The sequence below is a fragment of the Dendropsophus ebraccatus genome, chromosome 8 (assembly GCF_027789765.1).
Source record: "Dendropsophus ebraccatus isolate aDenEbr1 chromosome 8, aDenEbr1.pat, whole genome shotgun sequence".
In the NCBI taxonomy this organism is placed as follows: domain Eukaryota; kingdom Metazoa; phylum Chordata; class Amphibia; order Anura; family Hylidae; genus Dendropsophus; species Dendropsophus ebraccatus.
In genome coordinates, this window is record NC_091461.1 from 84965690 (window position 1) to 85020196 (window position 54507).

At 45.8% G+C, this 54507-nt stretch overlaps 1 protein-coding gene across 3 annotated transcripts; it reads right to left on the bottom strand.

Moving 5' to 3' along the window:
- Positions 1 to 20036: 20036 nt before the first annotated feature.
- MTG1 (mitochondrial ribosome associated GTPase 1) lies at positions 20037 to 41351 on the bottom strand. 3 transcript variants are annotated; one of them, XM_069980811.1, is made up of 11 exons: positions 41075 to 41345; positions 40166 to 40232; positions 37436 to 37538; positions 35559 to 35639; positions 32923 to 32979; positions 31177 to 31267; positions 31046 to 31107; positions 30404 to 30500; positions 22621 to 22702; positions 21863 to 21975; positions 20037 to 20247 (listed from the first exon to the last, which is right to left on the bottom strand). In XM_069980811.1, exons 1-11 carry the CDS (start codon positions 41157 to 41159, stop codon positions 20150 to 20152), a joined length of 936 nt encoding a protein of 311 aa, XP_069836912.1. In that variant the 5' UTR covers positions 41160 to 41345; the 3' UTR covers positions 20037 to 20149. The 3 variants fall into 3 exon arrangements, with proteins under 3 accessions (XP_069836912.1, XP_069836913.1, XP_069836914.1); XM_069980812.1 differs by lacking the exon at positions 41075 to 41345 and adding an exon at positions 40965 to 41045; XM_069980813.1 differs by lacking the exon at positions 21863 to 21975 and having other exon boundaries at positions 20140 to 20247; positions 41075 to 41351.
- Between the last annotated feature and the right edge of the window lie 13156 nt (positions 41352 to 54507).

The following is a 54507-nucleotide window of genomic DNA, read 5'->3' on the forward strand; positions in this document are numbered from 1 at the left end:
TGTTGATTTCTGTTGAAGTCCACAGAGCACTGTCCCCTTTAACTCCTCCCCAGTGATAACACATATGAGATTTTAAATGAATTAGTGGATGGTGTCTATGTTAGCATCATTCTCTCCACTGAGCAAATAAGCAGACATTGTGCTTCATCCTTACCATGGTACATTCAAGAACACAGACTGCAGAGGAGGGAACCCATCTGTGCATGTAACATTATTTCCATGGAAACTACCAGCAATGAGGAATAAAACAAGCTGGATGCAATGTTCCAATAGAAGCCTTTTCTGTCCTTCGACTATCAGTGCTTGCATTTGTCTCTGTGAAAAAAAATGATATTTTTAGATAATAAAATAAAGGATTATTATTATTTGAACAAGCTTTTTTTTTAAGTGGATTATTGTATTTGTAGTACACAGCAAACAGGCAGTAAAGGTTGCTACTGTACATTGTGAAATGTATGTAAATACTATAGTGTAGATGTACCTTCCCATGATAGGGAATCCAGTTTGGCACTCTATCTTCTATCTAAATGTCACCTTATCAAAATTTCCAAAACCCCTTGAAAAAAGATTCTATAGAATAATCTGCAGCGTTGACATGGCTAAGGGGTGTACATAAGCCCAGATTAGATGTGTTTTCTGTATTACTAATACTCTTAGTTTACCTCGGCCATTTACTGTTATGTATGTCATGAAAAGCAAAAGAACTGTGCTTTCTGTGTACCCTACCATATAAAACTACTTAGAGAGGTTATCCCAGGAATTACTTAAACACCAAAAGTCCTGAAATATAGTTAATAGCGTTTAACATATACCATTATTATCATCTTTTGCTTCTATTGTGTCCCTTTTGGCACTGCTGTAAGTCGCTCTCCTCTCGTGGCAGGTGACAATAGTGTCCTTTGTTAGAACCCAATGACACACATGACCCAACGCTCACTGTAAACAAGTGCGGATCTTATAGATGGATACTTATTTAAAGAGGCTATTTAAATGGATGAAAGAAATGTTTTCTCTGCTGCTGCTTCTACAATGACTAATACCATCTCTTACAAGAACATTTTGGTTAAAATAAAACACAGATTCTCCAAGATAATAGGCCTTATGCCCAGAATCTACAAAACACTGCTTCTTCTCCCATGTATTTTCAGCACACTGTCTTAGAACAAGGAAATATCCTCTGTCTGCCCTGAGGAGTTCCTACTGCCATACTGCTCTTCCCTTCCCCTATTCTACCTAGCAACAAATGCAGTAAAAGGCAATGGCATATCTGCTCAGCTCCTACACACTTTTCCTTCATATCTTGTATCTTAATATGTAATAACCATTTAAGTCTCTGTCCCAGTGCAGGCCCAGAGGAGGTGCATCCCTGCCGGCCTCTCTCATTCCACCCTCCTTCAGCCCTGCACAATAAGGCTTCCTTCTTACCAGCAGCTATAGAAACAGCAAGCCTAAATATAACATTTATTTCTGTCAACCAACGTTCCTAATACTGTTAGGCCACCTAAGTCTATTACCGTTAAGCAAAAATGTTTGAAATCTTTTGAATGTTTGAGATGAAAAATGCTCCCCCCCATCCTGCTTAAAAAAATCCTGTATATGCCCCTGGGTTTGGTCTGACCTCAACCCCAATGAACACCTTTGGGATAAACTGGAATGGAAATTGTGAGCAAGGTCCTCTCTTCCAAAATCAGTGTGTGACCTCACAAATTTGTGGATAGATGAATTGGCAAACATTCCTACAGACACCCACTAGAATCTGAAAGAAAGCATTTCTGTTATTACTGCAAAGTGGAGACCAACTGCATGTTAATGCCTAAAGCTTCTGTAGTTGTAATGTATAGGTGTCCATATAGTCTATGGGGGACATGTATGAAAAGGCGAATATAGCTTTTTTTGGCGCCGATGGGGCAGATTGGCTTCAAAATATTCGCAAAAAGTATTTTTGCGAATATTTTGTTAACATCTGCCCCATCTTCGCCAGTGTGGCGGAGAGGGGATGCGGCAGAACATAGAGGGGGCCTCTGTGTGCGCCGCATTTATCATTTTTCTGGTGAAAAAATGACACTGAAACCTACGCCAGCTCTGAGCTGGCGTAGGTTTCAAAATCTTTGCACAGAAGGGCTACGTGCGACCAGGATTTATGTAAAGGCAGTGCGCCTCTACATAAATCCCCTGAACTCTGGAGCTGCGCGGACATTTGTAAGCGGTCACGTGGGGTAAGCCCGTGCTTACACGGGCTTACCACAGAATTTTTCTTGGAAGGCATGGTTACCTCACCTAATCACTCTAGAACACTTTTTTTTTTCTAAACAACACGACCATGAATGCTTCATGAATTTATTCAACAGTATAACTTGTTATAGAAAAAGAAATTATATTTTAACTCTTTATTACGAGTTTCTTTTTTTTTTTGTCTAATCAGTTTTAACCATTGACATTATTTATCTTCCGACGTGAAGCTTCCATTCTTTCTTGGAAACCAATGCTAAGTCTTCCCAACTAAAGTTCGCTCATTTCTTGGTCTCGGTCTGACCCTGTTGTACATTCTATTTCTGGTTCTTGGTGAATCCTAAAATGAGGAAACCTGTAAAAATGTGATAAAAGAAGCAAAAATTCACAATAAAAGGCAGGTAGCCATAGATGGCAAAAGAAACCCACAAAAATTCTTCAAATATATTAATGCAAAAAAACCAAGGTCAGAGCATGTAGGACCCCTAAATAATGGCGATGGGGAATCAATAACTGGGGATTAGGAGAAAGCTGAGTTACTTAATGGCTTCTTCAGTTCTGTATATACAAAAGAAGAGGATGGGGCTGTTGTGGGTGGGGCCAGTACTGTGGTGGGTGGGGCCAGTGCTGCTAACACATGTAATGTACTGAACTGGTTTACTATAGATATGGTCCAAGATAAATTAAATAAACTCAATGTAACCAAAGCTCCAGGGCCTGATGGATTGCACCCCAGAGTTCTTAGGGAACTCAGTTCTGTAATTTCTCTACCCTTGTATGAAATATTCAGTGATTCTTTGCTTACTGGTATTGTGCCGAGGGACTGGCGCAAGGCAAATGTAGTGCCGATCTTCAAAAAGGGCTCTCGAACTTCCCCAGGTAACTACAGACCTGTAAGCTTAACGTCCATTGTAGGGGAAACTATTTGAGGGGCTTATAAGGGACTACATCCAGGAATATGTAGTGGCTAATAGTATTATAACTGATAACCAGCATGGTTTTACTAAGGACAGAAGCTGTCAAACCAACCTGATATGTTTCTATGAAGAGGTAAGTAGAAGCCTGGATGGCGTCACAGCTGTGGATATCGTGTACCTGGATTTTGCAAAAGCGTTTGACACAGTTCCTCATGGACGTCTGATGGGTAAGTTAAAGTCTATCGGTTTGGAAAGTTTAATGTGTAACTGGATTGAAAACTGGCTTTATAATCGTACCCAGAGAGTGGTGGTCAATGATTCCTACTCCGAATGGTCCCCGGTAATAAGTGGTGTACCCCAAGGGTCAGTACTGGGCCCTCTTCTGTTTAACTTGTTTATTAATGATATTGAGAATGGAATTAACAGCAATGTTTCAATCTTTGCAGATGACACCAAGCTTTGTAGTACAGTACAGTCTATGGAAGATGTGCAGATGTTGCAGGATGACTTAGACACTCTGAGTGTTTGGGCGTCCACTTGGCAAATGAGGTTCAATGTGGATAAATGTAAAGTTATGCACCTGGGTACTAATAACCCGCATGTATCATATGTCCTGGGGGGAGTTACTCTGGGAGAGTCGCTGATGGAGAAGGATCTGGGTGTACTTGTAGATAATAGACTACAGAACAGCACACAATGTCAGTCAGCTGCTTCTAAGGCCAGTAGGATATTGTCATGCATTAAAACAGGCATGGACTCTCGGGACAGGGATATAATATTACCGCTTTATAAAGCCTTGGTGCGGCCTCATCTGGAGTATGCTGTCCATTTTTGGAACCCAATTCATAAAAAGGATGTTCTAGAGCTGGAGAGGGTACAAAGACGGGCAACTAAACTAATAAGGGGAATGGAGCATCTTAGTTATGAGGAGAGATTAAAAGAATTACATTTGTTTAGTCTGGAGAAGAGACGTTTAAGGGGAGATATGATTAACTTATTTAAATATATAAATGGCCCCTACAAGAAATATGGGGAAAAGATGTTCCAGGTAAACCCCCTCAAAGGACAAGAGGGCATTGTCTCCGCCTGGAGAAAAAAAAGGTTCAATCTCCGGAGGCGACAAGCCTTCTTTACCATGAGAACTGTGAATCTGTGGAACAGTCTACCACAGGATCTGGTCACAGCAAAAACAGTAGAGGGCTTCAAAACCGGCCTAGACAAGTTCTTAGACCAAAATAATATAAATGCAGGGCCGGCCTTAAGGTAATTAGCGCCCTGTGCGAAACTTTTTTCGGCGCCCCCCCCACACACACACACACACAAGGGGTCTGCTGAGACCCGCTCAAGGTGTTATAAAGCTCCTACTCCTCCAGACAATATCCAGCACCCATCACCCGACCCTCACAAATATTACCGCCACACCACAACCACTACCATCACTATCATATTGTTACTGACCAAATCAGTATACTAAATCCAATAAAACACAGTACCAGATTACAAGTAACAAATATTACCACCGCATACTGACTAATACCACTGCATACTGACTAATACCACCACATACTAACTAACACCACCACATACTGACTAACACCGCAGCTGCTACTAACACCACCACATACTGACTAATACCACTGCTGCTACTGAATAACACCACCACATACTGACTAACACCACCACTGATACTGAACAACACCACCACATACTGACTAAAACCACTGCCACTACTGAATAGAATCCTCTGTACACAGATCACTATAGAGGTAGAGCCAGCCCTACACAGGTTCTATACACCATATACATTACAGTGAAGTTATATCCAGTGACTCACAGGAGACGTCTTCTCTGATCGGAGTTCTTCCCTTTTTATCTTCTTCTCCATCCGTCCTGGGTCATCATGAGAACTTCTTCGAGCCACGAATCCACAGAATTTGCCAGACAGACATATTAGTCTCCTCACTCTGGCACCATCATCATCTCTATACTAACTGCACATCTGTATTGGCCCCTTTACACCCTTATTTAGGGGGTAGGCTGACTCTATGTGACCTCCTTATAGTATATGCCCCCCCCTGTGTAGCCTCCTTGAAGATGGCCCCTTGTTTGGACTTTCCTATATATGGCCCTATGTGGATCTCCTTAAGAACCAACCTCTGTGTAGTCCCCCTATGGTATATGGCCCCCCTCTCTGTAGCCCTCCCTTATAAATGGTCCCCTCTTTGTAGTCTCCCTTACAGATGCCCCCCCCATGTTGTCCCCTCTGCCCCTCTTACAGATGGCCCCCCTGTGTTGTCCCCTCTGCCCCTCTTACAGATTCCCCCCATGTTGTCCCCTCTACCCCTCTTACAGATGGCCCCTCTGTGTTGTACCCCTTATGAATGGCCCCCATGTTGTTCATCCCCTTATAGATGGCCCCCGTATTGTCACCCTTATAGATGGCCCCCCTGTGTTGTCCATCCCCCTTACAGATGGCCCCCTTATGTTGTATCTTCTTATAGATTGCCCCCTTATAGATCGCCCCCCTTGTTGTCCCCCTTATAGATAGCCCCCTTACGTTGTCCCCCCTTATAGCTTGCCCCCTTATGTTGTCCCCCTCTTATAGATTGCCCCCTTATGTTGTCTACCCCCTTATGTTGTCCCCCTCTTATAGATTGCCCCCTTATGTTGTTGCCCCCCTTATGTTGTCTACCCCCTTATAGATGCCTCCCCTATTGATTGCCCCCTTATGTTGTCTCCCCCCTTACAGATGCCTCCCCGATAGATTGCACCCTTGTCTCCCCCCCTATGATTGCCCCATTGTTGTCTCCCCCTAATAGATGTCCCCCTATAGATTGCCCCTTTGTTGTCTCCCCCCTTATAGATGCCCCCCTATAGATTGCCCCCTTGTTGTCTCACACCTTATAGATGCTTCCCCTATTGATTGCCCCCTTATGTTGTATACCCCTTTACAGATGCCTCCCCTATAGATTTCCCCCTTGTTGTCTCCCCACTTATAGATCCCCCCTATAGATTGCACCCTTGTTGTCTCCCCCCTATAGATTGCCCCCTTGTTGTCTACCCCCTTATAAATTCCCCCCTATATATTGCCCCCTTGTTGTCTCCCCCCTTATAGATTGCCCCCTATAGATTGCCCCCTTATAGATGCCCCCCTATAGATTGCCCCCTTGTTGTCTCCCCCCTTATAGATTGCCCCCTATAGATTGCCCCCTTATAGATGCCCCCCTATAGATTGCCCCCTTGTTAATTTCCCCTTTATAGATGTCCCCCTATTGATTGTCCCCTTATGTTGTCTCCCCCCTTTTAAAAAAAAACCCCACACACACAACTCCCCTATTCCTCGTTCCCCCGCCGCGGCTCTCGTCTCTCCATCGTCGCCCCGGCCAATGCACCCTCTCTTGGAAAGTCACCGGCACCGCACACACCAGTGACTTCAGCGCGCGCTGGGGCCGGTACTTCCTCCCTGTGCCGGAAGTACAAGGCCGACGGCTGACGCAGAGGTCACTGATGCGTGCTCTGCTGGGGAATTCCCAGGGAGCGCGCATCAGCCGGGGGAGCACTGTCCTATCAATCTTGTGACCGCAAGCGGTCACAAGATTAGTAGGACATAGCTCCCAGCTGTATAAATGCATATGTATAGAACCTATCACCCCTCCCCCTTCCCTGTACCCATCCCCTCCTTGGTTGAACTTGATGGACATGTGTCTTTTTTCAACCGTATTAACTAAAATGAGTACATTCTAGAGAGAACTAACAGGATAAAATCTGGGATTGGGAAGGTGGGTGCTGTTCCCAGGTGGCTGACCTATTCCCTAGAACAAATGCAGTCTGCAGATCATAGATTCCTGCAAACTGTGTTTTGTTCTTCGGGAGGCAGCCACCTAGCACCAGCTGATGAGTAGATCAGCACACACCTGGTTGTTGCTCTCATAAATTTGATTCGTCTCTAAATCTGATGGACGCCAGTAATGTTTTACGAAGGTCTCCTCGGATTTCCATCTGGCTCATCTTAGATCAGAAATTAGGGGTACCCCTCTTGCTGCTGCTCTTGAAGCAGCTGTGCCTCATAGGGAGTGTGCTTTGAATTTATCTGTATTGACTCCAGCGCTTTTCATGGCTTGGGGAATCCAGCCTCTGATTGACGGTTTGACTGAGTGTTGACGGTTGCTGGTCCTCTGAGTCGCTGGTTAGGTCTATCTCTATAGGGCTACTGTCTATTCTCGCAGTTTTAGTTTGCCCTTTAAGAGTTATATGAAACCCTTTAGGAGTGGGTGAGAACCATGGTTCATTAATGTGAATTAATGTAAGCTCCATGGATCTGGCAATGCTAAGGCCAATAAACAAGCCAATTTGATGCCTGTCATACGTACAGACAATTCTGTTTCTGTTAGGTTGGCTAAATATTTTAGTAGGTGGTCAACATCCCAAGTTTAATCGTATTTAGGTAGTGTGGGTCTAGCCACCACCGCGCCTTTTAGAAGCCTGAGATACAGTTTATTACTAGTGAGGTCTGGTAACAGCTGGTGCTTCACCTATTGTTTTGAGTGTATTTAATGCAATACCTGATTGAAATTTTAACGCCAGGAACTCCAAGGCCGACCACAAGTTTGGTGGAGACTGTGTATTGTCATCCCATTCCGATGTCCATTTGTGGAACTCCTGAATAATGGATCTATATCTAGATTGTGTTTTTGGTCTAAGGGACCAATTTATTAGATTGTTTGCTTGTTCTGTGAGCTGCGGGTATGTGAACAGCTGATTGATGCTGCTATCCACATTAGCTGAGGAGGTTGGGCCAGCAGGTCCTTTGGACCATGTAAGCATTCTGATGTCATTCCTAAGGGCAGTTTCCTCTCTATCACCATGTTGTAAAGTTTGGCATACCAAGGTCTGGAGGTCCAAACTGGGTATACTAGTAATAATTGAGAGATCTGTTCCTCTTTCAGTAGTGTCTGTGAAAGTAATGTAAGAGATTCTGTAGGTCTGACCATGGAAAGGATAGTGCATCTATCCTCCACGCTCTTGGAGACCATACTCTGGCCACAAATTTTGGGGACTTTGCGGATGTCTCAAATGCAAAGAGACCTATCTCCCTCCTGCCAAATCTCTGGTTGATCATAAAGAACTTGTCCTCTGTAAGTGAGGCAGTTGTCAGTGTTAGCTTCTGCCTGGACAAGGCATCCACTACTTCTTTCGTTTGGCCTGGAACATATTGTGCTCTCAGGTCTATCCTGTTGTCTAAAGCCCAGGCCCAGAATTCCAATACAGTGGCACCTCGGTTCTCGAACATAATTGGTTCTGGATGGCTGTTCCAGAACCGAGCAGTTCGAGAACCGAGCTGTAAGTTCCCATAGGGAACAATGTAAATGTGATTAACTGGTTCTTACACTCCGTGGGTCAGGTGCAGCTGAGAGGAGCAGGAGTGCGGCGGCAAGTTTAAATACCCGCCCGCTCCTGCCTCTGAATGCGGGCACAGCGTGTAAAAAAGCCGGCTCCCTGCACTGTCCTGTCTCTCCCCACATCCCCCCGCCGGCCCGGAGCGCTTCCTATGCTTACCCAGCCGGTACTCTTCTATAGCCTGTGGCGCGCCTGTAGCCTCGCTCACCAGCTTCTTAGCTTCTTCCTCCTGCTGCTCCCCACCGCCTCGGCAGGGTGAAGGAGAGTCTGCAGAGGCGGCGGGGAGCAGCAGGAGGAAGAAGTTAAGAAGCTGGTGAGCGAGGCTGCGGGCGCGCCGCAGGCTATAGAAGAGTACCGGCTGGGTAAGCATAGGAAGCGCTCCGGGCTGGCGCGGGGGGGGGGGGGGGGGGGCATGTGGGGAGAGACAGGACAGTGCAGGGAGCCGGCTTCTTTACACGCATCCCCGCATTCAGAGGCAGGAGCGGGCGGCTATTTAAACTTGCCGCTGTGCTCCTGCTCCTCTCAGCTGCGGGGGACACCTTGTAAAGAAGCAGAGATTCCCCTCATTATGATGGGATTCCCCACTTCTTTACAGGGTGTCCCCTGCAGCTGAGAGGAGCAGGAGCGCGGCGGCAAGTTTAAATTGCCGCCCACTCCTGCCTCTTACTGTTCCAGAACACCTCTGTCAGCTCTCAGTTATCCCCCTGATTTTGTTGAGACCGAGCAATGTTCGAGTACCAAGCAAAACATCAGGGGGAAATTTAGTTCGAATACCGAATTGTTCGAATACCGAGGTGTTCGGGAACCGAGGTTTTACTGTACTTCTAAGCATAGTTTCTTTGATTTTGTGCCCCCATCTTGTTCACATATGCAATTGCAGTCCTGCAGTCCATCTAAATTAGAACAGACTGTTGGTGGGGGTGTTTCTTTAGTAACGTCTGGCATGCTAACCGTGCTGCTCAAAGCTCTAATACGTTTATGTGAAGGGATTTTTCATTTTCTGACCAGGTACCTAGGAAGCTCCCCTTCCTAGTAAGGATGTGTCTGTTTTGACTGTGATATCTGGTGGTGGAGTTTTTATTGGGGATGGTAGTGGGCTGTTTAGCTAGATTATGGAACTCTACTCTTCTCACATTTCTAACAGGAATTTGACTATCCTGCTCCACGGATAACTTTGTGTTAACAGACTCCCTAACCAGATCTGTGTTCATCTGCAGAGTGTAGGTGCTATTGAACCCTGGTTGCATTGCTACAATTTTCCCTATTAGACTTGCTGTCTCTCTGAGCTCTCTTATTCTTCCCTTTCTGAGACTGGCGCTTACTGTTTCTTTTATTTTGTCCCACTTGGCGGTGGGAACACTGATTTGGAATGGTGTAGTCTCTATTTGTAAACCTAAGAACACCACCATTCTGGTCGGTGATAGCACCGACTTCTTTGTGTTTATGGTAAAGCCTGTTTTGTTTGGAAGGGAAGGTATAACTTCTCACTGAAGTAATAAGTGTTCCTCTCTTTGGTGAAATACTAGTATGCATACTATGCCCTTTGCTCTTGTATGGGTAACGACACCTTTTAGCATTCTTGTCAAAGCATTTGAAAGCGCTATTGAAAGGCAAAACACCATAACATTCCAATGGTACAAAAGTTGCACAAGTTTCATTTTTTTTTAACCTCAACCTAGAGTTCCCATAAACCCAGGATGGAATTACAGTTTCTATGCTCACCTGAAGATGTTCTTTTTGTGGAGGATGTTCTTTGAAAACCTCCCCTGTGGTTGTAGTTTGTTCCTCTTGCATAGAACTTTCTGGCTTGTCCCTGGTTGTATCGACGAGTCTGTCCATGGGACATATAGGACCGACCCTCCGAACAAAAGGGTCTCTTGAGGTGTCGGTTTTTTAAGGTCTGAGAATGATTCAATGTCCTTTGAAGATGTGGAGGAGGAGTCGGACACCACTCTCTTGCTGTGTGGAGAGATTTCTCCTCCTACAGACGCTGCTATGGAGAACCCGTCCTCCTCCATTGCCGACGGAAAAATTCAGAGGTAAGCCCGCGGGAGCAACCGCTGACGGCACCACTGATCAGCTGATCAGCTGGTGCTAGGTGGCTGCCTCCCGAAGAACAAATCTCAATCAGAGGAATATTTGGTGTGACCGTGACTTCAAAACATCATCAGTGTTTCTTGGTACACTTACTAACAGCTTTATGAGTTCACACACAGTATATTTCAGGCAGTATTTGGTCCTCATGTCAGGTCCTCATAGCAACCAAAACCAGGAGTGGATTAAAAACACAGAAAGGATCTGTGTCACACAATGTTGAAATTGAGTGGATGGCCGTCATATAACAGTAAATAACTTCCATTATTTCAATACGACGGCCATTGTTTTAAGATAACAGCAAATATTTGCCATTAAATGACGGCCATCCACTCAATTACAACATTATGTGAACAGAGCCTTTCTGTGCTTTCAATCCACCCCTGGTTTTGGTTGCTATGAGGACCTGACATGAGCACCAAATACTGCCTGAAATATACTGTGTGTGAACCCAGCCTATTACAATGAACTCAACAGGGAGATTGTTCTAACCATCTTGGGGAACTAACCACAGAATTGTGTATGTACAGTAGGTGTGCGCCTTCTGTGTCTTCATTTAATCCAAGACAAACTCGATGCTGACATCAGAGATCTGTGGGGGCCATATCATCCCTTCCAGGACTCCTTGTTCTTCTTTTTGCTGAATATAGTTCTTAATAACATTGGCTGGATGTTCGGTGTCTTGTTCCAGAACAAATATAGAGCCAGACACCTCTGTTGGTATTGCAAGATGGATACCTATAAGGGTATATTTTCACAGAAGGATTATCTAAAAGATTATCTGCCAAAGATTTGAAGCCAACGCTAGAAACAGACTATAAACAGAGATAAGGTCATAAAGAAAAATCTGATATTTGTCCTCTTTTCAAATACATTCCTGGCTTTGGCTTCAAATCTTTGGCAGATAATCTTTCTGTGTAAATGGACCCTTAGAGTTAAGCGAAACTGGGCATGTGGCATTTGATTATTGGTGGCTGCAAAAGTTGGATGCAGCCCTAAGGCTTACTGGAAAACAAGGATACAGCCATATATCCATGTTTAATACAACATGGAGAGAGAAAAGAGCTGCTGCACCTATGGCTTACACTAATGCCTCTCGGCTACATCTAAAAACCACAGCCAGAATGTTGGTATATAATTTGAGCAAACCATATTGCCTCAGTATATTAATATAAGGTGCTGTGCATTATGTTTCTGTGTTCCTTAAGGTCTCTATATACTGTACCAATATAGTGCTTAGTATAAAAATCACTAACGCATCTGGATACACCAAAGCTCACTCTCTTGTATCTCTATAAGAAGCTTCTCACATAGATATTCAACAGTTATGGTCTATTTAAACATGCTGTACCTAGAATGTTAGAAGCAAAGTAATATTAATGCTTAGCAAGACCAGGGTGGTCTCTGAGCGGGGAAATAATGCTGCGCTAGAAAGCAAATGAAAATTAGCAATGGATTATGTCAAATTTAACTATTGAACAGAACATGGATGCAGCACCCTTTGTTTTGTTAGGGTATAAACCCACACACCGTATACACAGCGTATTTACTGCTGCGATACGCAGCAAATACGCAGCAGATTAGATCTAAATAACTGAACACAGCATCAAATCTAAACCATCAAATCTGCTGCGTATTTGCTGCGTATACGGTGTGTGGGTTTGTACCCTTAGGCTGGGTTCACACTATGTATATTTCAGGCTGTATTTGGTCCTCATGTCCGGTCCTCATAGCAACCAAAACCAGGAGTAGATTGAAAACACAGAAAGGATCTGTCCACACAATGTTGAAATTGAGTGGATGGCCGCCATATAACGGTAAATAACTTCCATTATTTCAATACAACAGCCGTTGTTTTAAAATAACAGCACATATTTGCCATTAAATGACGGCCATCCACTCAATTACAACATTATGTGAACAGAGCCTTTCTGTGTTTTCAATCCACTCCTTGTTTTGGTTGCTATACAGCCTCAAACATGCAGCCTCAAATATACGTAGTGTGAACATAGCCTTAAAGTGTACCCGTCAGCCTGTCCTCTTACCCGATCAGTTGGAAGGCATAGCTGTAAACATGCTGAGACCATAATGCGTGTGACCGCCACCGGATCAGAATGGGGGTCGCAAACATTACAGTCTTAGGGTACTAGTAGCTATGAATACCCAAACTTCCAGCCACAGAGAGGAATTCACTGCTGATGGGTAAGAGGATGTGCTGACAGGTATACTTTAACCACGAGCAGGTCCCCTGGTTCACATGAGTACCTTCACTAACTCAACACTCTGCGACTGCCAACCCCGCAAAGCAAGCGCAAGCAGGGAAGGGAGGCCACAGAATGGCCCTGCAACCCCAATGTCACAGGACCAAACCCCAAGGCCCCCCCCCAAATCCAGCAGGCGCCACTGGAGGAGAAAGCTGCCACCAAGCAACACAGGTGTGAACAAGGTCTAACTACTCACCATTGCTCCTGCAGGTAGAATGGGAAGAATAGGAGGTACTTGCCATGTGTGCACAGGAGCCTCCTGCTGATTGGGGTCACATGGGTCTTACAAGGAGGAGTGCTAACCACTTAGAAAAGGGAGAAAAGTAAAATACGACATTGAGAGAGAAAAGAGCTGCTGCACCTCACGTTTATGGCTGACACTAATGCCTCTCGGCTACATCTAAAAACAAACGCCAAGTATATAATTGGTATATAATTTGATCAAACCATTTCTCTCTCCATGTTCGTATTTTGCTTTTCTCCCTTTTCTGAGTGGTTAGCACTGCTCCTTGTAAGACCCATGTGACCCCAATTAGCAGCAAGCACCTGTGCACACATGGCAAGTACCTCCTATTTATCCCATTCTACCTGCAGGAGCAATGGTGAGCAATGGCAACAAACAATCTGCCTTGTTACAGCTAAATATTTTAATATTTTGAATCATCAGTCAAGTACCAGCATCCATTTTTCAGCAACCCAGTTCCTATGCATTTGTGCATACTTGTGTTGCATGGCTTTGTGTCCACATTGAAGGCATGGATTTTGGTCACAATTCTTTATTGAAGACCATAAACTTCTGGCCAGACTTCTCCAAATAGTACATGGGTGTACCTGGGTCCCATTGGTTACTGCCAGTTTGGAGCTCATGCAGGCCTGGATTGGTAATCTGTTCTACCGGGCAAATGCCTGCTGGGCCGACCAGATTACTAATCAGTGGGCCGTCTTTCCCATATGCGCCGGCCCTCTGCAGTGGCTGAAAGAACAGCGCGGCCAGCCGCCGCGCTATTCATTCAGCCTCTGCCACACTTGAGCTGGGCCGGCATATGGTTCGGTCCCCCTCACCACCAACCCTAATCCCCCCTCACCCTTTCCAAGAACACCTATAGGGCCGCGGCCACCAGCTTGCCGCTTTATTGCTGCTCTGCCCCCTTAAAATATACTTTTGTGAAGCAGACGTGCTCCGCGCAGGCACGTCTGCTGGACCCTCCCCCTGACGGCTGACGTCACCTGCCAACGCGCCGCAGAGGATCCTGGAGAACGTTTAGGACGCCGACGCCGCGCACCAGCTGCTGGGGACAGAAGCTGACAGGAAGAAGATGCAGCTGGCGTCCGGAGCCAGGAGTAACAAGACGCCGCTGAGGACCGCAGCCAGGAGAAAGAGGACACAGCTTGGTACCAGAACCGGGAGGAATAAGATGCCGCTGGGGACCTGAGCAAGGAGGAAGAGGTGAGTATACTTTTTTTTTTTTTTCTTATATGGGGGCTGCACAGCAGGTGGTGACTATTTTTTCATGGGGATAGTACAAAGGGACAGGGAGGCCTTTTTTGTTTGTGCCACAGGAGGCTATATTATACTGCAGCATGGGGGGGAGGTTATATCATGCAGGGACTGCAGCACAGGGACCCCTATATTATATAGGGACTGCAGCACAGAAGGGACATTATATAGGGAGTGCAGCACAGGGGCCCTTTACTATGTAGGTCTGTTGCACTGGAGGTCTATACTATACAGGGGCGCTGAATGGGCTATATTATACAAGGGCACTGAAGGCGCCTATACTATACAAGGGCACTGAAGGGGCCTATACTATACAAGGGCACTGAAGGGGCCTATACTTTACAAGGGACCAATACTATATGAAGACTTAGAGAGAACCTATACTATATGGGGGTATAGTGGGGCCCTATGCTTTACGCAGGCACAAAGTGACATGATATCTAATACTATGTGTGGATAGGGAAGAGGCCCTCAATATATGGGAGCACAGAGGGGGCATATAGGGCACAGAGTGGTCCTAAACTACTATAGGGAAGACCTATTACTGTATGGGAACACATGGGTGTGTGCAGAGGGGCCAGACTACTATTTGGAGCCACAGACTTAGCCTAACTGCTTATATGAGGACACAGAGAGAGCACAGTTACTATGTGAAGCAATACGCTTGGGGAATTTTTATATAGATGTGGAGGATTCTGGAGTGAGGAGCCTAAAATGTTTCTCTGGCAGATCCTGTGGAGACGAGTCATGGCCAGAGAAAACTTCATGGTACCCGGGCCAGATGGAGAAGAAAAGGAAAAGTGAACAACTTTAGAAAAAAACCTCACTTGCAATCCATGCAGAGAAGACGCCTCATGTGAGTAACAGGATGTAACTGCACTATAATCACTTACTGTTTATGGTTTTCAGAACCTTTATACAGTTAGGATCTACTACTATATGGTCAGTGCTTAGGGAGAATATTGGTCTTTATATAGTGCTTTTATTCAGTAACAGTACAACTGTATTATGCACTCCCTGTCTGGTGGTGAGAGTGATCATGCTATGACGGTATTACTTAATGTGTTTGTTTTTTGAATATATTACAATTTGCTCTGGATCCCTACACCTCTGATCACTGCTGTTGCCATGTGGATAGATACGAGAGAGAGAAATTATTGATAGTTATGCGACAGGTGGATAGATAGATGAGATAGATAGATCCAATATAAAACAGATATCTAGCAGTTCTTTGATATCTTGGATTGCACATACATAACATCTCTTCCAAAAACAGCACCTGCCCTTAGGTTGTGTGTGGTGTATCAACTCCATTTACTTCAATGGAATTCAGCCGCAATAGCGCACACATTGAGGAGGGGAGTGGCACTGTTTCTGGAAGAAAGCAGCCTTGTTTTTCCCTATTTAAAGGGAATCTATGAGGTCCATACCAAGAATGGAGTTGTAGATCCCCCTAAACAGGTATGCGGAGGGGGAGATATAAGTGATAGGACCCTTAGTCCAGTGTAAACTTTTTGTAATCATCCTTTTAATTACCAGCTGAGGTGTCACGATGACAGCTGCAGCGCTGCCCTGTATCTCAATCAGTCAGAACAGGAGGTGCTGCTGTGGCTCGGCTCCGCCTCTGTGACACTTCAGCTGCTAATAAAAAGAAGGCTTTTAAAAGTTTGCACTGAACAAAAGGGTCAGTCACTCCCCCACATTTGTCTGCTGGGATCTACAGCTTTGTATCTGGTATAGACCTCACAGATTCCCTAATCTATTGCAGTTTATATGCTGCTGAAATACATAATTAAAACATAAAATCCCCAGCAGATTATGTTGTATCTTTATTTTTATGTGTTCATAATGGTGGGGGAGTGGGGTGTCACTTATTTAAAGAGGATGTACCACCAGGTACATCCTGTTTAATCTGATACAGAGATAGAACGGCGCCATCACAGGCAAGCTGGTGCCACGGTCCGTTTTTCAAATCGCGGCCCGATTCCCGTGTACGGCGCAATTCTATCCATGGTTACTCGGCCGTGCTGAAGCACTGGAGGTTGGCCGGCCCTTCCCCAGTGGGAGGGAATTCCCTCCCCTCTATGAAGCGGTTCCATTAGAATTAATCAGGCGCCGTTTTGTCCCTGTCAGGTTAAAGAGGATGTACCTGGTGGTACATCCTACCCGGGCGTAAGCGAGGAACCAATTCGCAGAATAAGGCAGAAATCGCTAAAGCATGTATAGTTCACTGCTATCCATATTGGGCAAGATATGGTATGTAGGCTGCTGAGGTTTGAGTGCCAGGGCTGATTTTAAGTCCCAGTCCGGCCCTGAGCTCAGGTTACTGCTGGACATCTAATTTTGAACAGAAGTAGGCAAGATGGGTTTTTGATCCCCGCAGAGCTTCCTTGGCCAGTCACTACATCTATGGTTCTCAATACTGCCCAATTCCTTATGCTTCTTCAAAAGAGCTTGAACCACACATCTTGAAACCCCATTATATTTTGCAATCTGGTAGAGACCTTGATGATGGAGTATAATTACCTTGTGTCTTCTTGCTGTGCTAAGTCTTGTCATTGTGTATGACCTATGACATGAAACCATGGTCTTCCATAACCTCACCTTTGTAGCAGTTTGAGGCAATGTCCACACAATCTTTGAACATCGCACATTGTTGGACGCAGACGGTCAAACAACGGCAAATGTCTGACATGTTCACCCAGGAGTGCCCGCGCTCCAATTTGCCATAGCCCACAATGTAAATTGCGGCCAGGAGGCACAGTTGGGGTAGCAGGTAGTAAATCATCTGTTTACTGAGGGCATGTTAAAGGAGTTGTCCAGGATTAGAAAAACATAGCCGTTTTCTTCTTGAAATTATGCCATTCTTGTCCTCTAGTTTGTGTTTAGTACTGCAGATCAGTAATACTAGGTGAAGGGAGCCAAGTTGTAATACAACACACAACCTGAGGAAAAGGGTGGCACTATTTTTTAAAAGAAATCAGCAAGGTTTTTCTATGTTTATCTAGTACTCAAACTAACAGGATTTGTTTTGTTTTTGTGCCTGTGTGAATATGGCTGTATTTTGGGTTTTTGCAAATAGCAAGAGAAGCCCTTTTGTTTAATGCCACTTGCTTGTCTCTACTGGATTAAACTCCCCCAATACATTAAATTAAAGCAAAGTTGGTAAACTGAGATGTGAACCACATACATATATTAAAGGAGAACAAACGTGGCCCCTTGTTTGCTGGCTAAGTGGAGACCAATTGCAAATATTATCTGAAGATTGCAGTTGAGCTGAGCAGAACCATCTATAACTGGAACTATACAGTGCAGAAACTATTTACCACACCTCCAGGTATGGTTCTTAAGGCTAGGTTGACACTGCGTTTTCAGCATCCGTTTAACAGATCAGTTTTTTGCAAAAAACGGATGCATTTGTGTGCATTCGTTTTTGATCCGTTTTTCCATTGACTTCCATTATAAAAAAAAAAAAAAAAAAACAGATGCGTTTTTTTGACGCACAATAAAGTACTGTTGACACTACTTTTTTTGACCATTAAAAAAAAGGATCTGTTAAACGGATGCTGAAAACGCAGTGTGAACCTAGCCTAAGCAAGTTTTTGGTGTAATTACTAATTAAAATTTCCAAACCCACTGAAACAAATGTAAAAGTGTACCTGTCATTATAACTTTCAAAATCCAAATCAACAGAAGTTTGCAATTTACATCCTTTTTTTTTTTTTTAGTTATCATGAAAAACATGACCCTTCCTGTTTTCTGACAGTTTTTTTTCTCTCAAAACAGTCAGAACACAGGAAGCCCAGTGTATCCCAGGCCATCTGAGCACTCATAGAGAAGGCAGTCATGTGACTGACGGACACATTCAGCCGTGACACTCTGTACTAGCCAGAACTCCTATATTTAGTCCCTTTTTTAACCAGCACAAGTCAGAAAATCTGCCTTCATGAGACTGGACCTGGATTTTTGGTAAGTTCAGCTTTGTTTTACAGCATAATAACAAAAAAAAATAAATGTATATTGCTTTATATCTCATCTACTGTTGATTTAGATTCTGAAAGTTATAACGACAGGGACACTAACAATTTTCAGACAAAAACAGTTTTCCCATACCAACCAACCAATCACAGTTCAGCTTTCATTTCTCAGATTCCTTTGGTAAAATGAAACATTAAATTAAGTGAACTTGCCAAACATCCGGATTCATGTGAACCTAAATGCTTGGCATGTCAAATCACACAGTTCCTGGTTAAATGGCCATAGCCCTTATAACTTTTCACCTACAGGCCCACATGAGCCCTTATTTTTTGAGACACCAATTGTACATTTTAATAACAGATTTTATTTTTCCATAAAATATGCTGCAAAACCGGAAAAAAAATAAATTGTGCAGTGAAATTGAAAGAGCCCTCTCTACTTCCCCCTAGTGGCAACATGATGAGTATACTGTTAAGGGGTTAAAGGGGTAGTGCGGCGGTAAACAATTATTCACAGAATAACACACATTACAAAGTTATACAACTTTGTAATGTATGTTATGTCTGTGAATGGTCCCCTTCCCCGTGTCCCACCACCCCCACCCGTGTACCCAGAAGTGTGGTGCGCTATACATACCTGTCACGTGCCGACTCGTCTCTGATCTTCAGTCAGCGATGTAGTCTTCGGCCGAATCCCTCCGAGCGTCCTGAGTGCCGGCCGCCCTCTGCCGCGTCATCGGCTGCTCAGCCGCGATTGGCTGAGCTTAACTGTGCCATTCACAGACATAACATACATTACAAAGTTGTATAACTTTGTAATGTGTGTTATTCTGTGAATAATTGTTTACCGCCGCACTACCCCTTTAAAGAGACTCAGTCAGCAGGTTTACGCTGCCCTATATATAACTAGTGACAGAGAAGCTGAACAGAATGAGCAGTATAGTTCTGCGATATCCTCCTGAATAACAAGGAGAATAACTAGTCCTCTCCATTATGTGCGTGTGCATTGTAGTCGTTGATATTCATAAGCACCAGTTCCCTCTTCTGTCCAGCCACTGACTGGCAGTTGTCCATCTATGCTATCTATAGTAAAACAGCTGTCATTTAGAAGCTGGAGGGCAAAGAGTGATGCGGTAAAAAGCAAATTCCCCTGCATATCAGGAGAACGGCAGAACGGCTGTAATATAATACAATATTCCGTTTACTATTCCTGTTATTCCTGATTATGCTGCCCTCATTTAAGGAAGTATAAACCTATTAACAGATTCCCTTTAAGAAATCTGGACAATTTACCCTTTATGAATCTACGAGGGACAATGCCAAATGCTTTCACAAAATCACAAAATACTTATCTCCTAGCACACAATGTCATAACAGGGCCTATAGTGTTAAAGGAGAGTCAATAACACTTCAAACCTCAGATGCCCAACAGAATAAACAAAGATTCAGTACACAATCATTTTTACTACAAATATACAGTTTCAATCCTTTATATATTTATACTTTTGATCGCCCATTGGGCTAATTAAAAAATACATTTTATCATCAATAGCTTAAGAGAAAATCGAACCAAAAACTAACAAGATACAAAGCTGCACTTTAACATGGTGCAACAAAAAAAAAAAAAAAAAAAAAAATGTTATTTATTCTTTACAGTCCAGGTTATTCACATGGGAAATTTGTTGAAGACTATCGCATCTTTGCTAAGTTATGAAAAAGTGCATGGTTTTTCTCTTTATTTTGCTGTATGAAGTCCGTTTTTTAAATCTCTCTTTAGTCCAAAGTCACTCTTCCTAAATCTCCTTTGCGGAAAGATCTTATAAAGTCATAAGCAGCAGCTGAGTAGTTAGGTACAGTGATATTCACATTTCCTGAAAAGGAATAACACCATCATTTGTTTTATTTAAAAATAAAAATAAAATTATAAATAAATATATATATATATATATATATATATATATATATATATATATATATATATACACACACACACACACACACATACATATACACACATATATACAGTACACTATATAGACAAATGTACAGGCACACCTACAGAAACTTTAGAAAATTGCATTCTAAATGCATAGGCAAGAGGTACTCTGGGCCAATTTGTTTTATATATTGCTGGTGAAAATACATCTTATCTCACCTAACCATGCTCCTGATGTGGTCCTGTCATACCTTCGGGTCCCCCGATGAATACTCCAGCTGCTACTTCAAAGATGGACTCGTCTTGGCAATGACAGCCAGCTCAGCCGATCACAGTGTGAAGCGGGACATCGATTGGCTCAGCGAGTTGTCACTGCTGAGACAAGCCCATGACGGTAGTAGTAGCTGGAACATTCAGCTAGTGACCCGAAGGTGTAAGGAGGAACCCAGTGAAATTTGGTTAGGTGAGAGTAGGGTGTTGTGAGTCACCCATTTATCCAAAATAGATTCTATCAATTCAAAGGGTTCATCTGAGAGGCCTGCCAGGACTTTATTTAATGTAGTTTCAAAGGTGGACAGAGATTTCTAATTTTAGGTCTGATCCTTTCTGTTGCCCTGTTGAATCTGAAAACCCAGAAGTCTTCTGTAACTCTTTTCTTTATGGGGGATGATTAAGAGCAGATATCTGTACTTTTGGGCTGGATTCCTGCAGACAGCAATACAAATGTGCACCCATAAGCAGTCCGCAACACACAAACCCATTCACCTATGGGTGTGTAAACAGGGCCATAGTCTGTCAGCAGTTGAATGAATGGGTCCACAGTCTGTCATCAATTGTAGACAGATATTACGGATGTGTGAATGAGGCCCTAGAGTCTTGGAATATAACTAAATCAATCCTGTAGTAGTCTAGAAATTTGAAAATGATAGGTGAGGGGGAGTAAAGAAAAACACCAGGAAACAAATTCTTTAAAATAGACAGAGGAAGTAGAAGATTTCTTAGCCATTTATCACTAATTTGATACTCAGCATGCTCTGCTTGTCTTGGCAAACACATACCTAGTATGGCAAGTTTACAGTGCATGCCCACCTAAAATCCCCGGTTCATGACTGACAAGTACAAAATTTCGGCCAAAATTCTCAACATCTGCATGATAGCTGCAACAGGTCTTCCGGCCCCTGCTAATGTTACAAACGTCCCAGCTAGTAGCATGCTGGACGAGCAGTTTTAGTTTTAGCTAATGTATTGCCCACTAAGATTTTTTAAAGCGCCTGCAACACTGTTTATCTTCAGCAAAGGAAAGATAAAGTGGTTGGCACTACAGGTCTGCACTTGTGTCAGAGGAATATATAGAAGACCTTGTGGAAGGTTCTTATGAACAGGGGTGCTCAATCTTGTGAAATGGCAGGTTACAAAATCTTCCATCTCCAAATTGCTGCTGGCCTAGACAACCACTCATACTGGAGGAGTCCACCGACCAACCAAACCAGTGTGAGCAGGCCAGACACAGCATGGCAGATAAAAAGACAGGTGGCATTCTGAATACTTACCTACACCAGTTATGGCCTTCACGGTCTGTGTCTTTCCTAGCTTAAGGGCAATCTTTTTTAACAGGGTCCCTATATCTGTACATGGTTCTTTAAGCTCATATTGTTCCACATATCTTAAAAAGAAATGCACATTTACAAAAATTATTAGTAATTACCAGAATTCCATTGCTAAATCTAAGTACTAAATAAAACTTGGTATTCTTAATGTGTAGGAAGCATAGTCTACCGTGCAGTTAGAAAAATAAGCAATTTTGATAGCCTCCATTATGTGCGTGTGTGATGGAAGAGATAACTATTGGGCAAGCCGTTGTTCGGCCGACAGTTATTGATAATGTATAGGCCTTAAAAGGTGTCTAAGCATCCTATACTAAAGGTGGGCGAACCTGGTACCTTCATCTGGATTGGCCAACTGGCTAAATTGTATGGCGTTCTTGTGACTCTCCATAGAAAGAGAGAAGGGTGTATGTAGGAAACCTGACCACCACATCAAAGACAGTAATTACAGAAGCTGTCACAAAAATATGGTGAGAGGTTTACTGTATACAAAGAAAAAGATTGACTGTAAATTAAATAAACCCCACATCTGGGTATATTTCAGAAGGCTTATATAAATAAGATGAGACACATTTACAAATACTGGTGCACCACCAAGTACATAGACTGCAGTGTGTACCATTCCTTGACAAATGGCTGTGTCTATCAGTCATATGTGATTGTGCAGGCAATAAGGACAGGGGAACTCACACTATTACATTTACCTGTGCTGTTGATGTTGGTTAAGGGTATAGAGGAGATAGTCAGCTATTATATCTTCACCCACTAAATGATCAAGAATGGTCCCTGCAATGATATTAAATGTTGAGAATATTAGAAAATTATTACTGCTATATACCTGCCTAAGCAGATACACAGAGCATCTGGAAAGTATGCCGAAACAAAGCATTTATACAGTTATCATCAAGATCAGTGGATTGTTGGTGTACAATGATTAGCTTACTGATTCTTGAACATAAAAGGGATACCGATATAACCAGCATTCAAAATGTCACATTCTCAAGACATCTTAGTTCAGCAGCATACCAGCACAATATCCTCAGTGCTGGCTACAGTACACAGATCTACACAATTTATAAAAAGCTGTGCACTGTACATGACCGGCAATGCAGGGCTGTATTTACCACTAGGCACCCATGGTCTGGTGCCTAGGGCAGCACCAGGGAGCAGGAAACAACTTTTTTTTTTAGCCTCCCATTAAGATTAGCCTGTAAATCTGGTGTCTTTTCAAGGGAGAGGGAGGGCACTGAGGGCAGTCCCGGACCTCCCACCATTGGGAAAATGGAGGTGTTCCCAACTTACACACTACTTGCGCTCTCTTCCCCCAGTTTCAAATTTCACTACTTTCTAAGAGTATTTCGAAGCTCTCTGCGACGGCACTGACGCACTGCGACATTCACTCTCACTAATCTATGTCGACTTAATGTTCCCGTCTGATCAGGACCCCCCACCTTTTCTTCTTAAATGGGAGGAGGACCTACAGTTAGATCTGACTGCGAAACAACGCACTAATATTCTTTCCCTTGCCTCCAGGAGGCAGGATACAATATCCTGTCACGCTGGTACCAGGTCCCTGTGAAACCATATGGCCTGAGACTGGCGCTGTGGTGGTGCTAAGAGTACCTTCTTGCACATTTTTTGGCCCCTCCTAACGTCTTTCTGGGACACAGTGCGGGAGACCTCCTGCCATGTGACTGGACTCTCCATTGAGTTTACCCCTGCACTGTTCCTCCTTCATCACAGCAAGATGGAGGCAGCCCGGGTTATCGCTGGATCGTCCAGGCAGCCCATAGGGGATAGTGGCGGTCTGCTGCCGCCGCTCCTTTTCCACGGGGCAACAGAAGCAGATCGCTGCTATCCTGGTCGTTTGTCTTTCAACATGTTTGAAAGACAAACGATCGGCCGACATGAATGATGCTGGCTGATCGTTGCCTTTTATTCCACGGGACGATTATCGTTCCGTGGAATAGGGCCTTCACTTTGGTGTAAGTGGAGCAGCGCCTGCTGCTGTCCCTGCTCCTCTATTCCACGGCACCCTACATTAACAGCATAAGGTACCACAGAAATTACACAAAGAAGCACATACAATAGTTGCACATAGCATAGTGCAGTGAACAATAGCCATAGCATGCAAACTATGAAGTCAGCATTGTCTACACCTGTAAGTCTCTTAAGATGACTGAACTGACACAAAAAATTCAAAAGTACTAACCTGGTAATTTCTTTTCTTTGAGCCCATGACGGCACCCCTGGAGAGGTCCACCCCCTACTCCCATAGGACAGGAAACAGGATACAGGAAATCCCTGGATCATATAAAGAAGTAAACTCCCCTCCCTCGTCAGTATTTACCAAGGACCTAGGAGCGAAGCTTAGAAGACACACACAAAAAAAAACACAAATATATATATATATTATATATATATATATATATATATATATATATATATATATATATATATACAAAAAACTTTTTTTTTGTGTTTAAAAAGTTTACTTTTTCTATATATAAGAAATTATTATTATTATTATTATTATCATCTCTTTTTTTTTTTTATATATATATATATATATATATATATATATATATATATATATATATATATATATATATATATATCTGGGCGGGATTTAGGCGGGGTGCAGTCATGGGCTCAAAGAAAAGAAATTACCAGGTTAGTAATTTTGAATTTTCTCTCTTCGCCCTATGACGGCACCCCTGGAGATTAGAATAGGAATATAACCGCCTAGGGAGGGACCACTGCCTGCAATACTCTACGTCCAAATGTTAAGTCTTCAGTGGAAGACAGTTGTAACCTGTAGTGTTTAAAAAATGTATGTGGAGTGCTCCATGTAGCAGCCCTGCAGATTTGATCAATGGAAACAGCTGCCCTCTCAGCCCAAGAAGTCGCTACAGCTCTAGTTGAATGAGCCCCGAACCCATCTGGCGGTATCATGTTTTTGGCTCTATAGCATTCTCCAACTGCCTGTTTAACCCATCTGGCTATCGTCTGTGTGGAAGCTGACTTGCCCTTGGTCTTACCCTGAAAGGATATTAGCAAGTTGCTACATAACCGCCAACTTTCTGTGACCTTTAAATAATGTAGAATAACTCTTCTAACATCCAGACTATGGAAACGTAATTCTCGATCGTTAGCTGGTGTGTTGCAAAATGATGGTAGTATCACTTCCTGAGATCTGTGGAAGTCCGTAACCACTTTTGGAAGAAAGGCTGGGTCGGGAGATAATACAACTCTGTCCTCTCTAATGGTCATGTAAGGAGCTTGTATAGAGAAGGCTCTAATCTCACTGACTCTACGGGCTGACGTTATTGACAAGAAAAAAGCCAGTTTGTAAGACAGGAATTTAATACTGCAGTCTGCTAAAGGTTCAGAGGGATTAGCGGTGAGGCCGTTCAAGACCAGATTCAGATCCCAAGGCGGAACCCTAGACCTGATCGTGGGACACAATCTGGAGGTTGCCTTTACAAATCTTTTAATCCATTGATGTTCAGCCAGTTTATAGTCATAGAGTGCACTGAGGGCGGAGATCTGTACCTTGATGGTGCTAGGCCTGAGGTGCTTGTTAAGACCTTCTTGTAGGAATTGCAAGATCAAAGGAATGTCAGGAGGAGCTAGGACATTAACAGGTTTATTTACAAATTTACAAAATGCTATCCATGTACGTAGGTACATAGCAGAGGTAACTCTCTTTCTACTGGCTAGCAACGTGGTGATTACTTCGGATGAAAGGCCTCTGTATATCAACAATTGCCTTTCAACAGCCATGCAGTCAGGTGAAGATTTTGAACTTGCGGGTGAAATACTGGGCCCTGGGTGAGGAGATCTGCCCTGTCCGGAAGAATCCATGGGTCCATCAGAGACATCTTCCTGAGCCAAGTAAACCACACCCTTCTTGGCCAAAAGGGCGCTATTAGAATTATGTGGGCCCTGTCCTGCCTGATCTTTCTGACTACTCTCGGTATTAGCCTGATGGGTGGGAATGCATACAGTAGGCCTCTGTCCCAAGGCTGGGCTAGTGCATCCAGAGCCCTGGGCTTGTCTGCAGGACATAGGGAAAAGAATTTTTGGGTCTTCCTGTTTGTCCGAGATGCGAAGAGGTCTATCTCTGGTGATCCCCACAGTCTGCATATTTGTAGAAACACCTCCTGGCAAAGCTCCCACTCCCCCTGGTTTAGAGAGTGTCTGCTTAGGAAATCTGCCTTCACATTGTCTACCCCCCTCAGGTGTAGTGCCGAGAGGGACAGACAATGTGACTGTACTACAAAAAGCAAAGTCCTCAGTAGCACTCCAATCACCATAGGGGCCCAAACTGGCTTCCCTTCGGACGCAGATTTCACCCGGGTCGTGGATCCCAATCGGCCCAGTAGATGCAGTATATGGAAAATGGATGACAGCGTCCAATCATGCAAAAATATCTTTTATTCCTCCATTAACAGACAATGAAATGACGTTTCGACTCGTCTGAGTCGAATTTGAAAAAGACTCAGACGAGTCGAAACGTCATTTCATTGTCTGTTAATGGAGGAATAAAAGATATTTTTGCATGATTGGACGCTGTCATCCATTTTCCATATAATGTGACTGTACTAGTCTGAACATGAAGTGGGCTACTCTCATAAGTTGTACTGATCTTGTGCCTCCCTGGTGGTTGATATACGCCACTGCCGATCTGTTGTCTGTTAATATTCTTACGTTTCTGTCTTTTATTAACGGAAGAGCCTGGGACAAGGAGAAGAATATTGCTCTCATTTCTCTCACGTTTTGTGGGTCCCTGGCCTCTTCTGAGGTCCACAGGCCCTGGAATACTTGAGTGTCTGAATGGGCTCCCCACCCCCTGGGACTGGCATCTGTGGTGATGGTCAAAATGTTGTCCAGAATCCAAGGAAGTCCCTTGGATAGATGTTCCGATGTTCCCTTTCCTTCCACCAAGAGAGAGATCTGAGTGTCTGTGGAGATAGAGTGAAAAAAGAATCAAGAGACTCAAAGGCACCGTCCCATTCACCAAGAATCTGTGATTGTAACACCCTAGAGTGGTACTGTGCCCAGGGAACTGCTGGAATGCAGGAAGTAAATAGACCCAACGCCGACTTAGCCTTCCTAAATGTAGTAATGGGATTCTCCAAAAGCTCCTGTGTTCTGGAAAGAATATTTGAAATCTTGTTAGCTGGTAAAAAGGATTTCTTAGCTCTCGAATCCAGACATATTCCCAGGAACTGACAACATTGAGAGGGGATCTTATTGGATTTTTCATCGTTAATTTCCCAACCTAATTTAGACAGGATGTCTTCTACTATCTTGATCTGGTTCTGAAGTGAGATTACTGAGTCACCGACCAGTAAAAAATCATCCAGATAAGGAATGATAATTATATCCTTTTCCCTAATATGTGCCATAACCTCTGACATCACCTTAGTAAAAACTCTAGGTGCCTGTGAAATGCCAAAAGGCAAGGCCTGGTATTGGAAATGACAAACTGAACCATTAAGTCTGACTGCTACCCTCAGGAATCTTTGATGGTCTGGGTGGATGGGGACATGATAGTATGCATCCCTTAAATCTAAGGTGGCCATAAAACAATCCTGTGAAAGATTCAAAATGGCTGAAGAAACGGACTCCATCTTAAACCTTTCGTAAGACAAAATCCTGTTAAGAGGTTTAAGATTGATAATGGTTCTGAAAGAACCATTGGGTTTCCTTACCAAAAACAGAGTGGAGTAAAAACCCGTACCACACTCCGCCTCCGGAACGGGAACCAAAACAAACCAAAACCTTCTTCACGAGTAAAGACTGCACCTCCGTAGAAAGTGCTGCCTGTTTTACGGGATCGGATGATAAATCCGTAATGACGAATCTTTCCCCTGGGGAGGACACAAAAGAAATCTTCAAACCGTGCTTTATTGTATCCAATACAAAGGAACTATTGGAAATACCACACCACTGTGACCAAAAAAGAGAAAGACGACCTCCCACAGGGACCTGGCGTCATTGCGCAGGTTTTTTGGTATTGTCTGAACCCTTAAAGAGGAACCCTTTGGATTTTTTGGTGGGCCTCCATTCCTTTCTATTTGTACTAGGATTAGAATTCGTGTTAGGGGCTCTCTGTGTGTTCCTACCTTTTCCCCTAAAAGGACGGCTAGATTGCTGCGGGATCAGAGGGAACCCCTTTTTTCTGTCCGAAGCCTTTTCGAGAATGTTATCTAAGGCTGGACCGAAAAGCAGGTTGCCTTCACAAGGGACTCCACATAATTTAGATTTTGAGGTGACGTCCCCCTTCCATTCTTTAAGCCACATGGATCTGCGGGCAGAGTTAGAAAGTGCTGCTGAACGAGCGGAGAGTTTAAGAGCATCCGCTGAAGCATCAGATATAAATGAGACAGCATTTTCTAGGGTCTCAAAGGGTTTGAGGAGCTCCTCAGCGGGTGTCCCTTTACTAATCATATCTTTAAGCTCAGACATCCATACCCCTAATGATCTAGAGACTGAAGTTGCTGCCACTAGAGGTTTAAACATGGCAGTGGACGCTTCCCAGTCTTTCTTTAAATAAATCTCTGCACGTCTGTCCATAGGGTCTTTAAGAGTTGCACAGTCCTCAAAAGGTAGCGCATTAAGTTTAGTAATCTTGGCTACTGGAGGATCTATCTACCCAGGAGTTTGATTCCTCATGGTCAAAGGGGTACTTCCTTTTGAACTGAAAAATAATTGAAAATAGGTGTTTAGTCATATATACCAGTTTACGCCTATACTTGTTTATCTAGGAACAGAAAAACACTCACAGCAGCCGGAACAAAAAATTTCCTATCCGGGTTGGACCATTCGTGTTTAATCAAGGCCTTAATGTTCTGATGAATAGGAAAGACCAAGCGTTTCTTAGGCGCCAGCCCTCCAAACATACGGTCTTGTATAGTATTGGCTTCCGGAACCTCTTCTATGCCCATAGTCTCCCTTACTGCTCTAATCAATGATTCTATATAGTCAGCGGAAGGTGATGGTGTAGCCACTTCTTCCTCCAGACTTTCTACATTAGATGGGCCTGCTTCTGGTTCGTCTATACCCAGCGATAGGTCCTCATCGTCCCCCAAGGAAGATGGAGGCTGACTGTGAACAGACTGCTCCACCTCAATAATAGGGGGTACCGGGGTAGCCAAAGGTAACTGAGAGACAGGTGCTGGTGCAAGTTCTGGAGGAGAAGCTGTGGCAGTGGCTGGAGTCTGAGAGGGCATGGAGGCCTGAAACCAAAAATAAATGTACAAAAGAATTTCCCCCCCTTTTTTTTTTTTGGAAAAGACAAAGAAAAATTCTACCTACCCTAATTTCCTTCTTTATCATGTTCTTCATGTTACGCATAAAAGAGGGTCCCTGCTCCTCAAGGACTCTATTCATACAGCTACCGCAAAGCACCTTAGTGTAAGAACTACTTAATCTTTTCCTACAAACGGGGCAATCTCTGCTCTTAGCATGACTCTTTTTAGTAGGACCCTCCTAAAATGAGAAACATGGCGATGTATTAGACAAAAAAGAAAGAAAATTCTGTTGGGGAAAATCCCCTCTTACCCACTCCATACCACTGGGGCTTGAATCATAGCTGGAGTAGACTCTGATAGTTCAGCGCTTTCAGCCTCCATAGCGATCAATCGAGGTCTTAGAGGTGTAAAACTCTCTGCAGCCGTTGTTCGGAAGCAGTAGAAAAAAACGCCAGGCAGCAGTAAAAAGATACTGCTAGAGTACACAGACACTGAGCACTCACCTGGCGTCCTTCTCGGCACCCCTTTTGAATCTGGCGCCGAAAGTCACGTGACCGGCTGGTTCCGCCCGCTCCGCCGCGCGCTGAAACGACGTCACCCTCCCGGCGCTCCACCTGAGCAGGCCGTAGGCCCCGGAAGTTGCCGAACACGGCCAGCAGAGCAACCCCCTCTCCAGCACAATCCAGTACCCATGCCGCAGGGCGCGCGTACGCAGCGCCGCGGATCGGGGCACCGGACCACGCCGAGGAGGGCCAGGGGAGCTCCGGGGACCCATCTTCTGGAGGTGTCGGGGGAGGAAGCCAGACTTGGAGGCTGCTCCCCACTCGGAGCCTGACGCCGCCGGGAAGCCGGTAAGTTATTACCCGGTAACCCCCAGTCATCTTCTTCATCCAGGGAAGGGAAGGGGAAGAGGCCCTTCCAGCTCCTGCTCCCATGGGGACAGGAAACAGAAACTGATGAGGGAGGGGAGTTTACTTCTTTATATGATCCAGGGATTTCCTGTATCCTGTTTCCTGTCCTATGGGAGTAGGAGGTGGACCTCTCCAGGGGTGCCGTCATAGGGCGAAGAGAGAAAACACTAATGCTTTTCTGGCAAAAACAGTGTTTCCAAAAGGAATAAACTACTTCAAAAGAGTGCAAAATATATCATCTGCCCTGATGGGACCAAAAAAGCCAAAAACAGATCCATTAATAAGGCTGTAATTGTATGATTGTATTGGCTTACCGCATAGTGCTAACTTCATTCCTGTCTCAACTGACTCAATACGGGGTGAAAGCACGCCTGGTGTGTCTAAGAGATAGATGAGGGGATTTTCTGAAACCTGTAAGATGAAAGTTCTATATAAGGGGGTAATAATGCTAATCATTTCACAAACTATACCAAACATATATTCAATAATTTTATTGCAATGTATAATTTACCATATTTTCAGCTAAAATATAAAGCCTTTAAAAGGGTAGCTGTCAGCACAGAAGTTCTGTATTCTTGGTATGCACCTAGTGTGATGGAAATGCGTCTGACCTCCATTCTAATCCAAAGGAGGTTGCGTGCATTTCTGTCACGCATATTGCATTTTCAACCATACCTGAACTTCTGGATTAAGAGTCTATGCTGCCACTAGTCTGAGCACCTGTGCCTTTTTAATTAATTGACCACCATAAGACTATAATCAACTCAAGTATCCATAATCCTTGCATTTTAAAATGCTAATATTGTAGCAGCCCTTGAAACAAAGTTCCCGAACATAAAATTAGAGATAATAGTAATACATCCTCTTCTACATGCACTAATAGAGCCACATAACAGTAAAAATAGCCAGATATTTACCAGCTCATTTACTGTACATCCTGTACAAAGAAGACTGACCTGTATTCTACAAAGCACTGAGCGGGTGATTCCAGGTTCTCCCCCAACTCTTGAGGCTTTCCCTAGGATCAGAAATTTTTTTTATGCATACAGTACTACTAAGTTTAGGGAAACGTTAAAGGCAGATCTACCTTTCTTTAGATGTACTCTGCGCAGAGCGTTTATCAGGGAGGATTTTCCCACATTAGGGATGCCAGTCACCATAATGGAATTTTCGGGATTCTGTACAGGGTAAACATACAAAAAACCCTCACTTGTGTATATAGAACAATCAGAGAGCCAAAAAGTACAGTAATAGAATGAAGGAACTCCACACTAGCAACAATACAATATTGGAATAATTATCATTATAGAGAATAATAAAGTAAGTAAGGGCTGTTCACATTACATTTTCTCTTAACCTTTGGGGAAAACACTGACATATTGTCAAAAGGTGTTGCTAAAGTGCACCACAGTGTTCAGGCAGCGGACAAGGACAAATGTCACTTTTCAGAAGAAAGGACACAACTCTCCAACCACACATGCTCCAATTTTATAGATTTTGCATGGGTGTAAGCTGCCCTGGCATTAAAGTTCCTGTCATATAGAAAGTACATTGTGCCAAAACTAAAATAAACACCTGCAGAAGCTAATTTCACTTTTTTCTTCTCTGGCACTATGCACTTTTGCTAAAAGTTTTCTGTAAGCTAAGGGTGGGCAATACATATAGGCTGGGTTCACACTATGTATATTTGAGGCTGTATTTGGTCCTCTTGTCAGGTCTTCATAGCTACCAAAACCAGAAGTGGATTGAAAACACAGAAAGGATCTGTTCACACAATGTTGAAACTGAGTGGATGGCCGTCATATAATGGTAAATAACTGCCATTATTTCAATATAACAGCCGTTGTTTTAAAATAACAGCAAATATTTGCCATTAAATGGCGGCCATCCACTCAATTTCAACATTGTGTGAACAGATCCTTTCTGTGTTTTCAATCCACTCCTGGTTTTGGTTGCTATACAGCCTCAAATATACAGCCTTAAATATACGTAGTGTGAACCCAGCTTTAAAGTGTACCTGTTGTTACAAAATCTAAAATCAACAATAGATGTGAAATAAAGCAAGTTTGGAATTTAAATTAAAAAAAAAAAAAATTCATGGAAAACACAGCACTTCCTGTGTTTAGAAGTCCTGTGTTTCCCAGTTATTTGATTGATGGACTTGAAAGCTGTGACATTATGAGTTTAGTCTCTCTTTTTGTAACCAGCACAAGACGAAGTTCATTCAGGAGACTGGACCTGCATTTCTGGTAAGTAAAGCTTTTTTTTTTTACAGCATATCAATTCTTTGGGCGGACAGCAGATTGAGTTTGAGAAATTCACTGACTCAATGGGACAGTCAGAATTTCAAGCAGAGTCCACCAAGTGACCTACGCTTGAAATTTCCTTGCATATTCTGTAATGTGAACATAGTCTAAAGCTAAAATACAGCTTTTGTTATTGTTGCTTTTGTGATTCAATACATTATACAGTCACATATTTGGTATCACGATGCACGGGAGAACTAGAGGATTCATTTAAAAAAAAAAAAAAATCACAGCATTAAACCATTACATGAAAAAATCTGGAAGTTATTTATCTGATTTTTGACCATTTTCCCCAGTCATAAAAGACTTAAGGTATTGATTCAGTAGTGCTGAAATTACAAATTGCTCTGCTCACTGCCACCACAAAATGCTTTGCTTTGGAGTTGGGGAAACATTAAGATTACCTCACTACAGGTAATCTGAGATACCTCACCACAAAGAAAGGCAAAAGTTTACAGCCCTAGATAAATGGGATACAGTTTTCCTTGCCATTAAACTCACTTCTACTTGTCAAGGTTGAAACTGACCTCTGCCCTGTTGAACCGTGGGCTACTTCCAATCCGTTCCATAATGGATGGAACAATCTAAAAGTTCAAAACAGGAAAACACAACACAACACAACACAGGTTATAATAGTATAAGCCCAAAGTATAACAGCAGCTTCATAAGTGGAAACATTTGTGCTGCTAAGTAAAACATAATGGGAACCTGTCTCCATTACAAAATGTTCCCTAATCTGTGGCCATCATGTGATAGGAGCAGGAAGAGCTGAGCTGACTGAACTTGTATCTTATGACTGAAACCTCAGCTCTCTGTATTCTTAGGAGTCTAAGCCACTCAATGATCACACACTGAACTCCCAAGCATGAAATAATCAGAGGTTATTAGTTATGGAAGGTGTATAGCCACCTTAATTGATTATCAGCCGAATGATTGTTTGGCTGACCGTACTCTTTTGTCCCCCCCATACATATAAATGTTTGGCATGGCCAAACATTCCTTTGTTCTTTATGGAGAGGGGTAAGGCACAGCTAGAATGCTCTGGCGGCAGCTTATCTCTCCAAGAACAAATGAGCAGTAACTTCCATCACGGACAACCCCTATCATCACCAATATTATCTGTCGGTTGAGTCTGTGGAAGCTGCCAAAGACTTTATACTAACCGCATTACCCACCACCAGCCGCAAGTTCGACTGAGATCAGTATAAGGTCTATGGGAAGCTCAAGTTCCACAAAAAGCAATATATCTCAACTTCTCCTGCTCTATAACATGATGGTGGCAGATAAGAATACAGATGCTTATAGTAAGCATCTTGTTATAAATGAACAAAACATTTACTGTAGTCCTTACTATAAGCTTAACCTTTGCAATGGTGCATTACTTTAGAACAGTGATTTTCAACTAGTGTGCCGCGACACATGGTCGGGTGTGCCACGGGGAAAGTTCCCCAAACTATGGTGCCCCTGTGAAACAGGAGAAAACAATGGTGGAGAGAAACCTGGGGATGGGGGAGAGAAACAGCGGAGAGAAACAGGGGGGAGAGAAGTATGGTGGAGAAAAGCACAGGAGAGAAGCATGGGGGAGAGAAGCACAGGAGAGAAGCATGGGGGAGAGAAGCACAGGAGAGAAGCATGGGGGAGAAGTATGGTGGAGAGAAGCACAGGAGAGAAGCACAGGGGGGGGGGAGAAGAAAACAGGCCCAGGTTTCCCACTGAGTGAGCATAAATACATTTAGAATCTATATTATTAACTATATGTATAATATGTACTGTTTTAGTGTCATTTTGTGCCATTTTGGTTGGTGGCGTGCCCCGGGATTTTTTAAGTATAAAAAGTGTGCCGCGGCTCAAAAAAGGTTGAAAATCACTGCCTTAGAAGACTGGTTACAGTGGACACATGGATATTTGCAACCCCTTCACTACAGAAAAGTAATAAAAACTGGTGGGGACAACAAGATCAACACCGGAGCAGCAGGTAATTTATCAAGCGAGTAATGTGGGAGTTGTCAGGGTCCATTCACACATACATCTTGAGGCTGGGTTCACACTACATATATTTCAGTCAGTATTGTGGTCCTCATATTGCAACCAAAACCAGGAGTGGATTAAAAACACAGAAAGGATCTGTTCACACAATGTTGAAATTGAGTGGATGGCCGCCATTTAATGGCAAATATTTGCTGTTATTTTAAAACAACGGCTGTTATATTGAAATAATGGCCGTTATTTACTGTTATATGGCGGCCATCTACTCAATTTCAACATTGTGTGAACAGATCCTTTCTGTGTTTTTAATCCACTCCTGGTTTTAGTTGCAATATGAGGACTGGACTGACTGGAATATACGTAGTGTGAACCCACACTACGCCAATATGCGCCAGACCTTGTACATGTGAATAGACCCTTAAAAAGAAAACCGATTGATAACCAACTCAAAGTGCTAGTGGAGAGTCTACACCTTTTAACAGAAAAAAGAGCGATGTAAGGCAAATCAGAAAGTTCCATTGACTTCCAGCTAACATCTGACCACTGGCATTTTTGCAAAAAAAAGAAAAAAAAAAAAAAAAAGTTTTACAAAAACAAAAAAAAGGAGGGAGTTTAAAGCCAGCCTAAGGACCCTATTCCACGGGACGATTATCGTTCGCATAATCGTTAACGCTAAACGATCCAAACGACCGCTATTACGAAAGACCTGAAATCGTTTACCAATTTACATGGATAGATAATCGTTACTTATGATCGTTTTTGTGGTCGTCTTGTCGTCGCTATTGCGTTCGTCACTACTGCGAACGACGTCTTATTCAATGCGAACGATTTGCGAACGAGCAACGATAAAAATAGGTCCAGGTCTTATTAAACGATCAACGATTTCTCGTTCGGTCGTTAACTGCTATTCAAACGGAAGATTATTGTTTAGATTCCAGCGATTAAATGATAATCATCCGGTGAAATAGGGCCCTAAAGCTGCCAGTGAGGAAATTACCTGTGTAGCGGTTTACTTTTTTCAGATTACTGTCAAGGGTGAAAAAAATGCTGAAGTGCTGCTTTAAAGTATAATTTTTCCTTTGAGGGTATGAGAATACACAATCACTGAGACAAAAAATAAACGCAACAAACACCTTCCTCCCCCTCCCAAAACAAGAGACAGAAATGCACTACTCACCTCTTTGATGTTCTCTTCTCTGAAACAGTCAGTGTAAATAACCTTCTGAACGCCCTGTTTCTCTAGCTGGGTAACAATCCTCTAGAAAAGGACAAGGACAAAGCAAGAATAAAATAATACAGTCATGGAATAAACAAAGTCCATACAACGAAAGATCTCATGTAGCTTCAGAATATTATAATGGTTGACAGACCTTTAAAGCTTCATAACCTTCTCTGGCCCTTATGTCTTTCCTTTTATGTAAGACTCAGGCATGTCCAAAGTCCGGCCCGCGGGCCATTTGCGGCCCGCGTTCCGAACTTTTACGGCCCCCCAGGTATCCAGCAGCAGATACCGCTGCCGCTCTCGTCGCCACGCCACTCTAGTGCACGGAAAAGGAAAGCCGAAATCTCGCGATGTCCGAGATTTCGGCTTTCCTTTTTCGTGCACTAGAGTACAGAGTACTGACATCTCGGACATCGCGAGATTTCGGCTTTCCGAGATTTCAGTACTGAGTACTGACGGTGATCCGGCCAGCTGGAGATCTCGCACGTCGTGAGTTCTAGGGCTGGAGATTCTTACAACTCCTCAGAGGTCAAGGAGGCTGATGACCTCAGCTTAGTTATATATAACCAATATATATTAAGAGTTCCAACGCCACCCTACTCTTCCAGAAGGGTTAGACCAGCAGGGTCCTCGAACAAAAAATTTCTGCAGCTATACATAGGTAGTGGTAGTCTCTGAAGAGGAGTTGGCTACTGTAGGCAAGGAAAAGCAGGGCTATACACTCACGATACATAAAGGGAGCATATAGGAACCTGTGGTAGCAAGCTGTCATACCCTTCATTAACCCCTGACTGCCTTTCACTGTGCTATAATTCCATTATCTGATGTGCGACTATTTCACAGCTTGCTATTATCTGCCTGTGTTATAAAGCATATAGCATGTAAAATAGTCGTCCCTCGCACATGTTCACTTCATCAAATTTGGCACTCTTCGAAAAAAGTTTGGACATGCCTGATGTAAGTAAAACATAAATCTGAAGCTCATAAACATTACTGACACCCAGGGACAGAAAACCATTTAGATGTACAGAAGTTCAACAAACCCGAGTCTGGTTTGCAAAGAAAAAAAAACCTTTAAGGAAAAACAAAAAAACTAAGCAATAAAAGGCTTGCAAAGATATAGAAAAAATATAGTAATTTGCAATGATTTAACATAATTTATTGGTAATGACAGTGCGGGATACGTTCGGGAAATGGACCAAACATATTTACACTGAAACTACACTTGGCACCAGGGCTGTGGAGTCAGAGTCCAACTTAAAAAAAAAATAAATAAAAAAATAAAAAAATCTTAGAACAATTTAAAATTGAGTTTTGATATGAATTTTATAGGTACAGGTATCTGGCATTGTTTGCCGTGTTTCTGTGTGTATGGTGAATATTTAGTTAGAAAACATAGAAGATTGTCAGCAGGAAAAGACCACCTGCTCCATCTAGTCTAGTTGTGAGTAGTTCAGGACATGGAGGCTGGAGACTGGCTGCATCCACTGCACACACAGGAGAATCTGCTTTATATCTTTTCTTATTCCCTCAGAAGTCGCCCCAGGATCATGTAGGACATTAGGGAGAAGCTGCTGAGCCAGTGTGATAAATAACTCCCCTGGTATCTGACCGGCCATTTATGAAGGAGCAGGAGTCGGAGTCGGTCCTGATAAAATTCAGGAGTCGGAGCTGCAGCTTACCAACTCCACAGCCCTGCTTGGCACAGTAAAGTTAAAAAAAAATTTTTTTTTAATATATATCTGGATCTACTCAGACATCCTATGTAACATCCTATAACTATAACATAAATGAGGCCTTACTATGCCCTTACTTTGCTTTTTTTTTTATACCTTTTGATGAGTGAGGTCTGCCAAGTCCAGCTTGTTAAGCACAAGCAAGTGAGGTTTAAGTCCAAGGTACTCTTTAAAGAGGGGGTTTCGACCAGATAAAGGGATTTATTTATCGTCAAGGAAACTATTAGAGCCCAGTATACAACTGTAAATTTCATCAATATTTAAGTGTTGGGGGGGAGGGGTAAGGGGTAAACCCTAACAACTATACAATGGTGTCTGCGACTTGTGGCAGCAAAAACTGCCAACCGATTCCATGTAAAATACACACATAATGTACTCTTGTGAAAAATGTCTTTGCAGAGAACCTACTGATATGCCGCAGTAGCTGTTTTTCTCAGGAGTATACTCACCTGATTCATGTCGACCCCCATCCGCCATCTTGTGACAACAATGTTATCTTCGGGCGGCCGCACCGCTCCGACCGTCCCTCGTGCCGGCCGCCCTCTTCCGCGTCATCAGCTGCTCAGCAGCGATTGGCTGAGCATAACTGTGCTCAGCCAATCGCGGCTGAGCAGCTGATGACGGTCGGAGCGGTTCGGGTTAAACTTATGGCAATATACTCCTGAGATTAACAGCTACAGCGGCATATCAGCAGGTTCTCTGTGAAGAACCTGCTGATAGTTCCGCTTTAAAAGGAGATGTCCGGGCACTGACTTAAAATAGCCGGGAACAGAACAACAGGCACTTACCTCTCTGGCTTCAATGCTGGGGTCCGCTGTCCACCGCTCCAGTTCCCGTTGCCCAGCCACTTCTAGGTCTGAGTGGGGACCTGGGATGTGACATGTCAGGCCTGCTCAGCCGGTCAGAGGCTATAGCGGGGTCCCACCTCAAGCGACCAAGGTGGTTTTAAAGGCTTACATTACGCAACCACAGGGACCCATATCAATTAAATAGAATGCATGGAGTGCCCCTGTGGTCAGACCCCACTGATAAGCTGGTTCAGGAGTCCAAGGCTGTGGAGTCGGAAAAAAATTACCGACTCCACATCAGCTTTACAAAATTCTTACAAAGTTTTTATGTTCCTTATCAATGTATTTTATGTTCTATCAATCTAAGGACCTTATTTATAACAACCAAAAACACTTACTCACATACATTTAGTTTTCACCATATATCAGTAATAAAGCACTGGACACAGCAACAAATTTAAGTTCAGCTCTCCATGTGCAGAGAGTCCCACCTGATTCGGTTCAGCCGTGTCCCGATTGTGTTCTGAAGCAAAAGACCAAGTCCAGCTCCCAGGTCCTTAAAATCAGTAGACTTTATTCTTGGGACATCTTAAAAATTCCAAAGCTTAAAAACAAAACACCAACGTGTTGCAAGGTAGAGACCTCTTCATCATGGGTCCATGATTAAGAGGTCTCTACCTCGCAACTTGCCAGCGCTTTGTTTTTAAGATGTACCAAGAATAAAGTCTACTGATTTTAAGGAGCTGGACTTGGTCTTTTGCTTCTGAATAAAACACTGCCCCTATTAGAAATAAGTGGCCGGGGGAAAGTTAGTGGTAACTATTTGGCCGTTTGTTTCTGAGCTGGAAGAGTCCGGTGTGTGTGTGTGCTTGCTGCAGCCATAGCGCGCGCACACACACACACAGCCTTCTGCAGCCGTAGCGCGCACACACACACACACACGGCCTTCTGCAGCCGTAGCGCGCACACACACACACGGCCTTCTGCAGCCGTAGCACGCATACACACACACGGCCTGCTGCAGCCGTAGCAGGCATACACACACAGCCTGCTGCAGCCGTAGCACACATACACACACAGCCTGCTGCAGCCGTAGCACACATGCACACACAGCCTGCTGCAGCCGTAGCACACATGCACACACAGCCTGCTGCAGCCGTAGCACACATACACGCAGCCTGCTGCAGCCGTAGCACACATACACGCAGCCTGCTGCAGCCGTAGCACACATACACGCAGCCTGCTGCAGCCGTAGCACACATACACGCAGCCTGCTGCAGCCGTAGCACACATACACGCAGCCTGCTGCAGCCGTAGCACACATACACACAGCCTGCTGCAGCCGTAGCACACACACACAGCCTGCTGCAGCCGTAGCACACACACACACAGCCTGCTGCAGTCATAGCACACACACAACCTACTTCAGCAATAGCACGCACACACACATAGCTGCAGCCATAGAACACTGAAGAAAAACACAATCTTCTCCCAGAGAGTAAACACCACACTGAGGACAGAGGTTACTGCTACACTACTTATATCTTCTCCTCCTCCTCCTCTATATTACACAGTATATCTTCATATTACACTGCTGCTCATATACAGTCATCCAGCATCCAGGAAGAGAACAGCACAGATCTCCCCCCACACAATGGACTCTTCCAGCTCAGAAACAAACTGCCAAATAGTGACCTACAACTTTTCCATGACCACCCTTATGTAATAAGGCCTGTGTCCTATTAGAATGTTGCTCATAATATATATTCATGAGCAAAACTTGTAAAATTCATATCGAAATTCAACTCTACATTTTTAAAAGATCTTTTTTAAAGCTGGAGTCGGTACATTTTTTTCCGACTCCAACTCCAGCCAAAACTAGCTCCGACTCCACAGCCCTGGTCATACCCCCAATCAGCATAGAATTATGGTATATCCAATGCCAATATTTTATAAGATGGGAATAGCATCACCCATTCCAATGTACAATTAAATGCAAAATGAGGGAATAAACTGGTTACACCAAGTGAGAAAGGATATTCGGGCATCATGCACTTCTACAATGCAGTCAACTTTGGAAAGTTTAGCTCTCATTTGTTTAAGTCCTGCAGGGGAAAACATAGATTATTCAATAATGAGACAAGTATTTAAAAGAAGACATGCCACTGCTCCAATTCAAGATAGTTTTGACTAGAACTATATTAGCATTTACACATCTCCACAGAAACTGCCTATAACCCCAATGACTAGTAAGATCCTATCTGTGGGATAGCAAAAAGCGAGAGAAGAAGCTACATTGTATTTTCTCATGTTCTGATCCATTATTATTGGAGAGAAAAAAAAGGATCCCCAAAGGTGGACATGAACAATGCCTGACACATCCCACTGGCTGATTTACTGATTGTTTTCAGAACCTGCCACTCTCAATGTGATCGCAGGTTAACAGCCATATAGATTTCTATTCAGTGTCACCATTAAAATGACAGATATCAAACCCCACTGGTCACCATTATAAGTGATCTCTTACTGCTGCAGTCCCTCATGCACCAGATGGACTTCACTGTGGTCTCTTTTTACGACGGAAACCATAATGCAGGTGTGAACAGAGCCTTGTCTTATACAATATAACAATGTCCTGCTCCTGTCTGTGTGTCTGACTGATCAGCCTGTTGACCATCTCTATTTGTTGTACTGACGTTTTATTATGTCTAAGCTGTAACTGGCCATGTCTCCATGTGAGTGCACTCACGCCCCCTGCTGTCCATTCCTCTGTACTGTAACTACTACACTTCTATCCTGTGACCGTATGGGAGCATTTCAGACATTACCCAATCTACCTCAGTGTTACAGGGAGCTCCATAGCAGTATCTGGGCTCTAGCCCTGGCAGTCTGGATATGCCCTCTCTCTGCATGCTCACACAGGCTAGTCACTGACTGCCCAGCTCACCCTTGGCCATGTGTCCCGGAAACCAGTGAGCTACATCCCGCTGTCCAAAATCATAGGGCCGTCGGAGGAGAAACGCGAGCCTCATCTCTACAGGAAGACGAAAGTAAGTGAAGCACACAAGTCCGGACTGCAAAGCCTTCCCCCCAGGAACTTCACTTGCTGTCAACTGATTCCTATTAATGCAAAAGGATTACTCTGCGCATGCGCCCTTCAAACCGACCACAGGCTTACAATCGGCAGCAGCTAGGCCGCCCCTATCCCGTTGGTAGAGGCTACAATGTAGTTGCCAGATGTGATGACGTCATGCCCATGTGACCAGTCTCATGTGTGGGAGGAGCTAGCTTCCGTCTGCTAGGCTTTCTAGGAGGCAGCTAATTTCCCGTGCTTTTCATTAGGCAGCAGTGTAGTGAGTGACACCATCAGCAGGAAGTAAGGCACAGTTCTGCAGGGTGAGGGGTGGGTAGAGCCTAGAATGTATCCTCTCCTTTGAGTTTCTCACTGTAGGGGATACATTCTAGCATCTTCAGTAGTGAAAACGCTAGAATGTATCCTCTCCTTTGAGGCTCTCACTGTAGGGGATACATTATAGCATGTTCAGTACTGAAATGGCTAGAATGTATCCTCTCCTCTGAGCCATCCTCTCCTTTGAGTCTTTCACTGCAGGGGATGCATTCTAGCATGTTCAGTACTGAAATGGCTAGAATGTATCCTCTCCTCCGAGTCTCTCACTATAGGGTATACATTATAGCATGTTCAGTATTGAAATATTTAGAATGTATACTCTACTCTGAGGGTATACATTCTAGCATGTGTAGTATTGAAATGTCTAGAATATATACCCTCTTAGTACTCAACATGCTAGAATAAATCCCCTATAGTGACTCAGAGGAGAGGATACATTCTAGCCATTTCAGTACTGAAGATGCTAGAATGTATCCCCTGCAGTGAGAAACTCAAAGGAGAGGCTATACTCAGAGGAGAGGATATACTCAGAGGAGAGGATACATTCTAGCCATTTCAGTACTGAACATGCTAGAATGTATCCCCTGCAGTGAGAAACTCAAAGGAGAGGCTATACTCAGAGGAGAGGATACATTCAAGCCATTTCAGTACTGAACATGCTATAATGTATCCCCTGCAGTGAGAAACTCAAAGGAGAGGATATACTCAGAGGAGAGGATACATTCTAGCCATTTCAGTAGTGAACATGCTAGAATGTATCCCCTGCAGTGAGAGACTCATAGGAGAGGATACATTTTAGCCATTTCACTACTGAGCATGCTAAATGTATCCCCTACAGTGAGAGACTCAGAAGAGGAGATACATTCTAGCCATTTCAGTACTAAACATGCTAGAATGTATCCCCTGCAGTGAGAAACTCAAAGGAGAGGATATACTCAGAGGAGAGGATACATTCTAGGCATTTCAGTACTGAACATGCTAAATGTATCCCCTGCAGTGAGAAACTCAGAAAAGAGTATACACTCAGAGGAGAGGATACATTCTAGCATGTTCAGTACTGAAGTGTCTAGAATGTATCCTCTCCTCTTAGTTTCTCACTGCAGGGTATACATCCTAGCATGTTTAGGGCTATGTTCACACATAGTATTTCGGTCATTCTTTCTTCAACCAAAACCGAGTGCTGTGTTTTATGTGTGAACATAGCCTAGTAATGTAAAGTCCATCGAGTATCCTCTCCTCTGAGAGGGCATATATTCTAGAATGTTTAGTACTGAAATGTCTGGAGTGTATCCTCTCCTCTGAGAGGGCATCTCCACCAGGTGTACCCTCTCCTCTGAGAGGGCATTTCCACTAGGTGTATCCTCTCCTCTGAGAGGGCATACATTCTAGCAAGTGCAGTTTTGAAAGGTCTAGACCACAGGTGTCAGACTTCATCCCTCGGCTGTTACAAACTACATTTTCCTTCATGCCTTACTTGTCCAGACATGGTGGGAATTGTAGTTCTGCAACTGCTGGAGGGCCTGAGTCTGACATCTCTGGTCTAGAATGTTCTCTTTTCTAACTGCAGGGTATACAGTCTAGTATGTATCCTCTCCTCTGAGCGTATTCTCTCTTCTGAGCTTCTCCCTGAGCGGGTCATATTATACAGCATGATTAAGAGGTGAAAGCGAGTGGCGATGTTTTAGGTCAGTGCTCGCTTCCCCTTTGTTCCCTGCACATTTTCTGTGTTAATACACACAGGGCCACATGTATCATCCGGCGAACGGATGATTTTTGGCGGAAAGTGCCGATTTGCGTATTATTTTATATGCAAATGGCCGATTTGCGAATAAAATATTCGCAAATCGGCACTTTCCGCCGAGTACGCCAGGGGGCGGAAAGGGGGCGGAAAGTAGGCGGGAAGTGGGCGGAACGGAGGGCGCGGACTCAGAGTCCGAGCGATTTATCATCCGTTCCGCCCAAATGTACGCCGAAAACCTACTCCAGTCCTCAGCTGGCGTAGGTTTTCGGCGGTGCGCACCGGCGCGCACAGGATTTATGTACAGGCAGTCCGCCTCTACATAAATCCCCGTACCGCCGGAGCTGCGGGGGCATTTTTAAGTCCGGCATAAAAAACGCCGGACTTAATAAATGCCTCCCACACAGACAGTGACAGGGGGAACTGCGGGCAGCTGCGGGAGGGGCAGCCCAAAAAATCCTTAGATTGTTCAAGCTGCCCATTGTAGACAGCAGCACTATCGTGATCTGGATTACTCGACCAGTTTGAAGACCACAATCAGCTGATAACATGGATTATTACACCAAATGATTATCAGACGTAACGGCCAGGAAACCTTTGGTGTAATACACCATTGTCTGTACAAGGAACAGGACTGGTGTGTGGGGTCTGTATACAGGGGAGAGGACTGGTATGTGTGGGGTCTGTATACAGGGGGAAAGGACTGGTGTGTGTGGTCTGTCTACAGGGGGAGAAGACTGGTGTGTGTGGTCTGTATACAGGGGAGAGGACTGGTGTGTGTGGTCTGTATACAGGGGAAAGGACTGGTGTGTGGGGTCTGTATACAGGGGGGAGAGGACCGGTGTGTGGGGTCTGTATACAGGGGGAGAGGACTGGTGTGTGTGTGTGTGTGTGTGTGTGTGGGGGGGCTGTATACAGGGGAAGAGGACTGGTGTGTGTGGTCTGTATACAGGTGGAGAGGACTGGTGTGTGGGGTCTTTATACAGGGGGAGAGGACTGGTGTGTGTGGTCTGTATACAGGGGGAGAGGACTGGTGTGTGTGGGGTCTGTATGCAGGGAGAGAGGACTGGTGTGTGGGGTCTGCATACAGGGGGAGAGGACTGGTGTGTGGGGTCTGTATACAAGGGAGAGGACTGGTGTGTGGGGTCTGTATACAGGGGAGAGGACTGGTGTGTGTGGGGTCTGTATACAGGGGGAGAGGACTGGTGTGTGTGGGGTCTTTATACAGGGGAGAGGACTGGTGTGTGTGGGGTCTGTATACAGGGGAGAGGACTGGTGTGTGTGGGGTCTGTATACAGGGGAGAGGACTGGTGTGTGTGGGGTCTGTATACAGGGGAGAGGACTGGTGTGTGTGGGGTCTGTATACAGGGGGAGAGGACTGGTGTGTAGGGTCTGTATACAGGGGGAGAGGACTGGAGTAGGGGGCGGGCTGTATACAGGGGAGAGGACTGGAGTGAGGGGTCTATACAGGGGGAGAGGACTGATGTGTGTGGTCTGTATACAGGGGAGAGGACTGGTGTGGTGGGTCTGTATACAGGGGAGAGGACTGGTGTGTGGGGTCTGTATACAGGGGAGAGGACTGGTGTGTGTGGGGTCTGTATACAGGGGAGAGGACTGGTGTGTGTGGGGTCTGTATACAGGGGAGAGGACTGGTGTGTGTGGTCTGTATACAGGGGAGAGGACTGGTGTGTGTGGGGTCTGTATACAGGGGAGAGGACTGGTGTGTGTGGGGTCTGTATACAGGGGGAGAGGACTGGTGTGTGGGGGTCTTTATACAGGGGGAGAGGACTGGTGTGTGTGGTCTGTATACAGGGGAGAGGACTGGTGTGTGTGGGGGGGGGGGGGTCTGTATAGAGGGGGAGAGGACTGGTGTGTGTGGGGTCTTTATACAGGGGAGAGGACTGGTGTGTGTGGGGTCTATACAGGGGAGAGGACTGGTGTGGGGGGGGTCTGTATACAGGGGAGAGGACTGGTGTGGGGGGGTCTGTATACAGGGGAGAGGACTGGTGTGGGGGGGTGTATACAGGGTGAGAGGACTGGTGTGTGGGGGGGGTCTGTATACAGGGGGAGAGGACTGGTGTGTGGGGTCTGTATACAGGGGGAGAGGACTGGTGTGTGTGGGGTCTGTATACAGGGGAGAGGACTGGTGTGTGTGGGGTCTGTATACAGGAAAGAGGACTGGTGTGTGTGTGTGTGTGTGTGGGGGGGGGGTCTGTATACGGGGGAGAGGACTGGTGTGAGTCTGTATACAGGGGGAGAGGACTGGTGTGTGTGTGTGTGGGGGGGGGGGGCTGTATACAGGGGAAGAGGACTGGTGTGTGTGGTCTGTATACAGGTGGAGAGGACTGGTGTGTGGGGGTCTTTATACAGGGGGAGAGGACTGGTGTGTGTGGTCTGTATACAGGGGGGAGAGGACTGGTGTGTGTGGGGTCTGTATGCAGGGAGAGAGGACTGGTGTGTGGGGTCTGCATACAGGGGGAGAGGACTGGTGTGTGGGGTCTGTATACAAGGGAGAGGACTGGTGTGTGGGGTCTGTATACAGGGGAGAGGACTGGTGTGTGTGGGGTCTGTATACAGGGGGAGAGGACTGGTGTGTGTGGGGTCTTTATACAGGGGAGAGGACTGGTGTGTGTGGGGTCTGTATACAGGGGAGAGGACTGGTGTGTGTGGGGTCTGTATACAGGGGAGAGGACTGGTGTGTGTGGGGTCTGTATACAGGGGAGAGGACTGGTGTGTGTGGGGTCTGTATACAGGGGGAGAGGACTGGTGTGTAGGGTCTGTATACAGGGGGAGAGGACTGGAGTAGGGGGCGGGCTGTATACAGGGGAGAGGACTGGAGTGAGGGGTCTATACAGGGGGAGAGGACTGATGTGTGTGGTCTGTATACAGGGGAGAGGACTGGTGTGGTGGGTCTGTATACAGGGGAGAGGACTGGTGTGTGGGGTCTGTATACAGGGGAGAGGACTGGTGTGTGTGGGGTCTGTATACAGGGGAGAGGACTGGTGTGTGTGGGGTCTGTATACAGGGGAGAGGACTGGTGTGTGTGGTCTGTATACAGGGGAGAGGACTGGTGTGTGTGGGGTCTGTATACAGGGGAGAGGACTGGTGTGTGTGGGGTCTGTATACAGGGGGAGAGGACTGGTGTGTGGGGGTCTTTATACAGGGGGAGAGGACTGGTGTGTGTGGTCTGTATACAGGGGAGAGGACTGGTGTGTGTGGGGGGGTCTGTATAGAGGGGGAGAGGACTGGTGTGTGTGGGGTCTTTATACAGGGGAGAGGACTGGTGTGTGTGGGGTCTATACAGGGGAGAGGACTGGTGTGGGGGGGTCTGTATACAGGGGAGAGGACTGGTGTGGGGGGGTCTGTATACAGGGGAGAGGACTGGTGTGGGGGGGTGTATACAGGGTGAGAGGACTGGTGTGTGTGGGGGGGTCTGTATACAGGGGGAGAGGACTGGTGTGTGGGGTCTGTATACAGGGGGAGAGGACTAGTGTGTGTGGGGTCTGTATACAGGGGAGAGGACTGGTGTGTGTGGGGTCTGTATACAGGAAAGAGGACTGGTGTGTGTGTGTGTGTGGGGGGTCTGTATACGGGGGAGAGGACTGGTGTGAGTCTGTATACAGGGGGAGAGGACTGGTGTGTGTGTGTGTGTGTGGGGGGGGGGGGTCTGTATACAGGGGGAGAGGACTAGTGTGTGGGGTCTGTATACAGGGGGAGAGGGGACCAGTGTGGGGTGTCTGTGTACAGGGGTTCTCTCCCCCTGTATACAGACCCCACATACCAGTCCTCTCCCCTGTATACAAACCCCACATACCAGTCCTCTCCCCTGTATACAGACCCCCCCCCCCACACCAGTCCTCTCCCCCTGTATACAGACTCACACCAGTCCTCTCCCCCTGTATACAGACCCCCCGACACATGAGTCCTCTCCCCCTGTATACAGACTCCACACACACACGCCTGTACTCTCCCCTGTATACAGACCCCACACACCAGTCCTCTCCCACTGTATATAGACCCCACACACCAGTCCTCTCCCCCTGTATACAGACCCCACACACCAGTCCTCTCCCCCTGTATACAGACCCCACGTACCAGTCCTCTCCCCTTTATACAGACCCCACACACCAGTCCTCTCCCCCTGTATAGACTCCACACACCAGTCCTCTCCCCTGTATACAGACTACACACACACCAGTCCTCTCCCCCTGTATACAGACCACACACACCAGTCCTCCCCCTGTATACAGACCACACACACCAGTCCTCTCCCTGTATACAGACCACACACACCAGTCCTCTCCCCTGTATACAGACCCCACACACCAGTCCTCTCCCCCTGTATACAGACACCACACACACCAGTCCTCTCCCCCTGTATACAGACTTCACACACACCAGTCCCCTCCCCTGTATACAGACCACACACACCAGTCCTCTCCCCCTGTATGCAGACCACACACACCAGTCCTCCCCCTGTATACAGACCCCACACACCAGTCCTCTCCCCTGTATACAGACCCCACACACCAGTCCTCTCCCCTGTATACAGACCACACACACCAGTCCTCTCCCCTGTATACAGACCACACACCAGTCCTCTCCCCCTGTATACAGACCCCACACACACCAGTCCTCTCCCCTGTATACAGACCCCACACACTAGTCCTCTCCCCTGTATACAGACCCCACACACCAGTCCCCTCCCCTGTATACAGACTTCACACACACCAGTCCCCTCCCCTGTATACAGACCACACACACACACACCAGTCCTCCCCCTGTATACAGACTCCACACACACCCGTCCTCTCCCCCTGTATACCCCTCCATGCTACTATGGATATTGCAGCTTCCTTCACTCTGTTTCTGCACAGTGAATGGTGCAGCAGCTCACTACTTCCTACTTCCGGTCGAGGCCCCGCCCCTCCTGGTGACATCACACCTCAAAGGAGAGGATACATTCTAGCATCTACCGTGAGGGGTGTGTGGGTGCACTGTGTGATGTTCTGCAGGGTGAGGGGTGTGTGGGTGCACTGTGTGATGTTCTGCAGGGTGAGGGGTGTGTGGGTGCACTGTGTGATGTTCTGCAGGGTGAGGGGTGTGTGGGTGCACTGTTATGTGATGTTCTGCAGGGTGAGGGGTGTGTGGATGCACTGTTATGTGATGTTCTGCAGGGTGAGGGGTGTGTGGATGCACTGTTATGTGATGTTCTGCAGGGTGAGGGGTGTGTGGATGCACTGTTATGTGATGTTCTGCAGGGTGAGGGGTGTGTGGGTGCACTGTTATGTGATGTTCTGCAGGGTGAGGGGTGTGTGGGTGCACTGTGTGATGTTCTGCAGGGTGAGGGGTGTGTGGGTGCACTGTGTGATGTTCTGCAGGGTGAGGGGTGTGTGCGTGCACTGTTATGTGATGTTCTGCAGGGTGAGGGGTGTGTGCGTGCACTGTTATGTGATGTTCTGCAGGGTGAGGGGTGTGTGGGTGCACTGTTATGTGATGTTCTGCAGGGTGAGGGGTGTGTGGGTGCACTGTTATGTGATGTTCTGCAGGGTGAGGGGTGTGTGGGTGCACTGTTATGTGATGTTCTGCAGGGTGAGGGGTGTGTGGGTGCACTGTGTGATGTTCTGCAGGGTGAGGGGTGTGTGGGTGCACTGTTATGTGATGTTCTGCAGGGTGAGGGGTGTGTGGGTGCACTGTGTGATGTTCTGCAGGGTGAGGGGTGTGTGGGTGCACTGTTATGTGATGTTCTGCAGGGTGAGGGGTGTGTGGGTGCACTGTTATGTGATGTTCTGCAGGGTGAGGGGTGTGTGGGTGCACTGTTATGTGATGTTCTGCAGGGTGAGGGGTGTGTGGGTGCACTGTTATGTGATGTTCTGCAGGGTGAGGGGTGTGTGGGTTAGGGATGTCACGATACCAGAATTTTGAGTTCAATACCAATACCAGCTTTCTTATTTCGATACTCGATACTAATTCGATACTAAATAAAGTTTGTAAAAAAAAAAAATGTAAAAATACAAATATAATATTTTTTTTTTTTGAAAAAAAGGGAACAGGGATTATTAGAACCTTTATTATGATTATTGTTTTTTTAATTTAAACTTTTTTTAAACACTTTTTAATTCCTCTCTACCCCGCAGCATACCTCTCTGTGCACAACTCCCAGTATACCTACTTATGCACTACAACTCCCAGCATACCTTCTTGTGGTGATTTGTAGTGCACAAGTGGGTATGCTGGGAGTTGTGGTGCATAAGAAGGTATGCTGGGAGTTGTAGTACACAAGGAGGTATGCTGGGAGTTGTAGTACACAAAAGGTATGCTGGGATGTTTTGTCGGGAGGCTGCTGCTGCACAACTGCAACTCCCAGCATACCTCCTTGTGCACTACAACTCCCAGCATACCTCCTTGTGTACTACAACCCTCAGCATACCGCCTTGTGCACTACAAATCCCCAGAATTCCTCCTTGTGTGCAACTCCCCACAAGAAGGTGTGCTGGGAGTTGTAGTGCACAAGAAGGTATCCTGGGAGTTGTAGTGCACAAGGAGGTATGCTGGGAGTTGCAGTTGTGCAGCAGCAACCTCCTGACACAACTTCCAGCAGCACAACTTCTTGTGCACTACAACCCCCAGCATACCACATTGTGCACAAAGAGGTATGCTGGGGGTTGTAGTGCACAAGGAGGTATGCTGCTGGGAGTTGTAGTGCATTAGCAGCCTCCTAACACAACAACTCCCAGCAGCACACCTCCTTGTGCACTACAACTCCCAGCATACCTGCTTGTGCACTCCCCACAAGAAGGTATGCTGGGAGTTGTAGTGGACACAGAGGTATGCTGGGAGTTGTTGTGTCAGGAGGCTGCTAATGCACCACAACTCCCAGCAGCATACCTCCTTGTGCAATACAACCCCCAGCATACCTTTGTGCCAAAGGAGGTATGCTGAGAGTTGTAGTGCACAAGAAGGTGTGCTGCTGGGAGTTGTAGTGCATTAGCAGCCTCCTGTCACAACAACTCCCCACAAGAAGGTATGCTGGGAGTTGCTGTGCCACTGTACCGGAGGACCCCGAGGGAAGGGGGGGGGCAGGATTGTGGACACCGGAGGGTGCGAGGGACCGCATTGCATCGGCAGGTCCTGGGGCTGGTGGGTACGGGGGACCCGGCTGCAGCAGTGGGTCCTGAGTAGGGGGGGGGAATAGTTAAATGACTGCCGCCCGCGAGGTCGCGGGCCGCAGTCATTAGCAGTGGGGGCCGCTCCATATGCAGCAGACTCCTGCTGCATATGGAGCGGCTCAGGAGGTGTTAATGCCACTGTCAGGTGTGACAGCGGCATCTACCCTGTAAAATAGCCGGCACTAGCGATCGCTATGTTCTGGCTATTTAAATTTGGTGCCGCCGGGAGCGGAGAGCGCGCGGGCGGAGGAGGGCACACCAGGGGGCAGGGTGCGGCACACAGAGAACATGGCTGGCGCTCAGGTAGCCGCCGGCCGTGTTCTCTGTACCATACTTTATGTTAAGCTGCGTTATTAGGCAGTTTAACATAAAGTATCGATACCAGGAAATCCTGGTACCGAACCTTTTTTCTGCCCGAGATATCGATAGTAGTATCGATATTTCGGTGCATCGTGCATCACTAGTTTGGGTGCACTGTGATGTTCTGCAGGGTGAGGGGTGTGTGGGTGCACTGTTATGTGATGTTCTGCAGGGTGAGGGGTGTGTGGGTGCACTGTGTGAGGTTCTGCAGGGTGAGGGGTGTGTGGGTGCACTGTGATGTTCTGCAGGGTGAGGGGTGTGTGGATGCACTGTGTGATGTTCTGCAGGGTGAGGGGTGTGTGGGTGCACTGTGTGATGTTCTGCAGGGTGAGGGGTGTGTGGGTGCACTGTGTGATATTCTGCAGGGTGAGGGGTGTGTGGGTGCACTGTTATGTGATGTTCTGCAGGGTGAGGCGTGTGGGTGCACTGTGTGTTGTTCTGCAGGGTGAGGGTGTGTTTGGGTGCACTGTTATGTGATGTTCTGCAGGGTGAGGGTGTGTGTGGGTGCACTGTGATGTTCTGCAGGGTAAGGGGTGTGTGGGTGCACTGAGTGTTGTTCTGCAGGGTGAGGGGGTGTGGGGTGCACTGTTATGTGATGTTCTGCAGGGTGAGAGGTGTGTGGGTGCACTGTGTGTTGTTCTGCAGGGTGAGGGGTGTGTGGGTGCACTGTTATGTGATGTTCTGCAGGGTGAGGGGTGTGTGAGTGCACTGTTATGTGATGTTCTGCAGGGTGAGGGGTGTGAGTGCACTGTTATGTGATGTTCTGCAGGGTGAGGGGTGTGTGAGTGCACTGTTATGTGATGTTCTGCAGGGTGAGGCTTGTGTGAGTGCACTGTTATGTGATGTTCTGCAGGGTCAGGGGTGTGTGGGGGCACTGTGATGTTCTGCAGGTTGAGGGGTGTATGAGTGCACTGTTATGTGATGTTCTGCAGGGTGAGGGGTGTGTGAGTGCACTGTTATGTGATGTTCTGCAGGGTCAGTGTGTGTGTGGGCACTGTGATGTTCTGCATGGTGAGGGGTGTGTGGGTGCACTGTGTGATGTTCTGCAGGGTGAGGGGTGTGTGGGCACTGTGATGTTCTGCAGGGTGAGGGGTGTGTGGGTGCACTGTGTGATGTTCTGCAGGGTGAGGGGTGTGTGGTTGCACTGTGATGTTCTGCAGGGTGAGGGGTGTGTGAGTGCACTGTTATGTGATGTTCTGTAGGGTGAGGGTTGTTTGAGTGCACTGTTATGTGATGTTCTGCAGGGTGAGGGGTGTGTGAGTGCACTGTTATGTGATGTTCTGCAGGGTGAGGGGTGTGTGAGTGCACTGTTATGTGATGTTCTTCAGGGTCGGGTGTGTGGGGGCACTGTGATGTTCTGCAGGTTGAGGGGTGTGTGAGTGCACTGTTATGTGATGTTCTGCAGGGTGAGGGGTGTGTGAGTGCACTGTTATGTGATGTTCTGCAGGGTCAGTGTGTGTGTGGGCACTGTGATGTTCTGCAGGGTGAGGGGTGTGTGGGTGCACTGTGATGTTCTGCAGGGTGAGGGGTGTGTGAGTGCACTGTTATGTGATGTTCTGCAGAGTGAGGGGTGTGTGAGTGCACTGTTATGTGATGTTCTGCGGGGTCAGTGTGTGTGTGGGCACTGTGATGTTCTGCATGGTGAGGGGTGTGTGGGCACTGTGATGTTCTGCAGGGTGAGGGGTGTGTGGGCACTGTGATGTTCTGCAGGGTGAGGGGTGTGTGGGTGCACTGTGATGTTCTGCAGGGTGAGGGGTGTGTGGGTGCACTGTGATGTTCAGCAGGGTGAGGGGTGTGTGAGTGCACTGTTATGTGATGTTCTGCAGGGTGAGGGGGGGGCACTGTGTGATGTTGTGCAGGGTCAGGGGTGTGTGAATGCACTGTTATGTGATATTCTGCAGGGTCAGGGGTGTGCGGGGGCACTGTGATGTTCTGCAGGGTCAGGGTGTGTAGGGGCACTGTGTGATGTTGTGCAGGGTCAGTGGTGTTTGGGTGCACTGTTATGCTATGTTCTACAGGATCAGGGGTGTGTGGGAGCATTGTTATGCAATGTTCTGCAGGGTGAGGGGTGCCCTGTAATGTGATGTTCTGCAGGCTTGGGGGGCTGTTATTGCAGTGTGTTATGTTGCATGTTTTGCAGGGTCAGGTGGCTGTTGGTGCATTATGCACTGTTCTGCAAGGTCAGGTGTGTGTGGGTGCAGTGTGTGATGTTCTGCAAGGTCAGGGGTGTGTGGGTGCACTGTGTGATGTTCTGCAAGGTCAGGGGTGTGTGAAATCCTTGTTATGTGATGTTCTGCAGGCTGAGGTGTGTGGGTGCACTGTTATGTAATGTTTTGCAGGGTCAGGGGTGTGTGGGTTCCTTGTTTTGTGATGTTATGCATGGTCAGGGGTGTGTGGGTGTCCTGTTATTTGATGTTCTGCAGGGTCAGAGGTCTGTGGGTGTACCGTTATGCAATGTTCTTCAGGGTCAGGGGTCGGTGGATGTGGTGAAGCTAGAATGTAGCTGCCAGAGGTTGGTCTGAGGTCACGGGGGGGGGGGGGGATGCACACAAATTAATTAGTTTTTCTGCAAAAATGTATGAAAAAAAGGAATAAAAAGACATAGGGGGAGATTTATCAAACTGGTGTAAAATAGAATTGGCTCAGTTGCCCCTAGCAACCAATCAGATTCCACTTAGTCTTCACAGGTTCTTTGGAAAATTAAAGGTGAAATCTGATTGGTTGCTAGGGGCAACTAAGACAATTCTCCTTTACACCAGTTTGATAAATCTCCCCCAAAGTGTCAACCCGGCCAAAGCAGTGTACTGTCATGGCTCCACCCAGGTAAGCAGGGTACCTGCACTATGTTATGTTGCATGTTCTGCAGGGTCAGGAGTGTGTGGGAGCATTGTCATGCAATGTTCTGCAGGGTTAGGCGTGTGTTAGTGCACTGTTGTGATATTCTTCAGGGTCAGAGGTTTCTTTGAAAATCGTAAATTCGATTTTCAAGGGAAAGAAAAAAAAATGCGCTTCAACTTGCAGGGGGAGCAGTGGTGCTCTGGGCAAGCTGCTCCTCCTGCAGGTCAGAGCAGGACCACACACCCGCACCCAGAGAACCGCAAAAGCCGCCCTATCAAACACAGACCCACCTACATGATCGCTGCCTGCCCGCACCCGGAGCACCGCAGTCGCCACTTGCCCGCACCTAGAGCACCGCAGCCGCCGCTCGCCCCCACTCGGAGCACCGCAGCCACCGCCGTGGAGCTGGTGCCCGCTTCATGGTGTGAATAGTGTGCCTGTCACTGTGTACTACCCCCAATACTACTCCCCATACTTCTCTACTACTACCCCCAATACTACTCCCCATACTTCTCTACTACTACCCCCAATACTTCTCCCAATACTGCTCTACTGCTTGCACTTCCATTGCTGCTACTACTACCCCCAATACTACTCTACTACTACCCCCACTCCTGATACTACTACTCCCAAAACTACTGCTACTACGCCCACTACAGCTACTTCCCTTATCTAGTACTACACCCCTCTTCTTCTTCTATGCTTATACATTCCTTATCCACTATGCCTCTACTACTACAACCTGCATAAAATAGATAAAAAAAAAAAAAATCAAGATTTACATTAAGAATCGAGAATTAAAAAAAAAAAAATTGAGATTTTATTTTTTGGCCATATCACCCGGATGTCATCAGATTGATTATATC

Bases quoted from the DNA above. Each gene is read 5' to 3' on its own strand.
- MTG1 (XM_069980811.1), bottom strand. From the start codon at position 41,159: ATGAGGCTCGCGTTTCTCCTCCGACGGCCCTATGATTTTGGACAGCGG. The intron at 40,233-41,074 runs GTGAGCTGGGCA...TTTCCCCTGCAG, and splicing joins TCCGGGACACATGGCCAAGG to GACTTAAACAAATGAGAGCT. The intron at 31,268-32,922 runs GTCAGTTTCAAC...TACCCTGTACAG, and splicing joins CACGGTTCAACAGGGCAGAG to AATCCCGAAAATTCCATTAT.